This window comes from Cetorhinus maximus, chromosome 34 (genome assembly GCF_964194155.1).
Source record: "Cetorhinus maximus chromosome 34, sCetMax3.hap1.1, whole genome shotgun sequence".
NCBI classification, from domain to species: domain Eukaryota; kingdom Metazoa; phylum Chordata; class Chondrichthyes; order Lamniformes; family Cetorhinidae; genus Cetorhinus; species Cetorhinus maximus.
In genome coordinates this window covers 1,105,711-1,177,442 of record NC_135912.1, presented here as the reverse complement: position 1 = coordinate 1,177,442, position 71,732 = coordinate 1,105,711, and the positions used below count along the sequence as shown (strand labels likewise).

Genomic DNA, 71,732 nt, shown 5'->3' with positions numbered 1-71,732 from the left:
ATCAGTTTGTGGACAAGGCCAGCGTGGAACTCGACCCAGCGCTCCTCTTGTTGGCAGCCACCACTGCTAACCCAGCAGTCAGGATCAGGAGCAGCACCCAGTACAGCAAGCAAGGTCATAAACAGTCCATCTGCAGGGAAAGGAAATAAGTACATAACCAAGGAGGCTAAAATAAAAAATCAAGTCAAACTTAAATCCAAAAAAAAACTCATCTTGAACAGAACTTTGTACAACATCCACAAGTGAGTCAGAAAAACGTGGAACTGCACACTACAGATATCCTGAATCTATGGGATAGGCACTTGCTGTTAAGTTAAGAGTTAAATTAAGTAACTGTTAAGTTGTTAAGAGTTCTGTTGAAGGGTCATTGGACTCAAAACGTCAACTCTTCTCTTCTCCACCGATGCTGCCAGACTTGCTGAGCTTTTCCAGGTAATTCTGTTTTTGTTTTTGACTTGCTATTAAGTGTTTGCTCAGTCTCACTCCAGTCAAAGACTTGCAAGGTTGAGCAGTATTTATTGGTAAGCACCGTGTGTAAAGTATAGCCCAGACTCTCCAGACAACTGGAGTCTGGTTTGTCACACGATACTGCAGGTGGTACTGTTCTCCAGGCCCACAGAGGTATTTAGATGAGCACTTGAAACACCAAAGCATACAGGTCTACATACAGGCCAAGTACTGGAAAATGGGATTGGGATAGTAAGGTGCTCAATAGCCAACATGGACACAATGGGCCTGCTTCTGTGCTGTATAACTGACTATTAACCCTCACTATGCCACCCAGACATGTGAAAAGATACCAGGACAGCTGACCAAGCCTTTGGGGCAATGTGGTTTTTAGGTGTGATTGCAAGAAGGGAGCTAGAGGAAGGCAATTTCAGAGTTTCAAGATTTAAGTAGTTGAAAACATGGCTGCCAATGGTGGGGTGATACAAAAACCCAGGAGCACTGATCTTGTGGGGCTGGAGGAGGTTAGAAAGAAAGGGAGGTGGTGGGCAAGGGAGATTTGAGAAAAGGATGAGAATTTTAAAGGAGTGGACTGGGAGCCCCTGTGGGTCAGTGACCAGCAGTGGTGATGGGTGAATAGGACTAATGGGTGAGTTTTTAGTAAATAGTTCCAGGAAGATGTCAATGGACTGGTCAGGTGGGCAGAAAAGTGGCAAATGGAATTCAACCCAGAGAGTGTGTGGGGTGATGCGTTTGGGGAGGAGGTCAAACAAGGCAACGGGTTACACTACAAGTGGGAGGGCACTGGGAAGTGTAGAGAAAAGGTGAGGGATCTTGGAGTGAATGTCCACAGATCCCTGAAGGTAGCAGGGCAGGTTGATAAGGTGATTAAGGCAGCATATGGAATCCTTTCCTTTATTAGTCAAGGCACAGAACATAAGAGCAGGGAGCTTGTGCTGGAATTTATATAACACATCAACTGGAGTACTGTGCGCAGTTCTGGTCACCTCATCACAGAACGGATGTAATTACACTGGAGACAGTACAGAGGAGACTTACAAGGATGTTGGCAGGACTGCAAAATTGTAGCTATGAGGAAAGATTGGATAGGCTGGGATAAAATGCAAAACACTGTGGATGCTGGAAATCTAAAATAAAAAATAGAAAATGCTGGAAAAACTCAGGTCTGACAGCATCTGTGGAGAGGGAAACAGTTAATGTTTTTGAGTCCATGTGAGCCTTCTGAGGATAGGCTGGGGTTGTTCTACTTAGAACAGAGGCTGAGGGGAGATTGGATTGAGATGTGCAAAATTGTGAGGGGCCTGGATAGAGTGGATGGGAAGGGCACATTTAGTTTAGCAGAGGTCAGAGTCTGACTAGGGGGCAGAGATTTAAAAAGTGAAGGATTAGAGGAGAGATGGAGGAAAAAAACCCTTTCACCCAAGGGGTGGGGTTCTGGAACTCACTGAGTGAAAGAAAGTAAGTGTGTTGGAGGAAGAAGCCCTCAACCCATTTAAAAAAGTGCCTGGATATCCACTGGAAGTGTTGTGACCTGCAGGAATACAGGTCAAATGCTGGAAAGTGGGATTAGGCTGGATGGCTTGTTTGTTTTGCCTGGTGCAGACATGGGCCAAGTGGCCACTTGGTGCTGTAAATTTATGTTTCTATTCCCCATGTCATTATCACAAAATGAACTTTGGAGTCATGGGACACCACACTGATCTAGTGCTTTGTAAAGGGGCATAATTAATGGAATTTAAACAATGCCAAAGTGTGGAGCTCATTCAGATCACATGAACCATTTAATCCAAGTTTCCTCATTGGTTGAGAGGTGACCTGTTACTACATATTAATACTGACTAAGTGTGGGCTACAGTGACTGTTTAAGATGAGAAGAATAATCTTACTGGAGACAACTTGCTGGTCTTCACCATGACTCACTGAAGACCTCGACTTTGCTGCTACAACATTGTTGGAACCCATGATCATCAAGGGTCCAAGTGTTGAATCTGCTTCCCATGTAGCAATGGAGAATTCTGGTGTTGGTGGGGGGGGGGGGAAAGATAAATGAGAAATGAGTTTGGGGTGGGTAGGTATTGATGAACCAGAGCTCTAACTGTTCCCTGTTGGGGGAGACATCGATGGGCAAAAGTGGATTGAAGGGAGGGCAAGTTGCCACTAACATTAGAGCCCCAAGGAATGAGCATTTCCTTTGCTCTTCTGTAGCAAGGGGTTTTTGGTCAAACAGTTTCTGCACATTCAGGGAGAGGCTTTCCAATATGGACCCCAAAGGATAACGCTCCAAGGGCGGAGTGTAGGACATGGAGCACAACCCAGCTATGATCAGCAGGTTACAGTCCAACAGCAGAACCCTGTCCAACTCCTCCAAGGAGCTAGCTCTCAGCTGAAGGGCTAGGAGTTTAAAGGGCAGAGCATCTCAAGACAGCAAGCCTTCCCAGACCCAAGACAGGCCCACTGTACCTGCTCCACATAAATCTCTCCCCATGCCCTGGGCTCCTGACCGAGTTCCACATTCGCCAGTGTCACAGCAGCGACAGATTGAACGCGCAGCACTGCGTCCTACTGGGAATCTGTCAATCATCAGGGACCAGCTAGACACGCAAACAAACAAAGTTAGCACACAGCCCACTACTCCCACTCTCAGGGTTAATCCCAGTAAAGCAATGACTTACACGCGCTTGGACCTCTGAAACCAACAAGCCTTGTTCAGGGAATGTGGGCGTTGATCAGCTGCAGAAACTCTCAGGTGGCAAGTGATGTAAATCTGGCAGGTTGAAAAAGGTCAGAGACAATGCAGGGAGTTATTCACAATTCAGAACGATGAGGTCTGGCTGACTGTTTGGGATGTGGATGTTGCTGGTATTTATTGACCCCCAAGGTGGTGAACTGCCTTCTTGAAGCACTGTGGGCCATGTGGTAAAAGTTCCCTTCCCCAGCGCTGGGGAGCTCCAGGATTTTGAATCAGTGACAATGAAGGAACAGCAGTGTATTTTTAAGTCAGGATGGTGTGGGGCTTGGACCTGGTGTTCACCAGGTATCTACTGTCCTTGTCCTTCTAGACAGGAAAGGAGATGTGGAAGTCCTGGCAAGTTGCTATGGTATATCCTGTGGATGATACACCATCCAGGACAAAACACTATCGGCACCCCATCCACCGCTTTAACGGTCACTCCCTCCACCACCGACACACAGTAGCAGCAGTGTGTGTACCGTCTACAAGATGCACTGCAGAAACTCACCAAGGCTCCTCAGGGGAGGCAATAGCAAAGTGGCATTGTCACTGGACTAGTATTCCAGAGACCCACGGGACCCTGGTTCAAATCCCAGCAATTTGAATCCAATAAAAACCTGGAATTAAAAGTTTGATGACCATGAAACCATTGTCGATTGATGTAAAAACCCATCTGGTTCACCAATGTCCCTTTAGGGAAGGAAATCTGCTGTCCTTACCCAGTCTGGCCTACATGTGACTCCAGACCCACAGCAATGTGGTTGACTTAAATGCCCTCTGAACAAGGGCAATTAGGGATGGGCAATAAATGCTGACCTAGCCACCAATGCCCACATTCCATAAACAAAAAACAGCACCTTCCAAACCCATGACCACTACCATCTAGGACAAGGGCAGCAGATAGATGGGAACACCACCATCTGGAAGTTCCCCTCCAAGTCACTCACCATCCTGACTTGGAAATATATCGGCCGTTCTTTCACTGTCTCTAGGTCAAAACCTTGGAACTCCCTCCCTAACAGCACTGTGGTTGTACCTACACCACGTGGACTGCAGCGGCTCAAGAAGGCAGCTCACCCCCACCTTCTCAAGGGGCAATTAGGGATGGGCAATAAATGCTGGCCTAGCCAGTGACACCCACATCCCATGAATGAATAAAAATGGTAGAGGGAGGGAAAGTGCCAATTTGAGGAGTAGGTAGGGCAGTTGGAGTCAGTGACATGTGGTACTGTTGGTGATGTTAAGGTTCTGCATTGACCCAGTGCAGGTGGAACCCAAGAGATTTAATCCAAAGTAAAGCAGCTGTGGGGACAATGGTGGAAAGAGGAGGGTCCCAGTGTCTATTACAGTGCAAAGCAGCCTAGATCCTGTTCAAGCAAGGAACTATAGGAGCAAGAACGTTGCAACATCTACCACCCCCCATACCAAACTTCTGGGATTCTGGTAGAACTGGAAGGCATCCAAGATAAAACGAATCTTGTCTTGGTCCTCTCTTGGAGACATGAAGGAGGAGGTAGAGTCACCAGCTTTGCTGTCCAGGAGGCAGCTGGAAGAGAGGGGGTTGCGAGTGAGACACAGGGGTATTCACACCAGGGAATGAGATGCCACTGGCATTGCCACACTTACCCATCGTGGTCAATGATGGCGTATCCGGGGTTGGAAGTCTGGTCAGAGCTCAGGGTGGCCTCACAGCGATCAACAAAGAGTTTGAGTGGCACGTGATTCTGGGACACAACTGAGGCCTCAATGTGAATCTCATCAGCCAGAGAGTAGACACTTGAATCCTGTTTCTCACTCCAGTTCTCTGCAAGGAGACGACAGACGTCAGGATCTACTGGAATCATGGGGTTCAGCTTGATTTCTTTACCCAAGGAAGGATACTTGCCTTAGAGGGGATGCCACAATGGCTCACTAAACAGATACCTGGGATGAGAGAGATTAGAGTAGGAGGTGATCTTATTAAAAGATCAAATGGAGTTTGAGGAGGGTAAGTGCGGAGAGGCTGGCTTTCTGCTGGCTGGAGGGGTCTCAGTCACCAGACAAAAAGGTTAGTCATTTAGGACTAAGAGGAGGAGAAATGTGTTCACTCAGAGGGTTGTGAATTTTTGGGCTCCAAGGGAATCCAGGGATAAGAGGCAGCCAGGAAAGGGGAGTGGAAGTAGACCCACCCCAATTTTCCTGAACAGAAGGAGGAGCTGCCAAATGGTCTATGTTACCCCCCCCCCCCCCCCCCCCCCAGCCCCCCAGCCCCCAGCCCACCTACCATTCATGAGCAAGAGGAAGAAGTCCAGGCTGTTCTCTCCAGTCCGGGCGGAGAGGAATGGTGCCCAGGTGGGTTCAATGATCCCTGTTAGGGAGGGATGGAGAGGTTCTTTAGTCAGAGGGACCAACAGGTCAGGGATGGGATAAAGAGAAAGAGACCCATATCTGGGATAGCGACACTCGATGGGAACAGTAATGGGGTTTGTGTGCATGATGTTCTGTTTCACAGTAGGGAGATAACGAAAGCTGGTCTCATAGACAAGTGAATCTGCAGTTAGCTGTAAAGAGGAGAGACAATAGGGGGATTATGGATTCTATTATACAAAAAAAAAGTGTAAGTTTTAACATGTATTTGTGAAAAAGCAAAACATATCTAGGAGATTAAGTGACTATCCCTCAGATTAGATCCCACTTCACAGAGGACAGCCCACAAGTCAGTCTCTCTGCCTCAGGAACTTCCTCAATTAGTTTATTGGAGCTGGAGGCTCACCCCCCAATGTTGAGGGTGACCAATTCTAGCTTCACTCCGGATAGAGGGAGATTAGGATTGGAGAATTTGGAGTCAGTGACTCGACTACCCCACTCTCAAGAATTAAGAAACTGCAAATGTCAAACCTGGACAAAAAAAAACCTCAATGCATAAATATTTTGACCCAAGCGAGTGAAGCGGTCCCGGGCTATAGAGCTAGCTCACACTTACAGTCCGGGTTATCCCACACTCCGGGAGCAGAGTGTGGAAGATGACAGTCCTGAGGTCTGAATCCACTCGGCTGGAGCTGCACTGACCCAGCTTGAGGTGGCTGGCATTGACCAGGTAACCCGTCCCAAACAGATCCAAGCTGATGGTCACCGACATTGCCTTCTTGTCACACCGCACTGTGACACTCCGAGACCGGGGCTTCACTCCCGGAGTGGGGCTAGGAGGGAGGGACGGGGCAGAGTGGCCAGCGGGGAACAACCTGGACTGGGGCCTCTCTCCCCGGGGGATACTCGGACCCCCGCGACCATTGGAAGCATCAACTTGCCCAACTAGCAGGAGGAGGAGAAGAAGGAAGGTGTTTACTACACCGAGCGCCCACATCATGAAGCCCATCACCCAGTGGAACAGAGCTAAGTCCTCATTTGCCCGCATTTATCTGAGGCTCCCACTCCCAGTTATTGCTTGTTCATCCTGAGCCCAATGCTGAGGCTTCCCCTGACCAATCACGGAAGGCAGCCGAGTCCTAGTGGTTGATTGGTTGATGGAGGTTTGACATCCATTGGTCAGTCCAATACCCCCCTGGCCAATTGCTGCAGCTCCAGGAGAAATCCCGACTGTTTCATGAGAAAATAGCAAACCAATGGGAATCCTTCAAGCATCCCAGGGCAAAGGGTTGAAAATAGCCACGATGGTTGTTGGTTTTGGAAGAGAGGGGACAGAGGGGAACTTCCCGCACACTGAGACCTGCTTCCAATCTGTGACCAAGGCTCAAACAGCAACCTCACTTTGTCACCTGGTCTTTCGATTTACTATCCCCGAGATTTATTAATCCAATGGGGAATTCAGGAGAAACTTCTTCACCCAGAGAGAGTGGGGAGAATGTGGAACTCGCTCCCACAGGGAGTGGGGTTGAGGTGAATAGTGCTGAACATTACCAACATTTTCAGTTTTGATTTCAGATTTCCAGCACCTGCAGCATTTTCCTGTTTGTTCCTTACCAGGGACTGTCTTTTTTTCCAATATTCATTCTTGCAATGTGGGCATGTTTGGCAAGGCTGATATTTGTTGCCCATCTCTAATTGCCCCTTGAGAAGGTGGTGGTGAGCTGCCTTCTTGAGCCGCTGCAGTCCCTGTGGTGTAGGTACACCCACTGTGCTGTTAGGGAGGGAGTTCCAGGATTCTGACCCAGCGACAGTGAAGGAACGGCCGATATGTTTCCAAGTCAGGATGGTGAGTGGCTTGGAGGGGAACTTCCAGGTGGTGGTGTTCCCATGTGTCTGCTGCCCTTGTCCTTCTACTTGGTAGTGGGTTTGGAAGGTGCTGTCTAAAGAGCCTTGGTGAATTTCTGCAGTGCATCTTGTAGATGGTACACACTGCTGCTACTGTGTGTCGGTGGTGGAGGGAGTCAATGTTTAATTCGACCGGGCTACTTTGTCCTGGATAGTGTTGAGCTTCTTGAGAATTGTTGGAGCTGCACTTGCCCAGATATGGTGAGAAATGCCCGCTCTAAGCTGTGTGGCCCTGCAGCCACCCAAATATTCCCACGCAGACCATGCACAAGTCGATCTCTTCAAGTCACCGCAGACATAGACATGCAAAAAACTTTAAAGGTGCAGTACACTTAAACAAATCGCCAGCGGCTCTGAAACATTTCAAGAGTATGTTAGTGGGGAGTATTCCATCACCCTTCTGACTTGTGCCTTGTAGATGGTGGACAGGCATTGGGAGTCAGGGGGTGAGTTACTCGTTGCATAATTCCCAGCCTCTGACCTTCTCTTGTATTCACAGTATTTATATGGCTGGTCCAGTTCAGTTTCTGGTCAATGGTAACCCCCAGGATGTTGATAGTGGGGGATTCTCTGATGGTGATGCCATTGAATGTCAAGGGGAGAAGGTTAAATGACTGATAGTTCCACAAGCAGCTCTTGTACAATAGTTGAAGTTAGAATTTTCATACAACTTGAAACAAGTCATCCAAGTGAAGGAACATTGAAGAAAGAATTAGCATTACTACTATAGTACCTTTCGCTACCTCAGAACATGTCAACGAAGTATGTTTATTGTATTTTGAAGTGTAGGATGCACACAGGATTTAGTCTCATCTGAAAGACAACACCTCAGACAGTGCAGTGCTCCCTTAGTACTGAATCTCTGACAGTGCAGCACTCCTTCAATACTGACCATCCGACAGTGCAGTGCGCCCTCAGTGCTGACCCTCCGACAGTGCAGTGCGCCCTCAGTGCTGACCCTCCGACAGTGCAGTGCACCCTCAGTGCTGACCCTCCGACAGTGCAGCACTCCCTCAGTGCTGACCCTCCGACAGTGCAGCATTTAGCCATAGAGTTATACAGCACAGAAACAGGCCCTTCGGCCCATTGTGTCCTTGCCGGCCATCAAGCACCTATCCATTCTAATCCCATTTTCCAGCACTTGGCCCGTAGCCCTGTATGCTGCGGCATTTCAAGTGCTCATCTAAATACTTCTTAAATGTTGTGAGGGTTCCTGCCTCTACCACCCCCTTAGGCAGCGTGTTCCAGATTCCCACCACCCTCTGGGTGAAAAAATATTTTCTTCAAATCTCCTCTTGAATCTATGCCCCCTGGTTATTGACCCCTCCGCTAAGGGGAAAAGTTTCTTCCTATCTTGTGCCTGTCATAATTTTGAAAACCTCTATCAGGTTCCTCCCTCAGCCTTCTCCACTCTAAGGAAAACAACCCCAGCCTATCCAGTCTCTCTTCATAGCTGAAACGCTCCAGCCCAGGCAACATCCTGGTGAATCTCCTCTACACCCTCTCCAGTGCAATCACATCCTTCCTATAGTGTGGCGACCAGAACTGGGCACACAGTACTCCAGCTGTGGCCTAACTAGCTCCAACATAACCTCCCTGCTCTGATATTCTATGCCTCGGCTAATAAAGGCAAGTACCCCATATGCTTCTTCAGGGATCTTTGGGCATGTACACCAAGGTCCCTCTGATCCTCTATATTTCCTAGGGTCCCACCATTCATTGTGTATTCCCTTGCCGTGTTAGACCTCCCAAAATGCATCACCTCACACTGCTCAGGATTAAATTCCATTTGCCGCTGCTCTGCCCGTTTTACCAGCCCATCTCTATCGTCCTGTGATCTAAGGCTTTCCTCCTATTTACATCACCGATTTTTGTGTCATCTGCAAATTTGCTGATCATACCTCCTATATTCACGTCTAAATCATTACTGTACACTATAAATAGCAAGGGTCCCAGCTCCAATTCCTGTGGTACACCACTTGTCACAATCTTCCAATCACAAAAGCAACCTTCGACCATCACCCTCTGCCTCCTGCCACTAAGCCAATTTTGGATCCAATTTGCCAAATATCCCTAGATCCCATGGGCTCTTACTTTCTTGACCATTCTGGGCCTGGGGATTTATCTACGTTTAAGCTCACTAGAACTGCTAATATCTCCTTCTTTCAATGCTAATTTGTTCAAGTATATCACAGTCTCGCTCCCTGATTTTGACACCTACATTGTCCTGCTCCACAGTGAAAACTCCGCGTGGCGCCCCCTCAGCACTGACCCTCTGACAGGGCGGCGCTCCCTCAGCACTGACCCTCCGACAGGGTGGTGCCCCCTCAGCACTGACCCTCCGACAGTGTGGCACTCCCTCAGCATTGACCCTCCAACAGTGCGGCACCCCCCTCAGTACTGACCCTCCGACAATGCGGCACTCCCTCAGCACTGACCCTCCGACAGTGCGGCGCCCCCTCAGCACTGCACTAGGAATATCAGCCTGGATTATGCACTGAAGTCTTTGGAGTGGGATGAACTTTGGACCACTGGATGCCTCTGAATTTGAATTTCTAAAGCCTCTCCCAGTTTTGCATATTTGAAAAAACATTCGCTGTATTTCTAACAAACGCCTGGTGCAATTGTCTTTTTCATTACCTTTTCAACCCATCGGTTTCAGAATGTCTGTTTATTGCGAAGGTGTTGCCCTGAATTCCCTCTGTTGTTAATGTCTTTTGATTGATGTCACAGAGATGACTGTCCAAACTGCTGGTTGAGCAGAAGGACATCAAACATTATGGAGTGTCCACCAGAGGCATAGATGCTAGCAAGTGTGGGACAGAACTAGTGTTCCCAGCGCTCATGCCAGAGAATCAATTGCAAAGCACGGAAGCAACCCTCGAGTCAATAACGTTGGGGACATTATCATCCACATGAACCCTGTGCTTGAAGATTATCTTGCTGAGGAGCAACACAGAACTGAGGGTTTTAATGACAAGGACAGGTTGCACAGACTAGGCTTGTAGCCCCTCAGTAATAGAAGATTAAAAAAAATCCAGTTATTCTGATTTAAGGATTCAATAGGGGCAAGAGAGAGAAACCATTTCCTTGGGGAGGCGGGGAGGGGGGCGGTGTGTTGGGGTGGAAGAGTCTAGAACAAGGTGGGGGGGAAGAAAACAACCTTAAAATTCAAGCCAGGCTGTTCAGGGGTGACGTCCGGAAGCACTTCACATAAAGGGGAGTGGAATCCGGAACCCGCTCCCTTATTTTGGGGGGGGTTGTGATGCAAGCTTCTGTCAAGACAGGGGTCAGCTGAAAACTTTGATAGATTTTTGTTGGGCAAGGGGATTAATGGCTATGGAGCCAAAGTGGAAATTTGGAAACACTCTTCTCCCTCCCCTCCCCACCACCCCCACCAAAAAAAAACCAAGACAGATTAGGGATCAATTAAAAATTTCGAAACAAATATGACTTTTGTTGGAAAAGGGCATGAAGGATTACAGACACAAGGCCGGGTGGCTGAGTTAAGATAATTACTATTAACTATTTTCTACATTGCAAGTGACTGCGCCCAAGGTACGCCAGTGGCTGTAGAGCATTTTGAAACACCCAGTGGCCAGAGAGGTGCCAAATAAATTCCTGAATGGCAGAACAGGCTCAAGGGGCTGGATGGCCTCCTCCAGTTCCTATCCACTTTCAGGTGGCTTGTTGTACCACCCACACAGGACACCCAATTCGAGTCACAAGTTTGACACCGTCAGTTGCAGGAACTTTAGTCTAAATGAATGGACGCAAAGCTCAGAACTCCACAAAAATTAGTAAAACTTTATTTTAAGTATATTTCCAACATTTCCAAAGAGAAAACAGGAAAAGACTAGTAAATGTTCTGTACACAAATCAGGCAGCTAAATGCGGCCTCGTTTTAAGCATGTTTCACATCCCGGTTTTTTTTTTTACAGTTATGTCCAAAGAATCACATCGGAATCAGGTGGTTTAAGAATCATCGGCTCCCCCACCAGCACCCAAAAAATTAAAAGGGTCCATTCTCTGCTGAATATGGGGGGAAAGAGAAGGGGGGGGAGCAGGAGGAGAGAAATGGTCATGTGTTTCACACGGCAATCCGATTCATTACAGTAACTGACCCATTCTCCCCCACCGCTCCCCCCCACCCACTACCACCACTCCTGACGTCAGTGACCCTTTCACGGCTCACCTCCCGTTTCCTCACAGACGGAATTAAAAATTTTCCACGGTCACCATCCTTAAAGCACAAATCACATCCACATATAAAACCCGTCAGGGCCCGACAGACAGAGCCAGCCCGTCGCCCTGGGTTACCAAGGAAGGCTCAGCAATAATGGTCAAGTAGCATTATTTCCACAGAACAAAAGACTCAAAGTTCACACTGGTCCAGGTGCAGCAGGGGGGTGAGAAAGGTTTTACGAAACCCTCACTGACGCTCCCTGACTGCACCCAGAATTCAAAAAGGGTCCAAAGAAAAATATATATATTCAAATTATACAGTTTAGATTTCTCCTTCCTTCCGCAACTTGGATTTATTTTAAAACACGTCGCAGAATTTCGGTGTTCCTCCATCCATCGCCCCCCTGACCCCAAACCCCTCCACCGACATTGATACAGAACGTGAAACATCAGCTGGTTCAAGTCCAGTTCAAACAGGGCGAGAGGCCTTGGAAGTAAAAAAAAGCGCAGACAAGTGCGGGCTGCACGTGGTGGGCCCTGGGGGTCCCCTGGGCGGGACGGTGAGGGGGATCCCAGTTCTCGCTCGGTCCGTTCCTCGCCCTCAGTTCTCCTCGTCGCTGTCTTCGGGGCTGATGGCCGGACTGGTGAGACTGTAGGTGGGGGACGTGGGAGAGTAGCCCGGGGACGTGGGGGAGTAGGTCGAGCCCTTGGGGCTGGTGGGCGAGTACGTGGGGGAGGTGGGCGAGTATTTCGGGGAGGTGGGAGAGTAGGTGGGCGAGGTGGGAGAGTACTTCGGGGAGGTGGGGGTGTAGACTGGGGAGGTGGGGGAGTAGGTAGGGCTGGTGGGGGAGTATTTTGGCGTGGTGGGAGAGTAGGTTGGGGAGGTGGGGGAGTATTTTGGAGAGGTCGGGGAGTATTTTGGACTGGTAGGGCTGTATTTGGGAGAAGTGGGTGTGTATTCTGGAGAGCTGGGGCTGTAGGAAGGGCTGGTGGGGGAGTATTTGGGACTGGTTGGGGAATAGCTAGGACTGCTGGGACTGTAACTGGGAGAGCTGGGAGTATAGGTTGGCGACTGGGGGGTGTAGCGAGGGCTAGAAGGCGAGTAGCTGGGGGAGGTAGGGCTGTAACTGGGTGAGGTGGGACTGTAACTGGGCGAGGTGGGACTGTAATTTGGAGAGGTGGGTGTATAACTGGGAGAGGTGGGGCTGTAACTAGGGGAGGTGGGGCTGTAGTTGGGTGAAGTGGGGGTATAGTTAGGCGATGTCGGGGAGTAGCTGGGACTGGTTGGTGAGTAAGAGGGGGAGGTGGGGGAATAGGAGGGAGATGTCGGGGAGTAACTGGGTGAAGTGGGGCTGTAAGAGGGACTGGTTGGAGAGTAACTGGGAGAGGTCGGGGAGTAGCTGGGGCTAGTTGGTGAGTAACTGGGAGAAGTTGGGGAGTAGCTGGGGCTGGTGGGGGAGTAGGAGGGGGAGGTGGGGGAATAGGAGGGGCTGGTGGGGCTGTAGCTGGGGGACGTTGGGCTGTAGCTGGGGCTGGTGGGGGAGTAGCTGGGGGAGGTAGGGCTGTAGTTGGGGCTGGTGGGGGAGTAGGATGGCGAGGTGGGGCTGTAGGATGGAGACGTTGGGGAGTAGCTGGGACTCTGGGGTGTGTAACCACCAGGAGACCTCGGCTCATAGGCAGGAGAGGTTGGTGAATAACTGGGAGACATCACTCCACCTAGAGGGTCAAACAAACACAAAGTCAGTTACTGTTAAGACAAGCATTGGAGAAAGTACAGAAACCATTTACAAGGACAGTACCAGAACAGAGATGTCACCGCTACCAGGAAGGATCGAACAAACTGGGGTTTTTAATCTTTAGAAAGCAGCTGATGGAGGTAATTAAAGTTACGAAGGAGGTGGACAGGGTAGACCTGGAGGTAACGTTCCCACTAGTGAGAACACAAAAACTAGGAACCAAAAAGTACCTAACACAAGGCTTTCTAAACTGTGGGTCTCGAGATGAGATGAGATGAGGGATTACGAGCTGAGAGGCAGTAATGAGTGTTATGGAGCTTGGACTGAGCGTTAACAGCTGGGAGGTCCCTATAAACCCTTGCCTTTCTTTCTCTATTAGTGGGGGCAACCTAACAGATCTGAGGCTTGACTCCTGCTGCAAAAAGGCAAGTGTTTTAGTCAAATCAGGTTGGCAGAGTTTTTGTAGAACTTACTCAGTATTGCTGTTTGTAGGTAGGCTAGATTTCCAATATATAGGGGCAAAGTTTAGTTCAAATATACTTCCTAATTTCAGCCAAACATTACAAAAACGGTGTCCTGCAAGTTGTAAAGAGGTAGCTGTACCATTCAATCCCAAAAGTGAACCTTTTTGATTGTGTTTGAAGTATGTTCTTGCCCTGCAGGAAGCAGAAGTCATCCCTCCCCCAACCCGCTCAATACCCTGGGGTCATGTGAAGTCTGGGACATTAAAATGGGGTCACACTGGGTAAGTCTGGGAAGAACTGCACTAACAAAACGAATGGTTAGTTAAAATGTGGAACTTGCTATCACAAGCGGTCAAGTCGAATAGTACAGATGCTTGCACTCGTCTAGTTTTCCTTTGCACGAGAGAAAAGAGAATAATAGAAAGATGCTGGAAGACAGACGAGGTAGATGGAATACACGGAGACTCGTGTGGAGTGTAAACACCAGTACAGACTCAGACCAAATGGCCAGTTTCTGGGTTGTACATTCTGCGTAATTTAACGGGATCTTGCTGGTAAAACACGCGGCACCCAAACTTCCCAGGGTTGGACAGATTGTCACTGATCAACTACTGACCTGGAGATGGAATATAGGGACTGGATGGGCCAGGAGATCCAGGAGAGCCAGGGGTTGGCGACCAAGCGGGAGAGTAGCCAGGACTGAAGCCACTAGCGTCAGACGCAGCACTAGGAGAGAAGCCAGCAGCACCTGGGGTCATTCCACTGCCTGTAATACAAGGAGCAGGAGAAATCACTCTTCAAATCACAATGTCACTTTAAAACAGTTATACCCAGCATATGTTCATGTCTGTATCCGCTGGGCCTGGATGGTCATTAGGAGAAATGGTTTCTGTACTCACCCACACTGGGTGACCAGGCTCCATAGGCAGGAGTTGCACCCTGGTTCCATGGAGTCATAGCTGGAGACATCCCACCCATTGGGCTGGGGGCAGAGCCGAAGAACATTCCGGTCGCTGTAAATAAAGTTGAAAAAAAGTTATTCAGACACCCTTAATTGACTCCTAGACCAGCAACACCTCAATTTTAAAATCCTTATTATTGTTTCTGAATCCCTCCACGGCCTTGGTCCCCCCTCCCTATCTCCAACCTCCCCCGACAACCCTCCCTATCTCTGTAACCTCCTCCAGCCCCGACAACCCTCCCTATCCCTGTAACCTCCTCCAGCCCCTACAACCCTCCCTATCCCTGTAACCTCCTCCAGCCCCTACAACCTTCCCTATCTCTCCAACCTCCTCCACCCTGACAACCCTCCCTATCTCTGTAACCTCCTCCAGCCCCGACAACCCTCCCTATCCCTGTAACCTCCTCCAGCCCCTACAACCCTCCCTATCCCTGTAACCTCCTCCAGCCCCTACAACCTTCCCTATCTCTGTAACCCCCTCCAGCCCCGACAACCCTCCCCATCTCTGTAACCTCCTCCAGCCCTGACAACCCTCCCTATCTCTGTAACCTCCTCCAGCCCTGACAACCCTCCCTATCTCTGCAATCCTCTTAAACATCCCCAATTTTCATCGCTCCACTATTGGCGGCCGTGCTTTCAGCTGCCTGGGCCCTGAGGAATTCCCTCTCTAAACTCCTCTTAAAAAGATGACACTTAGAATATTGCCATCACCCAAACATTCCCACATTGCCGGTTTTTCATTTTGTAGAGTTTGTCACAAGTTGAGTGTTTATTTTGTGCTGTGGATCCCACTGCAGGAATTTGATCAAACTGGTTTACAAGTGGGATCCTTACAGTCTGAACAAAAAAAACTCTTCTCCCTATTGATCAGGACTCAGTCTCTGGTCGGAGGTGAAAAGGCTGCATCAAGTTCACTGCACTGGGAGTTTCAACGCCAGTAAACTGGCCTTGAGTTTACTCAGACACCAGGAGGTTATTCACACAGACACTCATGTAGTGGCTGGACTATCAGTAATCACAGACTTAAAAGAATGAAATGAGAACAATAACCTCAGTGAGACAGGACACTGGGGGAATTTATTAACCAGCTTCAGACAGTGGTTGACACACAGATTTCAATCGATTTCTGGCATCTTTTCCCCCCTCAGACTCAAGTTATTGATTTGAAAACACACCCAAGGCCCAGATCAACTTCATCCAGACAAAGCATCTTCACTAATAACCAGAAACAAGACTAAGTGAATTCCACTCCTCCCTGCAACCAGGTTACAGGAATCCCCCTGCCTCCCGGTACAGGAATCCCCACATTACCTCGTACTTCCTGCATCGGTGACTACACTTCAAGAAGGACTTCATTGGCTGTAAAGTGCTTTGGGATGTCTGGTGCTTGTGAAAGGTGCTATATAAATGCAAGTCTTTCTTTACTTGCTCTTCCTGATATATACTGATGACACAGGCTGTGGCATGCAGGGCATGATTTCAAAATTTGTAGACGATATGAAGATTGGAAACGTTGTCGACTGTGATGAGGATAGTCTTGAACTTTAAAAGGACATTGGCATGTTGGTGGATTATGGCAGACAAGTGGCAGATGAAGTTCAATGTAGAGAAGTGTGAGGTGATTCATTTTGGCAGGAAAAATACGGAGAGACAGTATAAAATAAAGGGAGAAACTCTAAAGGAGGTGCAGGAACAGAGGGACCTTGGTGTATATGGACATAAGTCATTGAAGATGACAGGGCATGTTGAGAGAACAGTTAATAAAGCACATAGTGTCTTAGGCTTTATTAATAGGAGCATTGAGTACAAGAGTAAGGAGGTCATGTTGAACAAGTATAAGATAGTTAGGCCTCATCTGGAGTACTGGGCACCATAGTTAAGGAAGGATGTGAAGGCTTTGGAGAGATTACAGAGGAGATTCACAGGAATAATTCCAGGGATGAAGAACTGTAGCTATGAGGATAGATTGGAGAGGTTGGGACTGTTTTCCTTGGAGAAAAGAGGCTGAGAGGAGATTTGAAAGAGGTTTTCAAGATCCTGAGGGATATGGACAGGATAAATAGTGAGAAACTGTTCCCATTCAAGAGAACATCAAGAACTAGAGGGCACAGATTCAAAATAATGGGTAAAGGAGTAAATGTGATGCGAGGAAATATTTTTTCACTCCGAGGGAGGAGTGTGGAACAAACTTCCTGAGAGGGTGGTGGAGGCAGGTGCGATCGAGGTATTCAAAAGGGAATTGGATTGCTACCTGAAAAGAGAGAGTGTGCCGGGTTACAGGGATACGGCAGGGGAGTGGGGCTAGGCAGAACGCTTTTTCAGAGAGCCAGCGCAGACTCGATGGGCCGAATGGCCTCCTCCTGCACTGTAAAGATCCTGCGATTTACACCAATGTCGTTCTGCTCATCCCAAATATAATAGCTGGAGTTCGATTTGGCCACTGTAATCTTGGTGAACGTATTCCTGTCTTTTGGGCCTATAAACTGTTACACAACAAGACCTTTCAGACCCATTAAAACCCCCTCCCAAATCTCAGCACCCAGCTGCAGCATGAGCACAATCGAGTGAGATTCTGGGTTTACCCCACCAGCTGCATTTACACAGCTCCCCTTGGGAGATTCTCTCATCCACGTGGCCCTCTACTCCTTGAGGAAGAGGCTCAATTCAACACAGTCTGTTGCGTGCGAGCTTGGATTTATTTTTGGAAGAAATGGAAACTCACGTCCTCCGACCCCGAGTCCTCCGATGTTGGTTGGGATCTCCATGCCGTACTTGCACTTCTCAGCGTCGAGCAGCAGGTCAAAGGACCCCGTTCCCGCTGGCGCTAGCTGCCCCAGCATGATGTTCTCAGACACACCTTTCATCGGGTCCATTTCACCGTGTGCTGAAGCCTCCATTAAAACATCCACCTGCAGAAGTACAGAGGCAGCGACAGGGTTAGAAACACGCAGGGTGGGACTGACAGCGAGGTGTTAATACTCAGGGCGGGACAGCTAAACAGACCAGGAGGGTCCCAGTTTCCAGCTGTGGCCTGGCTCAGCTGCTTTCAGATTGGACAGTCCACAGCTGGGCCCAGTGCCCTCCCTTCAATTTGATAGGGTGGAGAGGCTGGAGGTGTAAACCACCCTCCCTGCTGCAAGGAGCCCACATGTGCACAGGATCAGCATCAACCGCGATTCTGCTCACAGTCGGATAGCATCTTGACACGGAGAGAGGTATCAGGGAGGGTGGCTGATGTAGCAGCCTTTTCTCTCAATCTCAACACCTCCCTTCCCTTCAGATGCCGACAGTGACATTACCCCCAAACCCACTGCAACATTTTCCATTCTCATTACTCTTAAAATAAAGTCTTATCCCCTTATCTTTTAGATGAAATGTTAGATGTCAGCCTCTCTGATGGAGGTGAGAGGTCCCACAGCTGTTTTGAAAAACATAGGGAAATGAAGCAGCCAATTTGCACACAGCAAGCTCTCACAAACAGCAATGTAATCATTACCAGATGATGCCTTTGTTGATATTGACCAAGGGAGAAATATTGGCCAGGACTGGAGACAACTTCCCTGATCATCTTCGGATTAGAGCCACGGAATCTTTTCAATCCACCAGACAGACAGTCCTCACTTTAACGGTCTCAGCCAGACAATGGTTCCTGACAGCACCTCTCCCTCAGCACTCCCTCCTCACGGTGCAATGCTGCAACACTCCCCTCAATCCTGCCTCCAGAGCCCCCTCAGCACTGCCCCACCTCCCCCCCAGACACCACTTCAGCACTGCGCCCCTCCCGCACCAACATGGCACTTCCTCAGTACCACCCTAACAGCAGTGTTCCCTCAGCACTTCCCCCACCCCAGACAGCATGGCACTGCCTCACACCAGAGTCGCCTAACGTAAATGCATCTTATTGGCATCAGGCAACTTAAGCTTGGTCTCAGTGTGACATTGAGAGATCACAGAGTCATTACCGTTTCTTCAAAGGAACACTTCATGAGTGGGCCAGTGTCCTGCCTGTTCACCCCATGACGGGTGATGGCCATCAAGTGTCCTCGGCAGGTCATGGTGTCACACAGCAGCGACAAGTGGCGGTAGTTGACGTAGGAGCCATCGAAGGAGATGACGTGATACAGCTCCCGCTCCAAGGCTTTCCGCACTGCTTCAATGCCAAGAACCTGGAACACAAATGGTCAGAAAACATCCAGTATGGAGTCTTTAGTCTAACTGCATACCCTACAGAAGGTGCATCTCAACATCTCACCTCACTGCAACAATCTAAGAGTCGCAGGCATTGAAAATGAACGTATTTATATATTGCCTTGAACATTACAAAATGTCAAGGAGCTGCACAGGAACGATCAAACAATTTGATACTGAACCGCAAAAGGAGATATTAAGACAGGCGACCAAAAGATCGGTTAACAAGGTAGATTTGTTTAATCCACTCACGGGATGTGGGCTTTGCTGGCTGGGCCAGCATTTATTGCCCATCCCCAATTGCCCCTTGTGAAGGTGGTGATGAGCTGCTTTCTTGAGCCGCTGCAGTCCCTGTGGTGTAGGTACACCCACCGTGCTGTTAGGGAGGGAGTTCCAGGATTTTGACCCAGCGACAGTGAAGGAACGGCCGATATATTTCCAAGTCAGGATGGTGAGTGGCTTGGAAGGGAAAATCAAAGGTTTTAAGGAATATATTCAAGACAGAGGTGGAGAGGGTTAGGGAATTCCAGAGCTTAGTACCCAGGCAGCTGAGGGCACAGCCACTAAAGTTTGGGATACACAAGAGAACGGGACTGAGGATTTCAGAGGTAGGGAGGGTTGTAGGGGCTGGAGGAGGTTACAGAGATAGGGAGGGTTGTAGGGGCTGGAGAGGGTTACAGAGATAGGGAGGGTTGTAGGGGCTGGGGGAGGTTACAGAGATAGGGAGGGGTGTAGGGGCTGGGGGAGGTTACAGAGATAGGGAGGGTTGTAGGGGCTGGAGGAGGTTACAGAGATAGAGAGGGTTGTAGGGGCTGGAGGAGGTTACAGAGATAGGGAGGGGTGCAGGGGCTGGAGGGGGTTACAGAGATAGGGAGGGTTGTAGGGGCTGGAGGGGGTTACAGAGATAGGGAGGGTTGTAGGGGCTGGAGGAGGTTACAGAGATAGGGAGGGTTGTAGGGGCTGGAGGAGGTTACAGAGATAGAGAGGGTTGTAGGGGCTGGAGGAGGTTACAGAGATAGGGAGGGGTGCAGGGGCTGCAGGGGGTTACAGAGATAGGGAGGGTTGTAGGGGCTGGAGGAGGTTACAGAGATAGGGAGGGTTGTAGGGGCTGGAGAGGGTTACAGAGATAGGGAGGGTTGTAGGGGCTGGAGAGGGTTACAGAGATAGGGAGGGTTGTAGGGGCTGGAGGAGGTTACAGAGATAGAGAGGGTTGTAGGGGCTGGGGGGTTACAGAGCTACAGTTGAGAGGGAGTGAAGGGATATGAAAATTACCGTCGCAGTTTAACATCCTGTCAGTAACCACAGTCATCACCACTCGAGCAATGCTGTAAAGTACCTGCTTGTCTCTGGTCTGGATGGGGCGATGTGAGAATTTGTTTCCTTTCCTGCAGGGAGTGATAGTTGGAGAGAAGTGGGGGCAGTCTGGGCAGTTCCTGAAACAGGGGGCAAGTTATTCGCACAGGTCAAGGTTAGGTGGGCTGAAGGTGGTGGGAGCAGCTTAAAAAGACACACAAGACAAGGTGAAAGCAGAGCGGGTACGAGGGTTTTTGACAACACTCGTCAGGAAGAGGGAACGCCAGATACACTGGGGGGGGAAAGGATAGGAGACTCTCCTGATGGTCAAGGCCACTCGAACCAAAATATCAATGTCTTTTTCGTTCCTTGGCCGTTGTGTGTTTCCAGTATTTTATCATCTTTATTTTATCTTAAGAATTTGTGTCCGCATCAAAATATTCATTCAGGGCTGTGGGGGTGGAGGAGAAAAAAATTCAGCTCTTACAATTGGGAGAAGACACAGGCCCGATGGGCTGAACAGCCTCCTGCTCCAGCTGAGTCTATGGAATCTGCTGGATGGGACAAATCTGAAAAAGAATCATGTTCTTGGAACTCGTGCTTAAACCCTGCAGCCTCCCCCACACTCCGCACACTGGTTGATTGGGCAGGACCCTGGGTTGAAAGCAGAAACCTGGAGGAGTTACCGTGAAGATCTCCACAATGTCGTTGGACGTGGTGCGGACTGGATCCACATCCTTCTCGCTCAGCACCCTCATCAGACTGACTCCGTCCGTCTCCAGAATCCACTCCTGGAGGGCTTTAAATTCCCCATCCTCTGTGATAATTATCTTCTTCTTGTTGTCTGTCTGAGGGAGGTGCATGTACACCTAGAGTGGAAAGAGGAGAGGGTTAACAATAAAAAAGCAATCCAGATAGGTTAATGCAGCCACAGGTTCTGACACTCGACGATAACTGGGGAAGAAGAGGCCCCCAGTGCAGACGGAGGGATATCAGGGAAGGTTTAGGACAGGTGGCTGCTGTCCAGGCAGGGTGGGTGAGGAGGGAGAAACAATCCTGAAACTGTATTAGGCACAGGGGAGGGTAAATCCTTGGAGGGCAATCAAATCCTTGACTTTTTCCCCAGCTTCCTCTCCGTGATCTGTAGTTTCGTATTTTTATTACCTTTTGCCATTTTGTCTGAGTTTAGAGTCAACTTGGGGTGAACTTTCCCCCTTGTTTTTCACAATGACAGGAATTATTTAAATCAAGCTTACAGCACAGAAACAGGCCATTCAGCCCATCTGCTCCGTGCTGGTGTATCTGCTCTACATGAGCCTCCTTCCACCCCCCTCTCCATTTCAACCCATCAGCATATTCTCCTATTACTTTCTCCCTCATGTGTTTATCCAGATTCCCCTTAAATGTCTCTATACTATTCACCTCAACCACTCCGGGGTAGCGAGTTCCACATTCTCCCCACTCAGAGAGAAGAAGTTTCTCCCGAATTCCCCAGTGGGTTTATTGGTGACCATCTTGTATTGACGGCCTCCAGTTCTGGTCCCCATTACAAGTGGAAACATCTTCTGCACATCTAACCCTATCAAACCCTTTCAGGTCAGCCCTCCTCCACTTTTCTACAGCAAAGGGCCCCAGGTCTGTTGACTCTTTCCTGATGGTTACAAACCTTCTCAATTGCCAAAGAGCCTTCTTGCAATCTGAGACCAGAATGATGCTCGAGACAAGTTTGACTTCTCTGCTTTTCAATTCCATCCCTCTGGACATGAACCTGTGTTTTGTCAGATTTCCAGGTTGGGTAGTTTTTTGCTTTTATTCCAGTGTTTCGTCTGCATTTTTAATTTTTAAGGCCTTTTTCGTTAACTCGTGTTACAGTTAGTAACTTGTGCACCTGTACCCCTAGAACCATTTGCTCCTCCCAACACATTCAGATTCTTATCTCAAATTCAACTTCCCAGATTAACAGGATCCTTGAAGTCGATTTCAGTCCCACCGCAGCCTTCTCAGCACCTAGCCCTCACCTTACTGATCTGCTCGATTCCCTGCAACGTCATGTCTGTCAGCATGTTTGACTCAATGCACCGAAGGAATACGTCATCGTCCATCTTGTCCACCACCTCCTCCTCTTGCTGCAACAAAATGGGCAAATGTTAGAGTGGCAGTGACAGTCATACCAGTCAACAACCATGTGCCTGCACTGCACATTCATCAGGTTAGAGAAGGCCATGCTTCCTGCTTCACTAATTAAAACTCCCAGGACAGGTACAGCACGGGGTTAGATACAGAGTAAAGCTCCCTCTATACTGTCCCCATCAAACACTCCCAGGACAGGTACAGCACGGGGTTAGATACAGAGTAAAGCTCCCTCTGTACTGTCCCCATCAAACACTCCCAGGACAGGTACAGCACGGGGTTAGATACAGAGTAAAGCTCCCTCTGTACTGTCCCCATCAAACACTCCCAGGACAGGTACAGCACGGGGTTAGATACAGAGTAAAGCTCCCTCTACACTGTCCCCATCAAACACTCCCAGGACAGGTACAGCACGGGGTTAGATACAGAGTAAAGCTCCCTCTACACTGTCCCCATCAAACACTCCCAGGACAGGTACAGCACGGGGTTAGATACAGAGTAAAGCTCCTTCTACACTGTCCCTTTCAAACACACTCCCTCCTACACACAGCCTTGCTCTCATCCCTCAGATTACTGCTTTCAGGGTGGCCCACACCTAATCTCACCTCCTGGAATTTATTCTCATCACTGTTCATGATGCGGATTCTCAGGACCAGTTTCTCAGCGTTGTCATCGTTAAAGATGCAGTTCAAATCATCACCAAAACCTGTTGGGTACAAAACATTGCTGCATGTTACCTGGTGTAGTGACGTGTAGCTGGAGACTGAAGTTACATGTACTCCGTTGAGTTTAACAGAAAAAAAAATAAAAGTGTTTTTTTGCTCTCCCTTAATCTCAAGGGCATCTGACCAATATGTTGTCAGTAGAAGAAAAGCCACATTTACCATCAATTTATCACTTCAGGCAGAGGTTTTAAAAACACAAGCTGACAAGTCTCTCACCAGCATTGATTTTCTCGGCAATCTGCTCCATGGTCAGTTTCCGGTCAGTCATGTGTTTGCGGTCAAGCTCTATGCGCAAGAGCCAGGGAGAGATCCGCGTCACGTCGAAGTCTGGCATTTCATAGTAGACATTCACCCACTCCTGGTCCTCAGACACCACCGTGTTCTGGGGGTCAGGGTCGTAATAGATGGCAGTGTTGGCCGTCACCTTCCTCAGTGTGGTGTGCTCCAGTCGGCAGAGGATGTCCTGCAAGAATAGCATTAGGGCATCATTACACAGCCATTCCTCTGGTGGTGCTACCTCACGCTGGGATACCATTCCGAGTTCACTCTGCCTCACGTGCCAGTCCAGACAGTGCACTGCAGCTGCCTAGTTCAGACCGCACGGATCCCAACACCATCTGTGCAGGTGGCCGCTCATTGCAAATTCCAGCCTGGGCATAATTTCTCATAAAGGTGACCGGCAAAAATAAATTCACAGGCAGCAGAAGACGGGCCCTGCATTTCCACGGGATCTTTCCCCACCTCAGCAAGTCCCAGAGTGCCTTACAGCCTCTGTACCTCTGAAGCAGTGTCACTGCTGCAATGCAGGAAACTCACAAGTCAATTTGCACACAGCAAGCTCCCACAAACAGTAGCCTGATAATGACCTAGGTTACCTGTTGTAACCATGGTGACTGAGGGACAAATACTGTCGATTGCAGCGCACAAGTTTTGGCCACATTTTTTGACCCCAATATCATATTTCACTCCCCCATGTGCTTGGTTTGTAAGTTGACTCTCTCCTTCAGCCACCTCATGCTACACTCTCATAAGTAGCCAGCCTCAACTTCTCACCTCACAAACGCACGTTTTACTTACCAGGACCTTATAACTGGGTGCCACAGGATCGACATGGGCTGTGTTGCGAAGGTGCATGGGAGTTTAAGACACAGGCACACAGAACGAACGCCCATGTGGCAGACGACAAAGACTGTGACCACCCACGCTGGTGACTCACTTTTCTACTCGGTGTAGAAGCCAAACACCGTTTTTGGAGGGATTTTGAGAGGCTTCAAAGGTTGATTTGTACACCGACATTCAGCACATGGGGTGGGGGTGAGGGGAGAAACTCTCCTGTGCTTCGAGATAGTGGCTTCAGGATTAGAAAAGCTCTCCAGCGAGTGTGTTAAATGGCAAATCACAGGCCCGGCTGCCATTTATCTGCACGCCCGTTTGGGGACATTCTGACTACGTGTGAAGGCCGTCCTTTCGGTTTATTTGTTTCTTTTGACTTTCCCGTCTTGGTTTTATTTAAAAAAAAATTAAGAGTAGGCCATTCGGCCCCTCAGCCTGCTGCACGATTCATTCGGATAACGGTTGACCTACCTCAGCTCCACATTCCTGCCTTATCCCCATATCCCTCGATTCCCCCAGTGCCCAAAGTCTCAATCTCAGTCCTGAATCTACTCAAGGTCTGAACATCCACAACTCAATTTTTACCTCATTTCAGTCCTAAAGGAGGTGACAACTTATCCTTTACTGTCGCGCCTCTGCCTGTTCCAATCACATACCTTGGCACGTTCTGCATCCCTGGCAGACTGGCCCAGCAGGAAGACAGTAAGCGAGGGAGTCTTGGGCTTCTTGGAGATGTTGATCAGCTCCTTCAGACGAGGGACACCCAGGGTGACGTTCTTGGCTGACACACCGGCGTAGTGAAAGGTGTTCAGGGTCATCTGTGTGGCAGGCTCTCCCAGTGATTGGGCAGCCAAAGCACCCACCATTTCCCCAGGGTGTGCCTAGAGTACAAAGAGAGAGAGGGGGAGGGAGAGAGAGAGGGGAGTTAGCAAAGTTCCAACCACCAAATTCTACAGTTTTGAGATTACTCCTGAGTCCGAGTAGTCTCCTCCTCCCCTGTCCACTACCAAACACCTCTGGATCAGCTGCTGAGCAATGTATACCCTTGGCCCACCCAACTTGCCACATATCAGCACCCTACACCAATTATTGGCTCGTTTTGTGGGTGCTAGTCACCAATACGTCAATCAGGTAGTCATTATTCACACGAGTGTTTGGACCATGACAAATCAACTATGTGACTGCAGGAGGCATCACAAGTCGAGCTGAATCAGTTCTCACTCAGGGTGACACGAGGAGTCACTGCATGTCATCAACTATCCAGTTAGAGGACAGCAGTGCCTCACCACCCTACAGAATGACCCCATCATCTTGGCGTTGACATTGATTCCCGGGATGGGAGAACCTCCCTATGATGAGGAATTGGGTAGAATGGGTCAATATTCTCTACAGGGTAGAAGCACAAGGAAGGCGTGAACTCATTGAAATATGATCTTTGGAATTTTCTACTCCAGAGAGCTGTGGGCTCTCAGACACAAGAGTATACTCAGGACAGATAACATTTGATTATTGGACTCCAAGGGAATCAATGAATATAGAGATAGGGCAGAAAAGTGGAATGAGGTCAAAGATCAGCCATCTTATCGAATGACAGAGCGAACGAGGGGCCAAATGCTCCGATTTCTGTGTTCTTAGCTCAAGGTGGTCTACCCAAACAAGCCAGCTTTAAAATACCAAAAGGCTGGGAAGTTTAGCAGGGCTAAAGGGGTTAAATTCCAAGGACACGCTGCACAGTCTAGGCTGGCATTCCCTCGAGTGTAGAAGGTTAAAGCTGATCCGGTGGAGATGTTCAAGATGATTAAGTAAGATAGGGTGGAGAGAGAGAGAGAGAGAGAGAGAGAAACTGCTTCCTCTGTTGGGGGGAGTGCAGAGCTAAGGGGCAGAACCTTAAAATTAACTAGGCCATAAAACAGTTCCGCAAGGAGGGTAGTGGAAATTTGGAACTCCCTCCCCTAAAATGCGTTTTTGAGGCTGGGGGGGGTCTTCAAACAGAAGTTGACGGATTTTTGTTGGGTAAGGGCATTAAGGGTTACAGAATCGAGACAGGTAGATGGAGTTAATATACAGATCAGCCACGATCTAACTGAATGGTGGAACAGGTTTAAAGGGGCCTCTTCCTCCTGCTGCTAGGAGGGGAAACAAACAAAAGTCTGCGATCACACTACCACGTAGGCAAAGCAGAAACACTTTCACCCCAGCCCACCATTACACCAAAACCTGAAGGGGAATCGGGGGAAAGGGGGCAGGTTACACGTCAGCCGAGTGCTTACTATCGACTGGTTGAACTTGGCTTCGATCTCACCCAGCAGCCACTCAAAGGCCTCTCCGCTGAGACGGAATTCCTCAGTCATCCGGCGGCTGCACAGGGTGGACCGCAGGTGGATGTTGAAGAGCAGTGTGGCGTTCTCCTGTGCCTGCCGGCTCAGCGGGTCGTCACCGTTCACGATGATCAGTTTCTTACTCAGCTCCTTCACACCTGGAACAACAAAGAGGGAATTCTCAGAATCAACCTCTCCACACGGGGTGGGGGTCGGGGTGGGGGGGAAGAGCCATTCAGCCCATCACGCCTGTACTAGTCACTCTGAAAGAGCTTTCCAATTAATCCTATTCTCACCCCCACCAGGGTCCGGCAATTTTTTTGCCCTTCAAGTATTTATCCAATTCCCTGTTGAAAGTTCCTATTGAATCTGCTTCCGCCGCCCTTTCAGGCAGCGCCTTCCAGATCACAACAACTCGCTGCGTAAAAAAAACCTTCTCCTCATCTCCCCCTCTGGTCCTTTTCCCGATTCTCTTCAATCTGTGTCCCTCTGGTTACCGACCCTCCTGCCACTGGAAACAGTTTCTCCTCATTGACTCTATCCAAACCCCTCAGGATATTGAACGCCTCGATTCAATCTCCCCCTTAACCTTCTCTGCTCTGAGGAGAACAATCCCGGCTTCTCCACAGGCTGAGATAGAGTCTGTGGTCATTATCTCGTGGAACTCCTCACAGCCGTGATGGTCCCACGAGACTCATTGCGATGAGAAGGAGAGCAATCCCAGCTTCTCCAGGTACCTGAAAGTCCCTTATCTCCGGTACCATTCTAGTAAAATAATGGAACAATCGAAAGATCTGCCTGGCAACAGGGAGAAACCTATTCGACAGACGGAGGACCCTCCTCTAATGGATCTCAAGAGCTCACCCATGTGTCTCAATCTCAACGCAGACAAGCAGTCAATCCCCCTTCTCCCATAGTTCCTTCTGTTGGGAAGCCTATGGGATGACCCAACAGAAGTCTACAAGATTTGGAAGACTATGTAACAGTTTAGGATTAGTCATTTGGCAGTAGAGGACTTGAGTATTGTTGAAAAATAATGTCAGAGCTTTTCCTCTTGCACTCACCAGGACACTTTGCAAAAATACCAACATAAGGGGAAAAACAACCATTTATACCATATGAGAAGAGAAAGCTGATTGGCTGGCAAATGGATTTTGATTGGTAGAGGCATTGCCATGGAGAATGCACCAATTGATGCTGACTGACAGTAAACTGCCAAGCAATTGTTTGAAATTTAAATCAGGCAGCTTGACCCTGGCTTCTCAGGGCAATGCCCTGAGAAATAAGTCAGCAAATGGCTGTCACATTTTATTTAGCTGAAACAGGCACAATGTGTGTATAAGTTCTGTCTGTCAAGAACAGAGCCCTGTGTATTAATACATGTAGCTTCCAGTACACACAAATGTGCCACACAGTGAGCCCAACTGAATCTTAAATCGGTTGCCAGCGTAATTCTAAACACACTGAGGATTATTTAGCAAATCCTGTCCAATTGCAGAATCACATCTAAGGTTGGGCACTGTTTTGAGCTTTGCAAGCACGGGCTGGTTGGGTACAGTCTGTACCTTGCCCATTGCGAACAGCGGCTGGGACTTGCTGTTTGATACGATCTGCCAGTCTTTGGGACGTACAGTCTACATACTTAGCATCACACTGGCACTGAAATTCATATCCCACATTACTCATTTATGTGATAGGCAGAACGTCTTTTTGGCTTGACGGCAGCATCCTGTCAGTGGTGAATACCACGTGTTGCTACGGCACTCTTCAGCTAGCTTCACCTGTTGCTCAGCACTCTTCTCGTACAGTATAAATTGTTGTTTTCTTATGTTGGTATTCTTGAAGTGTCCTGATGAGTGCAAGATGAAAAGCTTCGACATGTCTCTTTTTTCAGCAATACTCAAGTTTAAGATTAATTGTTCTCACTAGTTAGTGAGACAATGAGGGAGGCACATAATAACAGGGTGCATCCTATCAGACTAATACCCTAGTGCTCAAATCCCTCCATCTCTAATCTCCTCCAGCCCTTTGACCCCATCCCCCAGAGCTCTGCACTCCTCCAATTCCAGCCTTGCCTTCAGTTGCCTGGGCCCTAAGCTTTGCAATTCCCTCCCTAAACCCCTCTGCCTCTGTTTCAAAAACTACCTCCGACCGAACTTCTGGTGAGCTGCCCCAACGTAGCTCAGTGTCAAATTTTGTCAGATCATTCTCCTGCGAAACAACCTGGGATGTTTTACTATGTTAAAAGGCACTACATAAATGCAAGAAGTCTTCTAAAGTTCCACTCCATTCTTCACACCCACAAAGACGAGAAACCACCTCACAACAAACCAGGAATTTGCAGCATACCAACGAGACTATGGGCTCGCCTACATGGGGGAAACAGGCTGTAGCCCACACGTGAGGCTCAGTGAACATAAAGCCTGCTTCAAACAGTGAATGGACCAAGCCAGCTGTAGTCAAACATCCAATGGTCCAACACTAAAAACTTATTTCATCCATCACACAGTGTCATACAAAACACATCAAAGTGGTCACGGAGACCTACCAACACCATCCTGTCTCTCAAGACAGCGGCTTTCTCATCAGTGACATTGGGCTACCCCTTACTCAAGGGGCATGTTACCGTCTATCCCGCACAGTTGACCAACCAGCATCAAGAGTGTTAACCGTACTGGCCTATTACAAACACAATAGCCTGACCAATCAGCAGCAACATCGCGTATTCCCATCCGTCCCTACATAACCACCTCTTTCAGCTGTCCCGGTCACTCCTGTAGATGACAGGCAGAGAACGCTGCCTGAGATATCGAAGGAAGTTGGAAGGTGTTCGAGGAACTCTTCAGGTAATAACTGCTCCTTTCAGAGCAAATCTTTCCATGGTGTAATCATAAAAATGTCATACTCAATGCAAGAAATTGTTGCTGATCAACGTGTTTACACGATAACAGTCAGAAAGTGCCATTCTCTGCTACCTATTAGACCAACGACATTAACACTTAAACGAGAATTAGATTTGTTTGGAAAAGCAACGAAAGTGAGGAGAGCAAGAGGGAACAGGATCGCTCTCAGTAACTCCCAGCAGAGCCGATGGGGTTGATCAACCCCTTTCGGTGCTGCAATATTCTACCCGTCCAACCCTTTAAGACAAAAAACCCCCAACATTGGAGCTGGTTTTAGTCACTGACCTTCGATTACACGAATAGGGTGAAGATCAGTCACTGTCCGTGTGTTGATGTGGAAGATTTTCTGAGCATTCCAAATCATGCGGAGCAGGTTACAGGGCAGTACCACCTACAGGCAAGGAAACAAAGTTCACAAAAAGCAACCAGTCCGCAGCATCACCGGTGACCTGTGCAGTGTGTAATTGCAATTTAAAAAACAAAATAAAAAATTACATCCCAGCTCATCTCTTTTGAAATGTCCCCAACTATTTCAAACTTATTATTGAAGTGTAGAGCGTTAGTAAATGGGTCCTATTGACTGCAGCAAGGTCAATAACTGGTCAGTTTTATCACCTGGGGACATTGATTGAAAAACAAGCACCAGAATTCCTAGGCTCCAAGTTTCCCAGTTGGACAGAAAAGCAAGATTGGCATCCACTGACACCACGTCAAACTGGCAAGATGGGCCAGTGGTGTCTCCCGTACTGTAGGATGGCACCTCTGATAGTGGTAGCACACCCTCCAGCACTGCACTGGCATGGGAGCCACCACGAAGTAGGGTTTGAACCCACAGCCTTCTGGGTCAGGGCACAGCATGCTGCCAATTGGGGTGAGTTGACAGAGTGGAGGATATTCCACAGACATGACCACACTGACTGGGTTCAGCGGTGTTCACAGCTCATTTACAATGAAGCACAGCTGCTGGAGTTGGATCAAAGAATCTCTCTCCTATAAGAGCTGGGCCTTGCCAGGAAGGGGCAATTTCCAACTGTTTCATCAGCTCAAAGAGGTGCATTGGGACACTTCCCTGATCTGTGGCCAGCAGCGTCAGTTCCCTGGCTGGTCCTACCTTGCTGTCTCCAGTGGGGAACACAGCCCTAAGGACCTCTCGATCATCCTTCATCTTCTCAAACTCCACCTCCAGCTCGTTCTGAATGGCAGCATTGCTGAGGATTTCCTTCACAATGTCTTCCTGCAAGGTCCTGCGTAAGCTTCGTTCGTTCGTGTACTCCAGTTTGAATCTGTTGGGAATTAGAACAGTCACTGGCCGTCAGTGCTCTATCTGGTGGGCTCTGCTGGTTGGAGATACATTGGTTTTGGACAGATCATTTCAGTTAGTCGAGACAATCACCACCAGTCAGATTTTCCTCGAATCCATCCCCATCCTCTCTCCACCCTACTAATAACCCAAAACCCATTCCCACCCTCACTATCTTGACCCAACTAAAAGGAAACCGTACAAAGTTTCACCTTGAGCACAGGGTTCAAGCTGAGTTGCACTAGCTTTACACCTTACTCTTTACAGTTTGACCCAATCCCCAAAAGGTTCGTGCTCCCCCACAGCTCATTTCATAGCCCAGGAATGTAATGTTAAACAGTGAGAAGGGCTGGCTGTAGGAGGTAGGCTTTAATTCTACATCTCAGTCACACCAATGTCAGTGTGGGAACGGAATGCCCTGGCCAATTTGTAGACCTGCTGGAAGTTCTGCTTAACTTGGTCATGTTCCCCAGCACACAAACTGTGACCAATTGGAGAACCCCACGCAGTCAGTGTCTACCTATTGGGTCCACGGTGACTTATTGGCACGCCCTTTGTTAATGAAGTGTTGTAAAAGAGGGCCCACTGGGTTCAGCTGGGAACCGCCATTGTTTTCTATATGGTCGGATGAGGGAACCAGGTTCACTGGGAGAGGGGGAATATTACCAGGTACCCTCCAAACATAAAGACATCAGCCTGGGAATCTGAGCTGCACTATTCCCCCCCCCCCCACCCCAGTCACATTTCTCAGGCTGGGGGTGGGTAGAAAAATGAACATCTTAAAGAAGGGCTATTAATGCAATAAACAAGTCATTGACCATGACAGAGCGCAATGGATATTAGAATGAGGAGCGTAAGAGGTTGGGCAGAAAGGCACGGCAAGAGTGTCAGCACCTGAAAAATCAACTAATGTTTCAGGGTAGGAGTCTGAGAAGTGCAAAGACAAATTTATCATAGAGACTGATTAGCCATTGTGGGCTCTTGCTGTGCATCTCATTTGCTGCCAAAGCAACAGTGACTGCACTGTTTCAGAATGGGATCGGGACCTACGTAATGGCAAGTCTCTCATTCGTCTATTATTTGGCTCAATCATGGGGTGTTCTCAGCCCTGAGATCCAGTCTGTTTCCTACAGTCCAGGACCGTGCACCGTTCTGCAGGGGATGCTCTAACCAGGGTGGGCCGGAACAGCTTAGTGCTCACCCCGCTTGGTCTAGAAGGGGTTTCATTTGAAACATTAAATGGTTTCTCTCTGCCCCCGATTCAGACAGACGTTTTGAGTCCCTGTTTCCAGTACATCTCAGCAGTGGGCTAGATGGCTCTTTAAGGTGCAGCTTCTCCAAGGAAAGACCTTCAACAACAACAACAACACAAAAAGAGAGAGACAACACTCACTTTTTCTCGAAGTTTTTGTGGGATGGTTTCACCGATGCGAGGTTTTGGAATTCGACACTCTCCCCCGCCAGGCCATCTTCTCCATAACGCAGCTGAATCACTTGGTTAATGGAGTTTCGAACTGTTGCATCATATTTCACCATTACCGACTCCATAGACTTGATCAAACGTCTCTGGATATAACCTGGGAGGCGGGGAAGAAAATTCTCCATTGTCACAAGTGCTTTCCCACCCAACACCAACATCCACTCCCCAACTACCACCCATCACCACCACCCCTCACTGCAAAGACAAGTTGGCTCAATATTAAAAGGTGTTTTTAAGCAGCAGATTGGCACAACAACTGCACCTCAAAATGCTTTACAGTCAATGTAGTGCTTTTTGAGCTGGAGTCACTGTTGATGAGAAAAGTGACAACCAATTTGCACACAGAAAGCTCCAGTGCCAGTACAGAGGGTGCACCAAACAGGCACTGGTGGCGGGAGCCTTTCGGAGTAGATGTTGAACCAAGGCTCTGTCCGCCCTGGGGTGGTTGTCAAAATAAAAATACCATTGCCACTATTCGAAGAACAGGGAAATCCTCCCAGACCAATAAACAAAGAGTTATCTGGTCATTATAACATTGCTGTGATCTTTCTGTGCATAAGTTAGCTGCTGCCTCTCCTTATATCACAACAGTGACTAAACCTAAAAAAGCATTTCACCAGTAGCAAAGACAACTTTGATGCCCTGAAATGTGAAATCGAAAAGCAAGTTCTTAACTACAGGATCATGCATTAGCCAGTGAACGAGGACTGGCGGAATTGCTCTCAGTTTGGTGAATGGCGCTGGAGACTGGGCAGATTTTTACCCCTCTCCTCGCCAAGGCAGTGATGGTACAGACTCGCATGCACTAGATGGCCTCTAGTTCCTCATGCCAATGAGGAACACTAACCAGCCAGCACTGCAAAAGGGGGCTGGAATGGGAGGGGTATTGACAAGCTCTTCGGTAATAAGGGTCATCACAGTTAGTTCTTATCCCGTGCTTCCCCCACCCAAGCCCAGCAAAGAAAGTAGTGGGGGTGAGGTGATGAATAAATTACCAGTTTCAGCAGTCTTTACGGCAGTATCAATCAGACCCTCTCTGCCTCCCATGGCATGGAAGAAGAACTCAGTGGGAGTCAGGCCGGCAAGGTACGAGTTCTCCACAAAACCTCTGCTCTCGGGACCGTAATCATCCTTGATGAAGTGCGGCAGCGTGCGGTGCTTGAAGCCAAAAGGGATTCGCTTTCCCTCCACGTTTTGTTGCCCGACCACAGCAATAACCTGGATGAAGAAAGGAGTTTTGTAACTCTGTATCTAACCCCGCGCTGAACCTGTCCTGGGAGTGTTTGATGGGAACAGTGTAGAGGGAGCTTTACTCTGTATCTAACCCCGTGCTGTACCTGTCCTGGGAGTGTTTGATGGGGACAGTGTAGAGGGAGCTTTACTCTGTATCTAACCCCGTGCTGTACCTGCCCTGGGAGTGTTTGATGGGGACAGTGTAGAGGGAGCTTTACGCTGTATCTAACCCCGCGCTGAACCTGTCCTGGGAGTGTTTGATGGGGACAGTGTAGAGGGAGCTTTACTCTGTATCTAACCCCGTGCTGTACCTGTCCTGGGAGTGTTTGATGGGGACAGTGTAGAGGGAGCTTTACTCTGTATCTAACCCCGTGGTGTACCTGTCCTGGGAGTGTTTGATGGGGACAGTGTAGAGGGAGCTTTACTCTGTATCTAACCCCGTGCTGGACCAGACTTCAGAAACTTGAGGCATTATGGAACTCCACTTCTCCACCCATATGGAAGCAGCATTAACGGGAGTAGGGAGAAGGACACCCCTGAATGCCGACTCCCAACTGGATTAAAGCTCACCTGTGAGATGTTAATCTTTGATCCCTTGGAGCCAGCCACCACCATGGATTTGAAGTTGTTGTATTCAGATAGGGATTTCTGTGCGGATGAACCAGTTTTGTCACGGGCATCATTCAGGATTCGGTTGACCTGGTTCTCAAAGGTCTGACGCAGGGTGTTACCGGGAGTGGGCTCCAACTCGTTGTTGTGAGCTTTTTCAATAACCTGCAATGGCAAAGAGATCAGAAACTAACATGGCCTGGCAGCAAAAAAAATTCTGCAGCAGTTAAAGGCGGTTTGTTTGAAAGGAGGACTCTGGTTGTAAACTCACCTCTATCACATCTTGCTTGGCCTTTTTGATGGTATTCTGAATGTCCTGGTAGGTTTTGGCATCAGCGATGGAGTCTCCAATACCAATTGTGTGACCTGGCACAGAGTAAAATAAAATCAGCTGTAAAAATTCCTATTGTGGGGACTCCCTGGCCCCCACTGGTTTCAGTCACCAGCTTGGTGAAGCTGTTGTATTGTCAAAAGATAAATCTAAGAGCCCCATCTGCATTTCACAGTTGCGTTTCTGTACGTGAATGAGTATCTTCCCACACTGCTGGTCAGCAGGCCAGTTAGAGGATAGCATAGAACAGGAGGCCATTCAACCCCTCCAGCCTAGCCCATCATCCAATTGGATTTTGACTGATCTGTATCTCAGCTCCACCTAGTGTCCCAGCAATAATCTAACAGCACTCAAAACATCAGGCAACCCCCAGATCAGTTCTAGACCTCATTACAGACGTGTCCACACGTGTACAACACAGCTGATCCAAACTGGTGAAGTGAGCAGGACTCCTGTTAGTCAAGGAAATTCTACCCAGTCAAAATTTCACTGCACTGTTTTGATTGGAAAGTATTCACTACCAAATAAGGGCAGCATTTTCCACATTCTGAAAAGTGAAGTCTCAGGTGGAGTATTTCATGGTATGCCCAGTCACTGGTAGCACACACCCCTCTCCAAACTACAGCTCCCCAAACCACAAAGAATCTTTCCTCACACTAAACACGCCTGTATATCTCCATCTTACTTCATCCAACCCTCCTCCCTGTCCAGCTTCTCATCTACAAGAAATTACTTTAAAAAGGGTAAAGGAATTTTGGCCTTTATCTCAAGGGGGCTGGATAGAAAGCAGTGCAAGTTTATTACAGCCGTACAAAGCTCTGGTTACTCCATCTAGACAATTATGTGGGAAAGCGAGAGGCTATTCACTTTGGTCACAAGAGCAGAATTTTAAAAAGAGAGAAAGAGAATAAGGGGTTGATCATTTAGGACTGAGAGGAGGAGATATTTCTTCAGATGATTGAGAATCTTTGGAATTCTCCACCCTTGAGGGTTGTGGATGTTCTGCCTTTGAGGACATTCAAGGCTCAGACAGACAGATTTTTGGTCTCAGGGAATCAAAGGGTGTGCAGAACAGGCAGGCAAGTGCAGCGCAGGCAGATGATGAGCCGTGGTAACGTTAAACAGTGCAGCAGGCTCAAAGGGCTGGGTGGACTACTTGCGTTCCTATTTCTACATCATGCATTGTGTCCAGTCCTGTGCACTGTACTTCAGGGAAGAAAACTGACCCTGGGTGGGATGCAGCACAGATTCACCAGAACGATGACCGAAAAGGTTAAATTAGGAGGACATGTTGCACAGATGAGGTTTAAATTCCACAGAATAGGGGAATTCGGGGCAATGCAGGAGAGAGTTTGAAAGGGTCGATGGGAAACTATATCTTGTGGTTGGGGTGACAGGGGCTGGGGGGGAGAAGGAGGAGGAACAGGCTACAAAAAGGGCTGAATAGCCTCCTCCTGTTCCTTTGTGCCATTTCTTCAGCTTTCTATTAATGTACAGCCCTTCCTAAAGTACAGGTAGCCCTTGTAGATTTGGTTTAAAAAAGCAACTTACAAATGATGCAGTGAGAATTAAGTAATTTAAATTTCAATTCAGTTAGTGAATTGCGACAGGTAATGTCGAAAGAGGAGTAGACTGTCTGCACGGAGTGGAACTTGCCCGCTGTTGGCATTACCCTGTTCCAGCAAGTAAATGACAGTATAGCAGCTGAATGCACAACACACTGCTGCACTGCTAGAGACATTTACACACTGCAGCATGAAACAACCTTCACAGCATCACCCAGTGGAGAGAGAGGCATGCAGCAATTTACAGCACAGTATACTACAGTACAGGGGGATTCAGGTCAAAGGCAGCGAGCGTCAGAGAGAGAGAGAGAGAGAAAGAGAGCGAGCTGCAATGCTGGTTCTCTCAACAGAGGGAAGGACCCTCTCCCATCCCAGCCCTGACAATACAACAGGTGAGCATTGTTAAATGCTATCGGAGTTAAAGATTTGCTGATCACAGATGGGATTCTGCCGAGCAGCACAGCAACTTACTCCAGTATTACTGTACCTCCTGTCTGAATCTACACAGCTATGATCAAAGCACAACCATGTGAGGGAAGGAGGATGAACAAAACTAGAGAACCTTACAGCGCAGAAGGCAGCCATTCCACCTGTGCCAGCTCTTTGAAAGGGCTTTCATATAGTTTCTACTTCCACAACCCCCCCGGCTAATTCTTACATTTTGAAGAGCGAGCAGGAACAGGTCATGCAGCCCCTCGAGTTTGCTCCACCACTCGATAAGATCATGGCTGTAACTCCACTGCCCTGCCTGTCGCTGGGCTCCCTTGTCCATGAATATATTCAAGGCAGAGTTAGAATTTTCAATGACCCAGCTTCCCCTGTTCTCCGGGGAAGAGAATTCCAAAGACTAACCACCCTCAGAAGAAATTCCTCGATACAGCCCGCAAATTTCTCCCGTCAAGTGTTTAGTCCATTCTCTTCTGACAGTGAATCTGCTTCCACTTTCCTTTCGCAATGACTCACTGCATTCCTCTCTCCCACCTCCCTCACCTGCTTGGCTCTTTCTGCTTTTTTTTAGTCTTACTACCAAAATGAATTTTTGGTCAATTACCTTAACCCAGGATCCTCTGGTTACCGACTCCTGTTGCCAGCGGTAACAGCTTTTCCCCCCACCTTTGTTCCCTCAAAGTCCCACCTTGAACCTGATGAGTAATAACTGAGGGAAGGGAAGCCAGACACACCACAATTCAATCAGCCCCCACTGAAAATCCCACATTTCAAGCCAGGCAATGAACCAGAATCAGCCGACACTTCGAATAATTTACCTCCTTTGCCAAAATTAATTCCTTTTTTAAACCCATGTGGGGTGGGTGCAAGATGGTGGTGTAGTCACTGCCCAGGTTAATGCTCTGAGACACTGGTTCAAATGCCACCACAGCAGTGGGTGGAATCTGAATTCACAGCATCGGAGAACTTTTACGATGGCGGAGGCCTTTCGGCCCATCGTATCTGCACTGGCTCTGCCACTCCCCCACCTTCTCCCCGTAACCCTGCACATCGTTTTTTTTCAGATAACTGTCTAATTCGCTTTTGAATACCTTGATTGAATCTGCCTCCACCACACACTCAGGCAGAACATTCCAGACCTTAACCCGCTCGCTGTGTGAAAAATCTCATACTGCTTTCGCAAGTTACTTTAAATCTGTTACCCCTGCTTCTTGGTTAATAAATCTGGAATATAGAGCTAGCTTCAGTAATGGTGACCATGACAGCCCATCATCAATTGTTGTAAAAGCCCATCTGGTTCACTAATGTCTTTTAGGGAAGATCATCCTTACTCCAAACCCACAGCAAAGCGATCGACTCTTAACTTCCCTCTGCAATAGCCCAGCAAGCCACTCAGTTCAAGGGCAATTAGGGATGGGCAACAAATGCTGGCCTTACCAGCAACATCCACATCCCATGAAAGAATAAAAAAAACACCGGATGGGCCTTCTACATTGTATGGAGTTAGTTAGGTATTGGAACAAATTAGTTTTACAGCTTAGAGGCCATTTGGCCCATCACACCTGTGCCATCTCAGAACTAGCCCTTAAACCCACTTCCCTGCCCCTTAACCTTTTCAAATTTTTTTTGTTCAAATATTTACCCACTCCCGCTTTTGAAAAGTTATTCTGGAATCTGCTCCCACCAGTGACTGAGCATTGTGTCCTAACCTCACCCTTTGTTTTTCAGTGATGAGCTTAGATCGATGGCGTGCAGTCACTGACTAACTGGTTACAGGCTGACAAGAGCAGCACAGACCTGGAGATGTGAAAGAGAGTGTTTTGTACAAACAAAACAGAAATCGCAGTGCAGAGCAAATTCCCCAAGAGCCCAGGAGAAGTGAAGTGATGGAGCCAGCATTTACCGAGCCCTGGATGTGCCGTGGTTTAATTTTCCTAGTGTACAGTGAGCCATTACCTTCAATCAATAACCAGTTGTTGATGACAGTCTGGATGTTGCTGTAGAAGAGCCTTGTGATGTCATGGCCCATCTCCAGGAAGGTGATATGTACCAGAGACCCAGCCGAGGTACCCAGCGACTTCTTGCAAAGGATGCCCATAATCAGCTCTCCATTCTCCACAATCACCTGCTCAAAAGGAAGGGGGAGGGGGAAAAATACCACCAGAAGTGGTACGTCAGTCAAATCTGCAGGAAGCCAACATTGCACGTGTGTCTGAACTAGCTTCCCCCGCAATGCACATTTACACACACTGTTCAGCTGCTAGTAAATTCTGTTCTACAGTATAGGAGGGAGTGAACACAAGACCATTTAACATGTTGATGCTTCAGGAGGGCTGATAGTTTAGGTACACTTGAGATATGCCACAAGGTACCAAAACTGGGGGGTTGCTTAAACACATGGGCCTCCCAGTAGCATCAGGACCGGGGGTAACTCGCTCGTATCTCATGAAAAGCCAGTCCCGAATACTCTTCGCTCACCAGGGGATGAAGCAACGTGCCCAACCTCAATTCAATCATGCCCAGTTCTTTATCTTCACAGATCCCATCACTCCCTCACCTCCCAATGCCCACCACGGCACACGTGAGATTCTGTAACAAATCTTACAGCACATACTTTGATTCACTGCCCTCAAGTTAAACTTTTCCATTAAAATGCTGGTTTGAGTGGTGCTTACATTCTACACACTTTACTGGTCTCCACATTACAGAGAGGATTTAGAGTCACTGGAGGGTGTAGAAAAGCAATCGATAAGGAATGGCTTGAGAGCTAGTAGAACATAATTATCAGGAAACATGGAACAGGCAGGGGCTCTGTTCTCTATAAAAAGAGACAGACTGAGTAGTGGTTAAAATTATGAAAGGGTTTGATAGGGCAGACGTAGCAATGACGTTTCCCCATATGGAGATCACCAAAACTAAGAACCATTTGAGCAGTCTACTGCTATCACGCAGTCTTTCAGTTAGATTGTTAATTAGATATGAAAGCAGCGCAATGGTGGTGGGGGTAATACAGAGGGGAATGCTGGTCTGACCTTTGTGTCCCCCGGTGAGATGTGTTTATAAGGGCCGTTGTCCTCTTCGTCGGGGTGGGTGCTGTGAGTCCGGATGCAGTTAATGTGGCCTGGGATGACCAGAGTGAAGATCTGCTTGCCAGTCCAGAGCGGCCGAGGTTTCAGGATGGAAGGTTGGGGAACCTTCCCATCCCAGGTCGAGAGATGCATCAACAGGTTCATGACTTCACCCTGGGGCAGAAGGACAAAAACAAGTCAGAGGTTTACTGCAATCAAACCAAAGCAGTACATCTCCCCAGCAGCAGATTGGCAGATATACCATTTCACAAGATCAGGAGCATTATACAAAACAATTCGTAGCCAAGTACATCCGCGTGCTCCGCTCAAGCAACAGGGTACAATTGCTGTGCCTCCTTGGGTCTATTAGAGAAGAATTGCTCTAGACCCGGTTTTTTTCAGGGCATGGTGTTCCAGATTTCCAATACCCGGAGCGTAAAAAATGTACCTGCCATCACCTCTGAACAGCCTGGCTCTAACTTTAAGGTTCTGCCCCCTTATTCTGAACGCCTCCCCCAACCAGAGGAAATATTTTCTCTCCAGCAACCCTATCGAATGCTTTAATTATCTTAAAGGCATGAACATCAGGAGCTATTCTAACAAAGTGTATTACAGTCACCCCACACTGTTGAAGGTCGATCAGGAGCAGTAACCTGGGCTGATTTTTCACCTCACTCAGACCGGTCACTGATAACAGCTATCATCTTTTATTTGTAGTCCTGAACAGGGTTAGTTAACTCGGCACAGCAGGACGGGGTTTAAAATCAGAGCGGTGCATGTTTCAAAGCGAAATTCAGAATCCAGAGCTTAACATTTGCCAGAAAACCGTACCCGGTCCATGAAGACATCTCGCTTTGTGAACTTCCGCACGGCTGTCAATGTGTCCTGCACAATCCCCATGACAGGTCTGTTGGACTGAGGGGTGACAATCATCCTGGGTACCATGGCCAGCTCTTGGATCTCTGCTCGCGTCTCCAGGGACTGAGGCAAGTGAAGATTCATCTCGTCACCGTCAAAATCTGCATTGTACGGAGTCGTCACACTGTACAAAAATCAAAGGCTGCTGTTACTTCCAAAGAGGGAAGGTACCCTGGCCCCTACGGAATGATGAACTGTTAAAGACTGCAGGGTGGTGACAGCACAGCCTGAGCACTGGCCTAGCAACGCAGCCCACACCAGCCCAAGTGCAGTTCTGTTTAGCCACCTGCTGGTCTTCCCCCACTTGTACTTCACAGGCATCGAGCGCTATGCTTTGCTTTTGTTTCAGTTCTCAGCTCAGTTGCCTCATTAGCGGATCAATCCTGCATCAGGAACTCAAGTTCTGTTAGTATCAGCAACATGATTGAGCAGGGGAATCATTGTAACAGGGATTCAAACCCAGTTTAACTCCCATGGTCCGTAGGAGCAGGAGGAGGAACCGTTCGGCCTGTCAACCTGTGCTGCCATTCAATTAGATCACGGAAGATCTTGGTCAGCCAAAGTGCCCTGATCACTCCCAACTGGTTGGCCTGAATGTCTGGCGGAACAGCCAACTAACCTGCCAATTGCTAAACTCTTGTGGGAAGAGTAACTGGGGTGGGGGTGGGTGCAGGGAAGGACAGGGACAGAGAGCAAACACCTTCCAAAAGGACACTCACCTGAGATTCAGTCGGAAGGTCGACCAGGGCAGGATCCGCACTTTGTGCCCCATCATGGACATTTTGTGTAGCGTGGGCTGTCTGTTGAAGATGACAATGTCGCCATCGCACATGTGCCTCTCCACCTGGAATGCACGGACAGTAGGCAAACTAAGTGGCTGCACACAAGGCAACTAACAAGGCAAGACTTTTTATTCTGATTCTGCCCTGCAATTTCCTCCTCCCCCACACTCCACCCAGCAAGCCCCCACCTGCTGTGAGCTGTAGCCCCTGAACTCTCAGATTCCACAGGCAAATTCTCACTGGAACAGGTCGCACACACCAGAACGTGCGCTGTGGAAGCGACAGGGCAGTTACCTTTCCTGAAGCAATTGTGTTACTGAGTGTCAGTTAAAAGCAGCAACCTCACGAGCCCCAACTATACTAAAGTATCGCACTGCCCTGTGAGCAGGGTCTGCTATGTAAATAAAGCTTTCATCAAGCATTTAAAAAAAAAAAGAGCCTTTCGCAACCTCAGGCCAGCCCTAAGCACTCTGCAGTCAATAACTGCATTTCCGAAATACTTCAATGTTGTAATGTAGGAATCGTGCAGCCAATCGCCGCACAGCTTGATCTCACAAAACAGCATCGTGACAACGACCAGATACCGTAAATCACGGCATGTAAGTTGACCCATTTTTTCCGGCCCCAAGTGTCATGTTTTTGCCTATAACTCACCACAGAAGTCGACCCCCGCTTTTCAGCCATGACATGCTATACTCACATTAGGAGTCAGCCTCGATTTTTCACCCCACAAATGCACGTTTTACTTACTAGTACCTTACAACTGGGTGCAAAGGATCAAGCAGGCGATGTGGGCTGCACTGAAGATGTGCGGGAGTTTAAGACACGCCTACTCTTTGCATTTAGATGCTGACGACATTTCAAAATGGCGACCACCCTTATCAGTGCTTAGCTTTTATATCTGACGTACAAGCCAAACCTGATTTTGAGGCTTCCAAAGGCCAACTTATACACAGCCGGCTACGGCAATCTGCTTCAAGGTGAGACAAAAAATTGGGGGGGACCCTGGGAAGAAACTCTGCTCTCCTTGTATACTGGTCCTGGGATCTTTAACGTCTACCCGAGTGGCCTTGGTTTAACGATTCCTCTAAAAGATTGCACCTCTAACGAACGCTGTGCCCCCTCAGTATGCCACTTGTGTGCAAGCCCAGGTTATGGGCTCTAGTCTCTGGAATGGGACTGAATTCACAGCCTTTTGACTCAGAGGTGAGAATCCTGCCACTGAGCCATGGTCACCGCACAAATGCTGATCTACTGCCTTTCGCTAGCGAGGTGATCAAGTCTTGTGGATATTCCTTGTTGGAAAGAGGCTCTGAGGTTAAAACAGAGCCAGTTTCAGATCAATGGCTAATTGCAGGAGGCAGCATCTTACTGGATAGAAAACCAGACTTTGCCTCACAGAGATTAAGAACCTCATTTCCCACCTGTAAGTATTAAAGAGCAAGGCTTTGATGCAACTTGCATTTAAATAGTACTTTCAATGCAGGAGCAATCAAACAAAATTTGACCCCGAGCCACGTAAGGAGATATTAGGGACAGGTGACCAAACGTTTGGTCAAAGAGGTCGGTTTTAAGGAGCATCTTAAAAGGGAGAAGAGAGAGAGAGGGGTTTAGGGAGGGAACTCTAGAGCTTAGGACCCAGGCAGCTGTAGGCATGGCCGTCAACAGTGGAGTGATGGAAACTGGGGATGCTCAAGAGGCCAGAACTGGAGGTGTGGAGATCTAAGGGTCGTGGGGCTGCAGGTTACGGAGACAGGGAGGGGGTGAGACCATGGAGGGATTTGAAAACAAAGGTGAGAACTTTTAAAAAAAAAATCAGGCATTGTCAGAATCTCAAATCTGTTAAGTTTATAAAGTAGTCAGAGGTTCTGAAGGTGGCGGCCCCTTTCTCCTAGAAAACCTTGGCTGGACAGTACTGGAGTTGTGAACCATAGCACCAAAGACAGAATCAGTATCTCAGAATCTTTACAGTGCAGAAGGCGGCCATTCGGCCCATCGAGCCTGCACTGGCTTTCTGGCAGAGCATTCTACCTAGTCCCACTCCCATGTCTTATCCCCATAATCTTGCACACTCTCTCTTTTTAGGTAGCAACCCAATTCCCTTTTGAATACCTCGATCGAATCTCTCGAATCTGCCTCCACCAACCTCTCAAGAACACCTTTCAGATCAGGATCCAGCTCCATGGTTTCCCAGTGACAGCGCAACTGCATAAACCAAGCTACAGACACCTTTTGCATCGCAAGCGCACGGTACTGACCCGGTATCCGATTTGAAGATGCAGATCGCTGGGCTTGGGATGGAAACGCAGGTCAATTCGATCCCCATTGTCTCGGATGATATATTTGGCGCCTGGATACTGGTTGTTGCCTCGCCTCACCAACTCCTGCAGTCTGTAAAAACATCATTGCACCTAGTCAAGGACTTGGGGAGTTGTCCAGTGTACAGAATTGGCATCACATCTTGCTGGATAAATAACGGTGAGCTTGCAATAATGGCTGTTACCATTGTGTAAACTCCCAGCAAGTTCAGGGTATTGAGAAACGGGTCAGAGGGAGTTGCCTGTCCAACACTGCACCCAAACGATTAAAAAAAAACACAAGGGCCCAAACCTGTTGCTAAAGCGAACAGACCTGTCAATGTTGAATGGAGTGACGATCTCCGGGAAGGTCATGTTGGCAGCGATCGATCGCGGCACTCCGACCTGATCGATGGAGAGGTTGGGGTCGGGTGTGATGACCGTACGTGCTGAGAAATCCACACGCTTGCCCATCAGGTTTCCACGGACACGCCCTTCCTTCCCCTTTAGCCTCTGCTTGAGGGACTTCAGCGGCCGGCCCGACTTTTGCATTGCCTGAAATTTTAAAAAGCTAGTCAGAGAACTAGATAGCACTAGGAGGCCAACTTGCCTGTTCATGCTCCCGGGACCGAAGATACAACATAAAACCACAGAGACATTATAGCAACAGCATTGTATGAGAAAAGGAGCATCGAAAGAAAGCATTGCTATTTAAATAGCACCTTTCATGTCCTCCTAAAGCACTTTACAGCCAGCAGATTATCTTTCAAAGGGCCATCCCTCTTGGTAATCCGAGCAGCTGATTCTTGGACAGCAAGATTCCATAAGTGACAATGAGACAAAGGACTATGTCATCTGGTTTAGCGATAGTGATTGGTCCCAGTACACCTGCTCATCTGGTAATAGCGGCTGCGGGAGTTTTCATGCCCAGGGCAGAGAGGAGCCCGGTTTAACACCTCAGCGAGCGCTCAGGGTAGTGCAGCACACCCTCAGTCAGCCTGGATTATGTGCCGAAGTGCTGGGGTCTGATGGAGAGGCAGGGTGTTTCCACAGAGTCTGCCAGCTTCAGCACAGATGTTAGCTCTCAATTAGGCTGTTGGAGAGAGGGGGGGTGTGTGTGTGTGTGTGTGTGTGGTGGTGGTGAAAGATATGCTTCCACAGGCTCCTGCTACTTAGTCTTTAGGGTGTAACCAGGACTGCCCCCACCACATCCACTGGATAGGGATTCAAGGCTGTGATTCCCCCCTCGAGCAACCCCCCCACCCACTAGAGTCGGGGCTCACGCACTAATCTCATCCTCGGTGGTAACACACTCCTCCCCAACCCCACTTACCCTGGGAAGTCCGGGCAGTTCATTGTCGACCATTGTGGCTACATGGAACTGTAGGAGTTTAACATCCTCAGCGATGACATGAGCCGCTGCCCCATTCTGCTCGTTCCTCCGCAGCTGGTTGTTGATTTTGACAATGTCGGCCAGTTTGTGGGTCAAGTCATCCTGAAAACAGGGGAGCACGGTTTTATCTTAAGACACACCAAGCGAGCGAGTCCCTTTCACACCAGGCAGCTGGAAACAATGCCCTGGGTTTACTGCCTCCCCGTTTAAAGCTCATGTTCCCTTCCTCTTCATTCCCTCTTCGCCAACTTCTCTCTCTCTCTCTCGTTCCCCACCCACCGAAGATTGCAAGTCCTGCTGGTAACCTTCTGACACCCCACCTAAGTGACCGGTCTTCACGTGTGTGTGTGAGATATGTGGCTATCCAACCAGGGGAGGAATTACAGCAGAACTGGATCCCAATCAGGAGTAGGGATGCTGGAAAATTCCTTCTCTCGAACCTGGTCGCTGTGGGGAAACGGAATACCTCTACGACTCCCCCCTGTTGCTGGAGAGAGAAGCAGAGTGAACTAAATCGATGACCTTTCATCAGGCTGTTGTTAAAGCCAGCCGGGTACAGGATTGCATTAATAGACCCCATTCAGTAGTAAACAAGGTCACTATTCTATTGCAAAGGTTGCTGGTTAGAGTATGGGTCCAGCTCTGGTGCCCCAACATGCTGAGTGATAGAGTAGCCTTGCAAAAAGTCCAGGGGACAGCCAAAAATAACTTCTTGCCTCAAAAGAACTGCAGCTACTCAGTCAAGCTCAGGGATTGAGTTGCTGGGAAAATGTCCTTCCCCAGCTGAAGAGTCTAGAACAAGGACTCTCAGTCTCAGGATAAGGATTCAGCCATTTGGGACAGATGGAGAAATTTCTTTACTCAAAGGGTTGTGAATCTTTGGAATTCTCTACCCCAGAGATCTGCAGATACTCAGTTGCTGAATATAGTTAAGACTGAGATCAATAGGTTTTTGGACGTTAAGGCAATTGAATGATATGGGAATAGTGCAAGAAGGGGAGTTGAGGGAGATGCTCAGCCATGATATTGCTGAATGGCGGAGTAGGCTACTGTTTCTTGGTCTGTAATTTACAGCAGCATAGACGTAGAGGTGACCCAATGGAGGTCCAGGAGATAATGAGGGCTCGATAGCATCCCTTTAGTTAGGAATGAAAAGGCGCTGGGAAAACTCAGGTCTACCAGCAACGGCGAAGAAAGAAAGAGTTAATGTCCGAGTGGAATATGACTCTTCGGATCCAGGTTCTGAAGAAGCTGTATTCCACTCGAAACGTTAACTCTGTTTCTCTCTCCACAAATGCTGCCAGACCTGCTGAGTTTTTCCAGTGCCTCGCTTTTATTTCAAATTTCCAGCGCTGCAGTATTTTTGTTTTAACCCCTACAGTTAGGGATTTGGCAGAGTGTTTTCCCCCGCTTATGGAGTCTTGGGGGTTTTCCCTCTATCCCAGGAGGTGACATGGCTGTGGAGGATGGAAGTGTTTTATTCATAATGCTCCAGTCGTCATGGAGCAGAGAGGCATGATGGACCAGCTGGTCTGTTCCCTCCCATAAACTTCCTACATTGCTCCCAGACCCGGAATATTTTTTTCCTGTATTCTCCGCGTTCCCATTTCCTGTTATTCTGCTTGCGTCACACAGTAAAATCTGTACCTGGTTCCGTGCAGAGCCCTGCATGACGACAGCTGGACGCACTGAGAGTGGCGGCACTGGAAGCACAGTTAGAATCATCCACTCTGGCTTCGCGTACTTGGGGTCCATGCCCAGGATCACACACTCCTCGTCCGTGATGCGTTTGAAGATCTCGTACACCCGCTCCGGGTTCAGCAGGATCTTCTTTTCCTGCGAGTCTTCGTTCACGTGTTTCCACTCAGCATACAGCTCCAGCCCCACCCTCCGAATGCGGGGCTGGTATCGGCCACAGCCTCCGTGACCCTAGGGTGGGAGAAACCAAAGAGAGAGGCGATGACAATCATCTCATTAACCAGACTTGGGGCGTTAAAATTTAGAGGTTCGACAGAGTCGACGCAGAGATGATGCTTCCGCTTAGGGGAGACAACATTCCATGAATACAAGGTAGTCACGGATAAACCCAACACAGCGCTCAGGAGAAACTTCTTCACCCAGAGAGTGGTGAGAATGTGGTGGCAAGGAGTGGTTGGGAATTACAGACTCACCAAGTAGTTTGACAAATTCAATAGTAACTGTTGGATAGAGGAACACATCTGCAGAGCTATGGGGGAAAAAGAGCGTGAGAGAGGCAGGGGTGTGGAGGAAGTGGGACTAATTGGATTGCTCTGAGAACTGGCTTTGGCCTGACATGTGCTGTACGCTTCTGGTTACAATACCATTCAAATGGAGGGGCAGGGGAGACAACTAAAATCCCGTAGTGCGGTTACCTTCTCCTTGCTGAGGTCTTCCTCGCCCTCTTGCTGCTCCACTCCAAACTTGTTGTCCATCTCCTCTCCGCCCTCACAGATGTTCTTCCCTTTGCACAGGTCGTACACGTGAGTCAAGCGTTTCCGTGGCTGCCCTTTCGACTTGATCAAGATGTCTTTGATTTTGGGATTATTCTACAGACAAAGGGAGTGAGGGAGAAAAAGAGAGATTCCCTGATAAATATTACACAGACACACGGGTCAAATACAAGTTTGATCACATTGTTTATCCAGCTCAGCACGGTGGTGTGAATGGCCTCATGTTTGGTTTCACTCTACGAAAAGACAGTGGTCTCTCTTCCAACTCCTCATCTATGGGTGGTAACATCAGGCAGGTACAAACAAACCAATGGTGCATTTACTCATGTTGTGGGCCCCATTCTGTTCCATCGCAGCCAGACTCTCTGGCTGGGTCTTGCCGAGTTCGTGCACAGCAGCAGTGCTGTTTGGGCTTTGTCGAGGTGAATTGGCGAACACAGGGAAACGCCTCGCTCCCGGTCAACATCTGCTGGCTCTGGGCTGCATTGTGTGCGTCAATAGAGCACCACTATCATACCCAGATGGCACTCAATGCCCAGCACCCCCCAAACCAGCACCCAGGTCCTCCCCAACCCCTGTAAGAGAAGGGCATTTTTTGCTATTTATTCACTCACAGGGTGTGGGCATCACTGACTAGGCCAAGTGTATATTGCTCATCCCTATTTACCCTCGAGGTGGTGGTGAGCTGCCCTCTTGAACCGCTGCAGTCCATGTGGTGTAAGTACACCCACAGTGCTGTTAGGGAGGGAGTTCCAGGATTTTGACCCAGCGACAATGAAGGAATGGCCGATATATTTCCAAGTCAGGATGGTGAGTGACTTGGAGGGGAACTTGCAGGTGGTGGTGTTCCCATTTGTCTGCTGCCCTTGTCCTTCTAGGTGGTAGAAGTCGCAAGTTTTGAAGGTGCTGTCAAAGGAGCCTTGGTAAGTTGCTGCAACGCATCTTGTAGATGGTACACACTGCTGCCACTCTGCGTCGGTGGTGGAGGGAGTGCCAATCAAGCAGGCTGCTTTGGATCAAGCTTGAATGTTTTTGGAACTGCACTCATCCAGACAAATGAGTGTATTTCACCACACTCCGGACATGTGCCTTGTAGTTGTTGGACAGGCTTTGAGTGGGGGGGGTCAGAAGGTGTGTTACTCACCACAGAATTCCCAGCCCCTGACCTGCTCTTGTAGCCAGTGTGTACATGGCTAGTCCAGTTCAGTTTCAGGTCAATGGTAACCCCCCAGGTTGTTGATAATTGGGGGGGTGGGGAGAGAGAGAGATTCAGCAATGATAACACCATTGCATCTTGGAGGAGAGATGGTTGGATTCTCTTTTGTTGGAGATGGTCATTGCCTGGCACTTGTGTGGCACAAATGTTACTTACCATTTATCAGCCCAAGCCTGAATATTGTCCAGGTCTTGCTGCATATGGCATTAGGGAATCACTATTCATTGCAGCCCAACATTACTGGACAATGTCACAACAGGAGGGATAAGGAGAGTAAATCGGAGGAGTAGGTGGAAGAGGGAGCATAATGGCAATAAAGAAAGAAAAACCCATGAAGCAAAGTTTTTCCATTTATTGTGTCCAATATTTATTTTCAATGATTTGGGTTGAGGGATAACATATACATTCAAGGGGAAGTTGGATAAACTTAAGAGAAAGGAACAGAAGGACATGCTGATGGGGTGAGATGAAGAGGGGACGGGAGGAGGCTCATGTAGAGCAGAAACATCAGCATGCAGCCTGTTTCTGAGCTGTAAATACTGTGTAATATGATGTAAAAGTGCTACTTACAGAATCCACCAGAAGCTTGGAACAGAAGAAACAGACGCACCGGAGAACTTTCATTGTCTTCGTAAGAAAACCAACATGAAAAACTGGCTTTGCCAACTCGATGTGTCCAAAGTGACCCGGGCATTCGGTCATGTTACCTACAAGTGGAGATAACAGATCATGAGATATTCCAGAGGTCACATGAGGGTGGTGGGGGAAGAATGGTAGATCTCTACTGGTCTCAGGGCCCATGTGAAAGTGAGGAAAAGATACTCAATCAGCAAGAATTCCTAATCCTTGGCCCTGGAGATTCTACTACCTGAAAATCTGTGCACAGGTAACAGGTGGAACAAGAACCACATGAACATGAGGAACCATTCAACCCTCAAGTCTACCTTACTATTCAATGAATCATGGCTGCTCTATATCTGAAAACCAACTACCCATCTTATTTTGTAACCCCCATTACCCTTACCAACCAAAATCCATTAAACAGTTGTGACATTTTCAACTGACCTCCAGCCTCAACAGCTTCTTGGAGAGATTGTTCCAGATTTCCACTACCCTTCTGAGTGAAGAAGTGCTTCCTGACATCACCCCTACACAGCCAAGCTTTAAAGGTTATCCTTCCCCTCGCCGCCCCCTGCCCCAAACCCCCGACCACAGCTGTCCACGCACCCCCCCCCACCCCCTCCCCAAACACCGGGCTACCCGACCACTTCTCTCTGACCCCCCCCCCCACACCGGGCTACCCAACCACAGTTCTCCGCAGCCATCTTTTATATATCTGCTTAGTGTCCCTTTCAAACAAAAGGAAGCAGGGAACTTCTGGCATCAGATGAAAATAAATTCAGAACCTGGGTACCAGTCATCTGTTGGAAGCTTTTCCACTCCTTTACCATTCACCCAACACTCACCCCCAACCAATTGGTCCCCAGTGGAAACCATAATCATTGAGTGACAAATACATTAGACAGAATGATTCAGTCACTCCAGCTCTGAACAAGGTCAGGTTGAAAAGAGGTGCTTTCCATTGGAGATGTGACAAGTTCCAAGTGATACACAAAGCGGGTAAAACCAATGCCAGTGGGCCACTTCAAACTTGTAGAGTGCCAGCCATGAACAAAACTCCCTAGGTTGTCTTTAAGGTCCAAGCTGTCCGAATTTCCCCCAAAATGGTTGATGCAAAGCAGACTGAATAGTTGGTGTTTCAAGTGGGGTTTTAGAGATATGGAGGAGAGTGGGTCAGAGAGACTGGAGAACGCCCAACAATATAGTCCAGAGAAATTTCATTTTAACACCACTGGAAGTGGTTCTGTGTTTAACCACCTACCTCAGGAAAACACAAATTAAAAGGGCAGAACCATGTGCTGGCCTCAGAGCTGAATCATCCCAGTGTTCACTGGCCTACACCGGTTCCCCACCCAGCAATACCTTGATTTAGAGTCAGAGAGGTCTACAGCACAGAAAAAGGCTCCTCCGCCCATCGAGATTAAAAATTCTCACCCTTGCTTTCAACTCCTTCCATAGCCTCACAAACCCCCTCTAATGTCCCCCAGCTCCAAAACCCCAAGAGCCCCACGCTCCTCCAATTCTGGCCTCTGAGCAGCCACCACCCCCCCCCACTGATTTTCATCACTTCACCATTGGTGGACATGCCTTCAGTTGCCTCGGCCCAAAATCTGGAAAAACCTCCATCAGCCTCTCTTCTCCTTTAAGATGCTCCTTAAAACTGACCAATGAGTGAGCTTTGGGTCACCTACCCTAATAGCTATCCCCTTTGTTTGGATCAGGGTCAAATTTTGTTTGATAATTTGCCTGTACAGCGCCTTGGCACATTTTACAACGTTAAAGGCGCTGTATAAATGAGAGTTGTTGCACGTAGCTAAAACCCTACCTTAGCAACAAGGCACAGCATTGAAGGAGCGAGTGATCCTTTTCCCACCACCCACCTCTCCCAGCCCCTTTATCTTCAATCAGTTAATTAATACCCAAGACGCAATTTCACATGTGGTTTTTAGGAAGCCAAGAGTGGTTTAGCATTCAGGATCCCATTGCCCTGCCATACTGAAATGGTTTTAGCACAGAAACTCAGGCCATATTTACAATACAGGAGTGCAGCCCGGGCCTGGAGCTGGGGCTCAGCCTGAACCTGGAGTCAGGGCTCCGCTAGCCTTGCCTCAGCAGGAGCACTGGCACTGACTGAAACAGGAAATCCGCTCCCACCAATGTTAAACTTGTAATGTAAACACAGCCTAACTGGACCCTAACACTTAAACAAAATAACACCCACTAGAACCAATGTTTACCACTAGTCCTACCTCCCAAGAGCAGAGCTTCATTCAGGTCTAAGCATTCATGATTCAGGATTTTATGGGCACTATAATTCTACATTTATTGAATTATGTTTAAACTCCCCCGGCTGCCATGGTGGGATCTGAACTCACGTCTCCGGGTCACTAATCCAGCTACATTACCACGCTGCTACTGTATCCTGTAACATGCAAGAGTTTCCAATAGTGGAACGAAGAGAAAGAAGGGAAATAAAGGGACCATTCTGCAGTCCTGATTTGAGGAGATGTTACCATAACAGCTTCAAGAGAAGGTCCAAGAAGGAACTGGAGTTTAAGAGATTTCTTTTGTTTTAAGCACAGGTCAGGGGAGGGTGAGAGCAACACAGAGCTGAGCATTATTCTGGGCAATCGCTCACCTGCACAGGTCTGGCATCTTCCAGTTCTTTCAATAACACCTTGGCGAGGGTCCATCAGCCCACCCAGCTTGGGCCGGCCTCCCTCGGTGGTCTCGGAGTACTTGATTCCTCCTTCAGTCACAGACATCCGTTTCTGGGCAAGACAACAAAACAAAACAAAACTATGAAAGGAACCTCAAACTATAGCTCCCAGCACACCCACATTACACAGAATTACCGCACAGAAACAAGCCATTTGGTCTCGTGCTGGTGTTTCTGTAGCGCACAATCCTCTCCCCCCAGCCCTCTTCACCTCACCTTATCGGCATAGCTTTCTATTCCTTTCCCTCTTTTTTAACCAGCTTCTCCTTGAATGGTATCTGTCTCAACTACACCCTACAGTAATAAAGCCCAGGTTAACACCGTCACCACCAACTTGCATTTATACAAGGGTCGTAAAAGGCTAACCTGGTCTGTTTTTTCATTTGCTGCCTGCAGGATCTTGCTGTGTAGTCAATTGTTTACCTGCTTGGCAACAGCACCTACACTCCAAGAAGCAAGCTATTGGTGCACTTGGGGCTTCAAGAACAAATGCTCAGATGCTTATTAAAACAGGAATGTGTACAGTCATTAAACAGCAACGTAAGCCATGTTGGAATGCAGCGACACACTGAACCCACGAGGGCCCCGCAACATCATTGAGCTGAACACAAGCCGTTTTTTGGTGTGGAGGGTGGTGGGGGAAAAGTAGACAGGTGATCAGAGTGAAGGGAGACTCAAGATCCAAACTCTCACTTACAGCACTGCACTAACAGCAACAATGTCGGCCAACATTGAATACAGCAATTCGTCTTTCTCTCTCACGCACCTTACATTCCTCAGGCCTCAACAGGTTGTAACCACTCTCGGTTTTTGCTGCGCTTTTGGGCCAATCTGTTGTTTTTCACTTGTCCGGTTACCGCTCCTTTTGGCTTTTACCTTCATACCCCCGGCAGTCTCCTTTCTGCCTGGCTCTGCACTTTTAACTTCTTATCATCCTGAAGATCACAGACACTGAAACATTACCTATTTCTCTCTCTCTCCCACTCCACAAGCACTGCCTGACCTGTCGAACATTTCTCACATTGTTTTATATCATTAGAAGCCACTCAAAATGCCAACCACAAAACATCCCATCAAACCGAAGATATATCCCAACATGGCAGTGTCTCAATTAATAGAACAGTAACAGTATGAGATCTCAAATCACTTGATTCTTGCCCTCTTTGGGTCTCCATATACTGCCCACCCAACCTCTACCTGGACCAATACTTCACAGCTTAACATAGGCCACAAGCAGCAAAGCTCTCCTAGACACCCCAGACAGTGCCAATCAAAAGTTAGAGTGACTCTTGTGCACAAAGATTGATCAGGGATGCAGGCAGTATCCTCTACCCCTCCTGCCACCATCACAGGGCATTACACACTTATGCAATTTCAAAAGCACCTTTTACCAAGTATGCAGGGCAGGTGGTCCAACAGGTGGAGGATCAAATTCAAATAAGGACCAAAAACTGCAAGGGTGCTGATGACACACCCTCCATCGCTTGTTTCATATGCATTGACAGTCTGGTCAACACATACAAAAGGCAGGGTACAACTTCCACATCTCTGGTGCACAGGAGCAAGGTTCAGCCCTCTGGACACACCATGTATACGCTCAGAGGATCACAGATTTGGAGACCAATCTCCTGTACAACAGTCAGGCTCAGAGTTAGGGCCTGCATCCCCAGCGCCATGTGGAGACCCGGAAAAGCAATCAAAACAGGGTCATTTCCCCCCCAACCTCTCAGAAACTGACTCCACCAGATGTAACACCCTTCAACTCATTTGTGGGTCCATAAGCTTGTTGGGTCAGCTTTTCTGTACTAATTGTCCATAGTGCAATCAGATATTGCCATTTTTAGAATCTCTCAGAATAGGAGACCATTCAGCCCCACCAGGGTTGTGCTGGCTCTTTGGGAGAGCTAGCCAATTAGTCCCACTCCTGCTCTTCTACCCAAGACCCTATTTGTTTTCTCCTTTAAGTATTATCCAATTCCTCTTGACAGTTACTATCGAATTGGCTTCCACCACCCTTTCAAGCAGCATGCTCCAGCTCATAATTTGCTTTGTAAGAGAAATTCTCACCTCCCCTCTGGTCCTTTTGCTGATTCTATTCAACCTGTGCCCCTCTGGTTACTGACCCTCCTGCCGCTGGAAACAGTTTCTTGCTTGACGCTATCAAAACCCCTCATGATTTTGAGCACTGATTAAATCTCCCCATGGCCTTCTCTGCTGCAAGAGAAATCTACACCTCTCCAGCCTAAATGAAGCCCCTCATCCCTGGGACTGTTCTGGTAAATCTCCTCGATTCACCCCCTCCAAGGCACTAGAGCCAATTAATTGCGCTAAGCAACAATTTATTTTGGGGGAGGGGGGGTGCAAAAGTCAAAGAATGTGCAGTGAAATTAATTTTTATTAAGCGGGAACTAAGTTACCCCCCACACCAAAAAAACTGCCACCCTCAAATCTTCCCTAAATGCAACATTTCCATCAGTGGACTTGTTAGCAAATGGAAGTATTGAGCTAAGTTTACAGGCGTACCTTTAAAACAATACTTCAGGGTAGAAAGGGCAGTGGAGGCAGATTCAAAATAACTTTCATAAAGGAGAACGGGATATTTACTTTATGGGAATAATGTGCAGGGCTACGAGGGGCAGGTGGAGTGGGATTTGTTGGCTAGCTGAGCCAGCACAGAATAGAACAAATGGCCTTTGTGCTGCAAAATACTATAATACACCTCTATACTGGCAACATCGGAGTGTATTCCTCATACTTAAGCATGAGAAGAATCTGCTGCTAAACCACAGGTAGCCAGTGAACCCACCTCACAGGCTTTGTTTCCCCAACCAAATCAAATTCCTGCCGCCTGTCTCTGAGCTCATGAACAGTCCCACCCACCCAAAAAATCACACTTATGGGCCCACACTGGCTCCTGGCCTGATTTCGTCTCAATTTTAATCAGCAGTTTTCACACCCTTCCACGGCCTTTCCCATTTCTGTCATTTCCACCAGCCCTTCAACTCTCACCTACACTCCACCAACTCTGGCTTCTTGTACATTCCGGACTTTCCATCGCTGCACCATTGGCGGCCGTACCTTCAGCTGCCTGGGCCCAAAGCTCTGGAACTCCCTCTCTAGACCTCCCTCAAACATTTGGTCACCTGTCATACAACTGAACTTTTGTTTGACACTCCCTCTTAAGCATTTTGGACTATAACTATTATAAAGGGACTATAGAAATGCAAACTGTTGTATATGGGTAATCACCAACATCCCTCAGCCTTGCCCCTCACCCAAGGCTGGATTGTGATACAATACACAGGTTGGTCTGGGTGGCTATTTTTCCCACCATGAAAGGATAAAATTGGAATGGATTCTGCCTAATAATGGTTATATGGGAGGGGGGGGTATTGTTTTGAAAATGGCAGCAGGGGGGCAAGGGAGCAAGATAGGGACAGGACATGAAAAAAATTGCAGCATAAAGGTTTTATTAGTAATTTCTGCTTTATTTTTTTTTATATAAAAGTACTTCACAAACTCAAGGATACAATCATATGAAATACACCCAGCATCAAGCCAGTTTGGGATCGCCACACATCTATATCACCTCACAGGCAGCCGTAACACTAAGAAACAGGTATTTCCCAGACTATCTGTAACAGAAATTGTGTCATTCTACTGCTATTGCCTGGATTTCAGTGAGCTACAATGGTGGCTGTATAAACTAGACCCAGTAGAACTGAACAATACAATTCAAGATGTTGTCTTTCTAGACTCTGCATTTGGAGTGTACTGGGAACTGTACAATACTCAGAAGTACAGATGGGAATAGGTCTGAGACACCAGGAACAATGATCAGATGAATCAGGAGCATTGCTCTCAAGGGGAATTTTAATATGTTAAACTGTGCAGGTGAAGCAACCTCTCATTATACATCTACATCAGACAACTGTGAAACATTCCAAAACGCCCCTCCTAAGAAACATCACTCTACACTTCCAGTCTTCCGCTTGCTGTCGAACCACGATCATTTCAGACAGTTGAGGGGTATCAGCTGATGGAAGGTCCGAGATGAAGGATTACATCACCCTGCAGGACAGTGAAACAAGTTGGAGCCACTCACCTAGCACGACTGCCCAGTTAGTGGGAATTAAAGGGGGGGTTGCAAGGTTAGGAGTGAGAAACAGAAGTTTATTTCAAGATATTTTCTAAATTCCAAACTCCTCCAGAAAAAAGTTAAGTAGCTACTTGGCCTGTGGAAGCCCTTCCTACAGGAAAGGAGACCATTCAGCCCCTCAAGCCTGTTCCACCACTCAATTAGATTATGGATGTTTGTTCCCTAACCCCCCCATCCATCAGTCACGCTTTTATAACCCTTGAAGTCACCGATTACACAAAGTAATGGACGGCTGCAATTCGGCAAGCCAGTCAAAATCCACCTAACACCCGCCCCCCCCCCACCAAGCTGAATAAGATTATATGTTCGTTGTCCAGTTGTTTGCATTGCACGATCCCAACAAGCCTTTGGGCTGGTTTGCTGTTTAATCCATGGTGATCACAGAAAGGGTGGGAAGGTTTACAACTGTAACACAGCTAGGGTCACCTTGGTCCAGATCAAATGGAAAAACCCAAATTGGTCACATCAAAATGGGTGGCAACATGGCAGGTTGACTGTGACAAAGAAAAAGCATCCTGTTCAATCTTGGGAAGCTGCATTGGGAGTGCTTTGTGTGGAATCAGTTCTGGGGAGTTACTTCATTCTAATGTTTTAAAGGGATTGTATTACTGGATAGCTCAGGAACAACTTGCCCAGGGTAAACTTTAAAAGGCTTAAATAAAAAAAATGCTGGAAATACTCAGGCCAGGCAGGATCTGTGGAGAGAAAGAGTTGATATTTCAGCTCAATGACTTTTCGTCAGATTCCTTTTGCTAAATGATTAAGAGCTTGTATGTGCTTATCATGCCTAAACTCTTAAAACAGTTTTTTGGGGGAAAAATTAAACTTAAAAAAAAAGAGGCAGGTCCAGAAACAAGCCCTTTAAAATTTTCAGTAAAAACAAAAGGACTTCTGCCGTGCATTAATAGAATTCAACAGATCAGGGCAATAATTCTCCGACTCAATGAAAAGGAACACTGCTCATCCAAGATAATGCCCCTTTAAAACTGTCATGAAAGGAGGATTATGCAGCTAGATGGGCAAAATGTACAAGGCTCCACTTTCTCTAGATAAATCAACACTTGGCTGGCAACAGTCCAAAAACTTGCCACCTGCAAATTTTGGGCTTAGTAAACACTGGTTCTAGAAGAGAAAAAGAGAGAAAAAACAACATTCAGGGGAAAAAAGAAAGGCATTTCAAATTGGAGACATCCCATTGCAGAATTTTAACTGGAAAACACCAACCTGCAAACAGTAACGCAATTATATCAAAGAGTTCTTACACATTCCAAACAGGTTGGTCACAAAATTCTTAACCTTTAACTATTCCAAGTTAAAGGAAAAAAGAAAGAGAGTGAGAGAGAGAGAGAAATCAGAGGTTAAGAGATTCAAAAAAACTTTGTCAAGTTCAGCTAAAGTGCTACAAGTAAAAGTAAAAGTGCAATTACAAAATTAATTGGTCTTAATAGGAACTTACAAGCGTTATCTTTTAATGAAAAGTGCTTAAATTCTCTCCCCAACCATGCCAAAAAGAGTAATAGAAGCCCAACACATACCATCTCATCTGGACTTAGGATGCCAAACTGAACCCTTTTGATAGTGCGCAGTGGGCATGCGCTGTCCCCGGAAGGAGGTCCTTGCATGGTTCAAACTCCCAGCAGCCAAGCGGCGTCTCGTCAAGGAAAAAAAAAACAAACCCTCTCTTTTTTAAAAAATACTATTAAAATCCTACTTTTACAACCAAGACAGACGCACTCGTGTCGACTGAAAGGCGTTGTAGCCCCTCTCCCAGCCTTTAACTCACTACCCCCACCAACACCACCCTTCAACTCTTTCTCCCCTTTTTCCCTCCTGCACCGGGTGCGCTCAAAGCGCATCTGAAGGCTCTCCGGCTTGTGCGCCGCGTTATATAGATTTCAGGCGGCCGCGGGGTCTCCGGTCCGCCGGCGCAGGGGCTCGAACGCCACCGTATGGAAATGAGCGGGCCGGGACGTGGCCGATTGGTCGGCGCGGCTGCCGGGGGGCGGGGCCCGGCCCGGCTCGCGCCGCTCGGCCCCTTGCATACATTAGGTTTCGGGGTGCCGCCCCCCTCTCCGGTCGCGCGGAAACGCCCGAGCGTTGCCGAAGTCCAAGAGGGAGCGAGTTTTTTTTTTGGCGGACCCAGAGGGTGAGGAGAAAGCCAGTGTCGACAGCTTGAGCTGCTTGGATGCGTTGCCGTGCCTGCGGCCTAGGCCGCGCTCACCGGAAGCTCACCTTCACCGGCGGTCTCTCTACCCGACGCCGGCTGACAGCCCCGGAGGCGGGCGTTTCGGCCTCCGAATCGATCCTTTCCCCGAGACGACGTAACCCCCCACCCCACCCCACACCCCGGCGCCGCTTTTCCCCCCCCTCCGTCGGGAAAAAAAAAACCGGCACCTCGGCGAAGCCCCGGGCTCTCGTAAGGGGTGGCGCCCGGCGGAGAGCGACACCTGGCCGGGATGGGCCCGGTAGGAAAGCCCGCTAAAAGCCTGCGGGTGAGGGTTTTCGGGCGGTCGGAGGTGAGGAGCGGACGGCCATTCCGCCACCGCGTAAGTCGCCGAAAGGCCCGGGTTTGTTGATCGGGGCGGGGGGTTAGTTTCGAGCTTTTAAAAGGTGTTTTGTGGAAAATGTTCCTGACCGAGGCCTCCTCCTTCCCTCCCCCCCCTCACCAACCACCACCTCCCTCCGGCTCGGAGGTGTGGGGGGAGAAAATGGTGGCCAGTGATTTCCGAGGCAGCTCTTCATCAACAATGAGCTGGTTTATTCCTCTTTTTTGTTTTAATTTTCCAAAAGTAAAACACTTGTTCGAAATGTCACCTTATCATTTAATTCTTAAAAATCTTTCCAAAAAAAAAATAATATATAAACCCCCCCCCCCCCGTCCTACAAAACATTAAAAAAAAATCGACCAGCCAAAATGTGTCGTAACAATTTTATTCCCCTTTTTTTTGGGGGGGGCTGAAACTCATTTCCCGGCTGATTTATTTATTTTCGAAAAACAAAACTCTTTTTTTTTTTCTTAAGTGTTCATTATTTTTTTTTAAAAATCCCTTTTTTTAAAAAAAATATATAAATGATTATTCACTGTCTTTTTTTTTTGGGGGGGGGGGGGGGGGGGGTTAAATACAAGATTTTTCCTGAGGAGGTTCCCAGTTTTCTACTAAGTTTGGGAATAACCTGGGTGGGTTTGTTTTTAAAATAAAACTAATTTATTGTGCCAGAAAATCCACCCCCCTTCCCTCCCCCACCACCCCCCCCCCCCACCCCCACCGACTTCTCCGCCAACCTGTGCCCCCACACTTGGTACCCGCGGTACCACTTGTCCTAAACATCGCTCGATGTGTTTTTAACAAAAGGAGTGAAGAATGTATTTTAATTGTAGTATGGTCGAATAGTTTAAAGGCTACAGCAATCTTGCTTGTGCTACTAATGTATTGTGTTTCTCTTTTACACCTTGGTACCAGCCAGCGGGTGGATTTTTGTCACAGTGATGGGTCAAGGCAACAGCCACTGTTTTTTCGGGAGACTGATTTAGATCCGTTCTGTTTGTCAGAATCTCGTTTCTGGGATCCTTGCGGGACTTGGAGGGTCCGTGGGTTTGCGCCATCGGGTTTAGCTCCGCCGACAGGGTGCACCCCCTTTGCTTCAGTACCGAGGGAGCGCTGCAAGGTGCCGCTTTCAGATGAGACGTTAGAACGGGACCCCCGTCTGCCCCCTCGTAAATATCCCAGCGCCACAATGCGAAGAACAGCAGGGGAGCTTTCCCCGGTGACCTGGGCCAATATTTATTCCTCAACCAACAGATGATCTGGTCATTGTAACGTTGCTGTTTGTGGGAGCTTGCTGTGCGTGAATTGGATGCCGTGTTTCCTACGCTACAACAATCACTCCACTTTCAAAGCACTTCATTGGCTCTATATTGCTTTGGAATGTCCTGGGGTTGTGGAAGGAGCTTGAGGGATGCAAGCCTGTCCGCCTTTGTTGGGACTTTTATACAGATTTGCAATGCTCGAACAGCAAGAAGTGTTGAAATCCTTGGGATGTTGTATTACCGAAATCACTTGGCCCAGTCATGCTTTTAAACCTATGGTTTTGTGTGCAAAATAGGAATGGGAGGAGACCATTTAACCCCTCCAGCCTCCATTGCCATTCAATTAGATTGTGGCCTGCCTGTGTCTTACTACCGTCTCGCCATCTTAGCTCCAGAACCATCATATTTTTAAGAGAAAGATATTTTCTCACTTGCCAAGTGTTTGGTCCATGCTGTGTAGAGTTTCGGTGCTTCCCCAGAGGTAGTGGAGATCCGGGTGACCCAATCTTCCAAACCTGTGCTTGCATAGTGTACAGCATTAAGATTCTTCGGAGTGGGTCACCTGATTGCATTTCGGGCTAGTGTGGCTCAGAGTCATGTGTGGAGGGCATTACAAGCCATCTTCCCTGAGATGTGCGCTCAGCAAACTGTTCTCACATGCTTGTGCACCGTGTGCACATATGTGACAAGAACTGGCAACGTGACTATGTTCTACTCAACATCCAAATACACTGCTTGATCAGAACACAGCAAACGGTGTCTGGATGGTGAGACATACTGGGCATAAGTAAAGTAACCCTTCCATAACCCATTCTTAAATGCTGTGTATCCGTACCAGCCTTGCACTCAGTGTCGTAAATAGCAAACCAAAACATTCATTTTTCGATTGTTCAGCTATTTGGGATTTTGAAAGGAATCGATAGAGTAGATAGAAACTGTTATCACTGGAGGACATAACCTCAATCAGAGCCTGGCCATCAAAGAGAGAAGTTAGGAAACACTTCCTTCACACACGTGTGGAGCACTCCCACAAAAAGCTTTGGAGCTAAACGAGCTAAAATCGAACGGGGACAGAACCCGGGTGGGTAAAAGGAGTTTGGATACAGAATCAGCTGTGATCTCATTGAACGACGGAACAGGCTCGAGGGGCTGAATGGCTGCCTGCTGTTCCTGAAAAGGCAGGTCAATCCCTGTTTTTCGAAACCGTGTTGGAATTACAGATACTGGAAATTTGAAAAGGAAGTGCTGGAAATTGCACAACTCATCCAACAGAATATAAAAGAGACTGGATATGTCTATGTTTCAGGTAGAGACCTGTTGTCAGAACTCCCGTTTCTCCCACCTATGGGGTGGCAGCTGTCGATCCTTTCACACACCGATTGGTTAATTGGGCATTTTCAACATTTGTGATTTCTGTTTTAAATGTCAATGATGGTCTGGGCTGTGCACAGAGGAAGGAGACTCTGAAATGTAGGCAGTGAGCGTTTCAAACATGCATAGGGAAAACGGCTATTGCATTTAGCCTACTCTCAAAACGTGCCTGGAATAACATCAAGCCGACTCTCGGGACCGAGATTCTGCTTTCTGAGGCCTGGCGTCTCGGCACGTTGTATAGTTGAAACATGAACAACTTGGAGCTCTCAAGAAAGGAAGCTTAACAAGCTTTGTCTTTGCTGTTTGCGGCATGCTCTGGGCATCTTGTGGAAAGACAAAAATACCCTGAATGTGCTCATCTTCTCAGAGGCAAATCTCCAGAGTAAGTTGGCACTCATCAAGCAGAGGTGTCGTTTCTGGCTCGGGCACGTTCGCAGGAAGCAAGGCGGGCGCATATGCAGGGGCTTTCTGTATGGTGAGGTAGCCAGTAAGATGCCCGAAGCTCTGCTTCGGGGATGCTTACAAGTGTGCCATGAAGGCGCTAAACATTGACTTTCACACCTGGGAGACACTAGCTGGTGACGGAAGGAAATGGCGACAGCACCTGTGTGCTGGAGTGTGCCACCGTGACGATACAGCAGCTTGGCAACGTGCGCCAACACCGAAAACGACAACCCACAAGGACACCCGATAACCACTTCATATGTGGCACTTGTGGCAGAACCCGCCTCTTACAGATTGGTCTCTGCGTCTATCAGCAGAAGTGCACCGTATGAAGCTAGCCCGTCCCCAGAGGATTCGAGTCACTGCATGTCCATCATTTGCATGGATGGAAGGATAATGACAACATGTTTAAAACAAACATTCCTGCAGGATGCAAGCTGAGTTTATAAAATCTTTTTCTGATCCCAGCTTTACTCGATTTATTTAAAAAATAGTTTTTATCCTCAGCTGATGAGGAGGTTGTATGGAGGAGGTGAGCTGAATGATTTGGGGTGCTTACCTTTGTGACTGTTCCACTCTTGCTGTTGGAATTTAGGTTTGTAGGAATGTTGCGACTCATACATTCTTTTGGAAGAGCTTAATTCCTAAAATAGATTCAGTTGAGGAAATTGAACTCTCTTTTTGCCTTGGATACTCCCATCGCCATGTCGCACTGCTCCTTAAACCATAGGCGAGAGACCTTGTTTTCCCTCTTCGTTACATACTCTACAAGGTCCTCTTCCAAACCTGTTGAGGTTGAAAAGCCCATCTCTCTCCTGCTTTGCTCAGGTTTCAGTTCTGTGCTTTCAGGGCTCGAATCTCTTCCCGTGTCTGTTAACGAGAACTTGCCTCTGTACCAAAGTTGTGGTTTGGTCAGAGCACTGTACAGTGATCAGTGCAAAGAATCAAAGATTTTCCCACTCTCGTCCCGGTTATCACAAGACGTTTTTACACAAGTTATATTGTCAACTAAAACTGGTTTTAAAGTTCTTAATGACTGGCTTCTTTCCTGCTGTGATGATGTGGAAAACTGGGCATCAAATGATGCAGTGCTCGTACAACTGTTGTCTTAGCATATTAGTACCAACTTCACTCTCCCATCTTATCCCCATAATCCCTTGATTCCCTTAGTATTCCAAATTCTAACGATTGTAGTCTTGAATGCACTCAACTGAGCATCAACAGCCCTCTGGGCTAGAGAATTCCAAAGACCAGCTCCAATGTCTCCAAAGTGTTTACAGTCAATTAAGTACTTTTTTGAAGCGTAGTTACAGTGTAATGTAGGAATTGATGCAGCCAGTTTGCACACAGCAAGCTCCCACAAACAGCAGTGATACAGCTGCTTTTAGTGATGTTGGTTGAGGGCTAAGCCTTGGCCAGAACCCTGGGAAGACGTCCCCTCCTTTACTTTGAATACAGTCGTGGGTTCTTTTACATGCACCTGAGAGGACTGATGGAGTCTTAGTTTCATGTCTCATTTGAAAGATGGCACCTTCGACAGTGCGGCATTCCCTCACTGGAGTGTCAGCTTAGATTATAGGCTCAGGTCTCTGGAGTGGACTTGACAACTGCCGACGTGACATCGGTCATCTCAGTTTCTCTGCTCCTCTCACTCACTCTGTCCTGTCTACCTCTGAACATGTTGCACTCTGTTCTCTCAGATCCAATCCTAACGTTGTCATCAACCCTGCTGACAAGAGTGGCACTGTTGTTGTCTGGTGTGCTGACCTCTACCTAACTCTCCAACACCTCCTCTCCCCTGGACTGTGACTCCACTATCAAACAGCAAACCATTGTGTCCAGGACTGTTACTAACCTTATATCCTCTGGAGATCTCCCCTCCACAGCCTCCAAGCTCATAGACCTCCAATCCCGAACAGCCCACTTCTGCCTCCTTCCTAAATTCCATAAACAGGGCTTCCCTGGTCGACACATTGTTTCTGCCCCAATAAACTTCATTCTTCCTATGTTCATTTGCTTCTCCCCTTGTACAGTCTATTCCTACCTCTGTTCCTGGTTCTCCTGATTCCATATGTTAACAGTTTCCTAACCCTAATCATTTCTTCACAATGGGGGCATCCAAACTCTCTAAACCTCTGTCCCCACCAGGGCAGTGAGCGTTTCCAATTTTCACCCTTCTCTCATCTTCACCTGTCCATCTCTGACTCTTAACTTACCCCCATCGAGAAAGGGAAGAGATCATCTAATATTCACTACAGCCTACGGACTTGCACTGCTGCCTCGACTACACTTCCTTACACCCTGCTTCCTGTAAGGACTCCGTTCCATTCTTCCAGTTTCTCCAGCTCCATCACATTTGTTCTGAAGATGCAACCTTCCAAGCCACCATTTCAGATATGGCTTGTCCTTTTCCTCGACCGAGGATTCCCACCTGGAGTGGTTGACAGAGCCCTCCACCGTGTCTGATCCATTTCGCGTATTTATGCTCTCGCCCCTTGCCCTCCGTCCCAGAACCATGATAGAGTTGCCCTGTCTTCCAAGAACCATGTAGGGTAACCTTGTCCTCACTTTTCAGCCCACCAGCCTCCGTATTCAATGGATCATCCTCTGCCATTTTTGTCAGCTCCAGCATGATGCCATCACCAAACGTTTTCCTCTGCCTTCCCCATTCAACATTCCGTGACACCCTGGTCCACCCGTCAGTCATCCCTAACATCCCTCCCCTATGGCACCTCTTCCCTTCTCTCTATCCCCAAGGCCCCAAGCATCCTAAGTGAAACAGTGATTTACATGTACCTTTCAATTTAGTATGCGCCATTCATGATGTGGTCCCCTCTACATTGGAGAGGCAAAATGTAGACTGGGTGATCGCTTTGCAGAGCACCATTGTTCAGCCTGCAAGCATGACCCTGGTTTCCTGTACTTGTCATTTTAATTCTCCACCTTGTTCCCACTCTGACCCCTCTGTCCTTGACTTGCTGCAATGTCCCAATGAAGCTCAAATCAAGCTCGAGGAACGGCACCTCGTTTTTCGATTTGGGCCTCTACAGCCTTCTGGACTTGTAATCGAGTTCAACAACATTCGATCAGAATCTCTGCCTGTTCTGTTGTTTTTTTTTGCTAGCTTGTTTCTCTGTCCCTTCATTTTCCGTTCAAATGGCTGCGATAGAGCCATTCACACCTCACCTTTGTTTTTTTTACTATGTCTATTACCACTCTCTTTGGCTGTTGCGGTATTAGCTCTTTTGTTAGTTAATCTCTCTTGCCCTCCACCCCATCACAAAGCTTCCCTTTTGTTCTTTCTCCCACATTTCCACTGGTTTAAAAACCCTTACGCTCTTATCTTCAGTTCTGATGAAAGGTCACGGACCTGCAACGTTAACTGTGTTTCTCTCTCCACAGATGCTGCTGGACCTGCTGAGTATTTACAGCATTTATTTTGCTTTTATTTGAACCTGTGACCTTCCTCTTGAGGGGAGAGAATGCTACCCACCGAGCTGAGGCTTTAGGGAATATTTCACTGAATCCATTGCACTTGATTCTTCCTCACTGCTAACATTTCACCTCCAAAGTGAATATAAACTAAATGGTAGAATTTTAAAAGGGATGCAAAAACAGAGAGACCTAGGAGTTTATGTTCACAATTCTTTTGAAGCTGGTAGGACAAGTTGATAAAATTGTCAAAGCCCGTGGCTTTACAAATGAAAGCAGTGTACGAAAGCAAGGAAGTTAGACTAAGCCCTTTACATATCACTGATTAGGCCTCATTTGGAGCATTGCGTCCAGTTCTGGACTGCATAGTCAGTAAGGATGCTGAGGCCTTGGAGAGGGTGTGGAGGAGATTTACTAGCATCTCCCAGGAATTAGGGAGATCAGTTAATCTGGAGAGACTGGAGAAGCCGGGATTGTTCTCCTTCGAGCAGACAAGGTTAAAGGGGAGATTTAATACAGGCGTTCAAAATCATGAGGGGTTTTGATGGATTAAATAAGGTGAAACTGTTTCCAGTTTGGTTGGGGGAGAGTGGGTGGTAACCAGAGGACACAGATTTAAGGAATTTGGCAAAAGAATCGGAGGGGAAAGATGAGAATTTTTAAACAGGCACGTTGCTGTGATCTGGTTAAAGCAAGATACTGTGGACGCTGGAAATCTGAAATAAAAACAGAAAATGCAGGTAAAACAGCTGGTCTGACAGCAACTGTGGAGAGAGAAATAGAGTTAACATTTTGACTCCGTATGACTTCTTCAGAGCTCTGAAGAAGGGTCTTACAGACTCGAAATGTTAACTCTGTTTCTCTTGTTACGACTCACTGGGGATAGTGCATTGTAATATCAGCCCCACTGTTCCCTGAGCCACAACAAATGTGAAAAGTTTGACCAAACCACCAGATTGCCCCAATTCAACTGAACTGTTTAATTTAGGTTAACAGAATACGAGTACCAGGTTTGTAAACTTAATAAGTAAATAACCGCTTGTTGAACAAACTCGTTAACCAGTGACAAGCGAAAGAAATATGAACTGCTAAGTTCTAACTCGATAACCTAAACCCTATCCCTTCTTAAATCCCTATACATACGCACATACAAGACACAAAAAACATGGATTTTAAGGGTGGGATAAAACAGTTCAATAGCATCAATTCCAGAGTACAGGATGCGATGGGTTGATTTTCATCGATATCTTCCAAATTCCTTTCAGTTCTTGTGGATGACATGAAGTGGTCTTCCAGCACTTTCAGCATTTAGTTCACTGGCTGAGCACTTGCCTTTCAATGTCTTTAACAGTGATTTTCCCCTTTGCCTCTTGACAGGGGTTTTCAGAGAGAGAGCAGGTTATTGAGATATGAGGAGAAAAGTCCAGCTAGTTATTATTGTGGAATTACTGGAATCTTCCAAACACAGGAGAAAGAGGCTTTAGATCTTGTTACTTTCAGGCTAGGAGCTATTCCACTGCACCGCTTCTCACACACAACCTGGCCACCTGGTCAGGAGCCAATTAAAATGTTGTTGCCAGGCGGCTCCCTTGGTCCAGGACTCCTTTCTGGCACCATCTGCCTTTCATGGCGCACATTGTTCCAGGACTGCAACATTGTATATATCTCTCATCCTGTTCCAGTGGACATGTCTTTCAAACTGCAGCCATTGTAATTTTAATTCGCAATCCAACAGAAAATAAAAAGATATGTTCCTTACACTCTCTCCACAGATGCTGTCAGACCTGTTGAATTTTTCCAGCATTTTCTGTTGTTATTGCTGTGACCTGGAACGTACTGCCTGAAAAGGGGGTTGCGGGGAGGGGAAGTGGAAGCAGGCAATGGGACTGACTGGATGGGAGCAGTGAACCAAATGGCCGCCTGCTGTGCTGTGTAATTCCATGAGAAGTATTACTGGTGCCAGTGACAGTTCTGTAGCCACCGGGGCTCCACCGTCATGCTTCTTGCAGGTAGGTCCCAGAAGGACAGGTCTAGAATGGGGTGGCTGGCTGTTCTGATCATTTTGCATACCACTGTTACCCTGGTACTGACATCTGCTGTAAACATCAGTGTTCAGGGTCAAGTTAATTTTACATGTAGGATGTGGCTTTCAGTTTCATTTCCTGAGAGTGTTAGTTTCCTACACTGCCAGGATAAGTTATTTGCAGGGTAGTTCCCTCTGTCTGTCCTTGCCCTGGTGCTGCAGCTATGTCCTCCTACCTGGTGCTTTATCACCTTATTCACTTGTTCTCGGTGGTGGACGGTCCTGGTAAATCATGGCTTATTATCCACCGTTAGTTGTCTGGACGGCCGAGTGCCTTGCTAGGCCACCTCTGAGGACATACGAAAGTCAACCACATCATGTAGGACCGGAGTTACATGTGTATAAGATTCTGAGGGGCCTTGACAGGGTAGATGCTGAGAGGATGCTTTCTCTCGTAGGGGAATCTGTTGCTAGGAGGGACAGTTTAAAGATGAGGAGTCTCCCATTTTAGACACAGATGAGGAGGAATGACTTAGGGAGTCTTTAGTCTGTTGATTTCTCCTTTTCAGCAAGCAGTTGAGGCTGGGTCACTGAATATATTCAAGGCTGAGTTAGATTTTTGATTGACAAGGGAATTAAGGATTATGGTGGACAGACAGGAAAGTGGTGGTAAGGCTGTAATCCGATCACCCATGATCTTATTGGTGGACCAGGTTTGATGGGCTGAATAGCCTATTTCTTATTTTATGTGGGTGAAGGATATCTGTGAACTAGCCAGGCTTTTACAAAATTCCAGTCGCTTTTCTTACCGTTATTCTCTAGCTCCAGCCCCACAAATGATCAGTTTGGTTGAATTCAGCTTCACAAATCCTCACCATGTGCTATGGACTCGTGAGCTGCTCGTCCAGCGCCATAACTGTACTGCACCCTGAGAGCAAAATGCTTTCTGTGGACACACCGTATAATAGTGCTGCTGAGCGTTCACAGTTCAAACAGCCGGTGTGTGAGAAATCATTCCGCCCACGACATTACACTGTGTGAAAAATCCCAGTAACAACAGCGCTTTGCTTGTGTATCCGCGGGCAATTTTCCTCATTCAAACCATTCACAGTTTTGTGCAAATCGAAGCAAGTGTTTTTTTGCACATTTGAGATCAGAGAGGATAAATGGATTACAAAATCATCCAAAGGCATTGCACTGAAGTGGACCCTTTTGACCCATTATGTTAGTGCTGGCTCTTTGGAGCAATTGTAATTATTTCCAAGCCAACTACCCCCTGCACCCCTGGCTCTTTGCCCATAGTCCCGTAACTTTTCTTTGCTTCAAGAATGCATCCAATTCCCTTTTGAAAGGTACGATTAATCTGCCCCCACCAGCCTTCCAGGGTTTTATGAGGGAGTAGGAATTTTGGGCCCAGAAGGGCTGAAGGCTTGGCTGTCGATGGAGTGATTGAAAATTGGGAATTTACAGGACGCTAGTCAGGCAGGAGCACAGAGATCTCCCCAGAGTTTTACAGTTGGAGAAAGTTTACAAATCTAGGGAGAGAGCGAGGCCATGGTGGATTTTGAAAAGAATGATGAGATTTTTAAATGGAGGCATTGCTGGACCAGGAGCCAGTGTAGGTCAGTGAGCATAAGGGCGATGGATGAATGGGACTTTGGTGCGAGTTACGATTTGTGCAGCAGAGTTTTGGATGATCTCAAGTTGACGCCGGCCAGGAGAACATTGGAATGGTCTGGGGGTAACACAGGCATGGATGAGGGTTTCAGCAGCAATTGAGCTAAAGTCGGGACAGAGGTGGGCACTGGCAAGCGGAGTTCTGGCTTCTGCGCTTGTATATTTTGAGCTGTCGGGCTTTGGAGTAAAGATGCTCACAGCATATTAGTTAAAGTGTGGTTTCTCCCATAGTGATGTGGAACCAGTGCACTAACTGTGTACCTTCTGACAGCGCTCCACATCCAGGTATGTACCTGTTACATAGGAATATAGGAAATTCAGTCCCTTGAGTCTGTTTTGATGATCTGCCTCAATGCCATTTTCCCGCACTATCCCCGTGTCCCTTGGTATCTTTAATATCTAGAAATCTTTCTATCTCTGCCTTGATCGTGCTCAATGACTGAGCCTCCACTGCCCTCTAGGGTAGAGAATTCCAAAGATTCACCACCGTGCGTGAGTGAAGAAATTCCTCCTCACCTCAGTCCTAAATGGCCTACCTCTTAGTCTGACACTGTATCCCCTGGTTCTAGACTCTTCCACCCCCCAGCCAGGTGAACCATCCTCCCTGCATCCACCCAGTTGAGCCCTGAATGAATTTTGTCTGCTTCAATGGGATCACCTCTCATTCTTCTAAACTCTAGAGAATCTATGCCAGTGTCCTCAATCTCTTCTCATGGGACAATCCCTCAATCCCAGGGATCAGTCTGGTGAACCACAGTACACTGTCCCTATGTCAGATATATTCTTCCTTAGGTAAGGAAACCAAAACCGTATGCAATACACTCCAGGTGTGGCCTCACCAAGACTTCATACAATTGCAGCAAAACTCCTTTACCCCTGTACTCCAATCCTCTTGCAACAAAGGCCAACATACTATTTGCCTTCTTAATTGTTTGCTGCACCTGCATGTTAGCTTTCAGTGACTTGTGAACAAGGATACGCAGGTTGATGTGTCATTCTCTATTGCAGCCTACCATATTGTTTGCAGAGGGGTGTCGCTTTCCCAGTATCCCCCGTTTAAGCTGCTCACAGTTGCGTTCGGATTATTTGTCCCTGCATATTTGAGAATATCTAATTAAATCTCAGCACCGCCATTATAGATTGATCAGTTGTATTGTCACCAGAGTTGACTGCAAAAAAGCAGAAGATACTGTGCGTTTTGGGAGTGGGGAGGGTCGTATTTCTCCATCGTTTCACTGGACCCATTCTACAGTCAGTGGGAATGGAGCTTCCAAATCCACGACCACTACCATCTAGAAGGACAAGGGCAGCAGATAGATGGGAACACCACCACCTGGAAGTTCCCCCCCAAGTCACTCACCATCCTGACTTGGAAATATATTGGCCGTTCCTTCACTGTCACTGGGTCAAAATCCTGGGACTCCCTCTCTAACAGCACTGTGGGTGTACCTACACCACATGGACTGCAGTGATTCAAGAAGGCAGCTCACCACCACCTTCTCAAGGGCAACTAGCGGTAGGCAATAAATGCTGGCCCAGCCAGTGAAGCCCACATCCCATGAATGAATCTAAAAAAAAAACAGTTTTGTTAGTTGAGGTGAAGTGAAATGCCCATCGAAAATACAGTGGAAAATACTGGAAACCCACATCATATCCCACCTCTCAGCCAGTGGGCGCCAGGGGGTATAGAATTGGCTAGTGGACAGAAACAATATCATGATTTAGAATTGTATGTTACTTTCAGTTTAATTAACTTGGACGTTTCATTTATTACCTTAGTGGTGCCCCCTCACATGAGGGCACTAGTCGACCTGTTGTTCAGCTAGTGACGCATGAGGCAACCCAGTGCCACCTTTACAGGTTTGTTTCCAAATAAAGAACACAGGAATAGGAGGAGACTGTTTAGCTCCTCAAACCTGTTAGACCATTCAATCAGATCGTGACTGATGATCTACCTTATTCCCTAGACCCACTTTTGCCCCATAATCCCTTAACGCCTTTGGTTAATGAAAATCTATCAATATCATATAAAATTTCCAATTGATCCAGTATCAATTGCTGTTTGCAGAAGAGAGTTCCAAATTTCTACCACCCTGTGTGCGTAGAAGTGTTTTCTGATCTCACTCCTGAAAGGTCTGGTTTAAATTTCTAGACTCTGCCCCCTAGCCCCAGACTGTGGAAATAGGGTAGATAGTTTCTGTCCATCTCTTCCCTTTTAACATCTTGAAAACTTTGATCAAATCATTCCTTAACCGTCTAAGTTTCAGGGAACCCAACCTTAGTTTGTGTAATCTTTTCGCCATCCTGGTACGCTCGAGCTGCGCTCATTAATAGCAGAATAGAATACTGCATTATCCGAACATTGCGGCTGTGTGGATTCAACGGCATTGTACAGCCCGGACTCTTGGACCATGGCAGTGTCTGGATATGGAAAGGGTGGCGACCTTATCAAATTGGAGGGTTCTAAATCGGGTTGGTAGTTTGCTTCTTTCCTAGCCATTTACCTGCTTGCTGATTGTCTACTACTCTGATGGTTCATCGAATGGTCATGCTTCAAACGTGAGAGAAAGTTGGGTAATTAATTCAGAAGAAAGGATGCAGTGTGATAATGTTTTGTTCAATGCATTTCGCCCACAGATTTAATCAAAGTTGTACAGTACTATAACACTGTAACACAGAAGCAGCCATTCAGCCCATCTGTAGATAAATTATAATGAATAGCCTGCCTTGTCGCTTTCCTTGTCAAAATACCTTTATACGGAATTCACCTTTGACTACCCAAAGCCCATGTTGAAGCCCCAATTGCTGGCTCAATAATTCTAGCTGCAGTATTACTTAAGTTAGAGGGCTATGGAATAATACGAATTATTGTAATGCTAAATCCACTCACCAAAAGAAA

The 71,732-nt window shown here is 47.7% G+C and overlaps 1 protein-coding gene across 1 annotated transcript; it reads right to left on the bottom strand.

Annotated features, from left to right (window-relative positions):
• Window positions 1–11,237: 11,237 nt before the first annotated feature.
• On the bottom strand, window positions 11,238–57,916 carry polr2a (RNA polymerase II subunit A). The gene is made up of 29 exons (XM_078533745.1): window positions 57,611–57,916; window positions 51,836–51,968; window positions 49,147–49,283; window positions 47,283–47,456; window positions 46,537–46,818; window positions 44,830–44,991; window positions 43,831–44,051; window positions 43,458–43,590; window positions 41,137–41,261; window positions 40,331–40,541; window positions 39,464–39,673; window positions 38,388–38,556; window positions 34,360–34,454; window positions 34,050–34,253; window positions 33,242–33,464; window positions 32,160–32,343; window positions 30,578–30,749; window positions 29,752–29,857; window positions 26,516–26,721; window positions 24,902–25,126; window positions 23,349–23,595; window positions 23,013–23,113; window positions 22,296–22,403; window positions 20,964–21,146; window positions 18,759–18,962; window positions 17,519–17,705; window positions 14,735–14,848; window positions 14,452–14,601; window positions 11,238–13,351 (listed from the first exon to the last, which is right to left on the bottom strand). The coding sequence occupies exons 1-29, from the start codon at window positions 57,695–57,697 to the stop codon at window positions 12,237–12,239; spliced, it is 5,868 nt and encodes a 1,955-aa protein (XP_078389871.1). The 5' UTR covers window positions 57,698–57,916; the 3' UTR covers window positions 11,238–12,236.
• Window positions 57,917–71,732: the final 13,816 nt, after the last annotated feature.

Coding starts and splice junctions, on each gene's coding strand:
- polr2a (XM_078533745.1), bottom strand. CDS start 57,697: ATGCAAGGACCTCCTTCCGGGGACAGCGCATGCCCACTGCGCACTATC. Junction 51,969..57,610: donor TCCTAAGTCCAGATGAGATG/GTATGTGTTGGG, acceptor TGTCTTGCCCAG/AAACGGATGTCTGTGACTGA. Junction 40,542..41,136: donor ACCTTCCGACTGAATCTCAG/GTGAGTGTCCTT, acceptor ATTTTTGTACAG/TGTGACGACTCCGTACAATG.